This window comes from Pseudopodoces humilis, chromosome 2, assembly GCF_049639895.1.
Source record: "Pseudopodoces humilis isolate 2021_Gansu_Grassland_sample_001 chromosome 2, ASM4963989v1, whole genome shotgun sequence".
NCBI classification, from domain to species: domain Eukaryota; kingdom Metazoa; phylum Chordata; class Aves; order Passeriformes; family Paridae; genus Pseudopodoces; species Pseudopodoces humilis.
The window spans coordinates 48,043,468-48,104,415 of NC_142201.1; the positions used below are offsets into that span (position 1 = coordinate 48,043,468).

The following is a 60,948-nucleotide window of genomic DNA, read 5'->3' on the forward strand; positions in this document are numbered from 1 at the left end:
CTGAGGTGCTTCTCTTTCCCTCAGCAATCAGGATGCTTCCTTACCTCACTTAGTATTTTGGATTGTTGACTAAGACAGGAATGCCAAAAGTAGACATCACATTTTGTACGATGTAGGCACCCACCTCCACAATTGGATCCACCCCTACACTCCTCTATGAAGGATTTTTCTTTTATGGGTTTTCGCCAGACTTAGACTTAATCTCTTCTCATTCAGGCTCAGCAGATGCAAATTTAAATGAAGAACAGAAGCTTCCTGGTTGGAACTGCTTAGAAGTGGTTATGAGGACAGGCAGGGCAAAACCTCACATGCTAGGAAAAAAGAAAGAGTGTCACAAGATTTCATAACATCAAGTAACAGAACCATGTTCTTTTTCCTCTGCTGTTTTTTCAAATCATCCTAGATGCTATCCCTCCTGCTCTTTCCTCTTTAAGGGGTCAACATCAGCTCAGTGATAACCACAGTTGTGTGGTCGCTGGCTCAGAGTTCTTGATCTCAGAACTAATACTTCAAGACCAGTTCTTGTGGCAAATCCAAAAAAGAGGATGCCAAAGAAAGTTGCCAGAGACCTTTCCCTTTCAAGTACAAACAATCTAAACCATATCTGATTTGCTCTATAAAAGTACACATGGTTTGTTTTGTTTAGTATTATATTACTTTTTTTCCCTTGCTTTTCAGACTTTTAAACTCTTCAAGGCAGGAACCTGTTCTTGACTTGATCCAGTTTTACCTCCTGATCAACGCCATGTGCACAGCAGCTGAACTGGTCCAATTCTGCACTTACTGCCCTGAATATCAGAAAACAGAATGGAATTTTTGTTGAGATACCGTAACACACAAAATACCAAAGTGTCTGGGTTGTGATGGAAAGGCCAGTGCATGCATAACTAATACTATCAGAACATCACGTGTTGTAGCCCAGATGCAATGCTCTGGTTCACTTTTACATTTGTGAGCCACCTCAGTATAATGTAATATAGTAACAAATACAGATGAACCACAATTGTCTTCATTTTCTACCATCCTCTCTCCTTCTTCTCCTCGGTCTTTACAGCTGGATTAGCAGCTGACACCTGTAAGAGTGGACACAAGAGAACACTAATATTTCCTCCATTTTGTGCTACCTGAATTCAGTCATACCTGTATCATCCTGCCTCTCCAACATTCCAGGAAAATCCACTGTCCTTCAGGATAAGAATCAGTATGTGTGAGATTAAGGATGAGTAGCCTTATAAGTGCTTTTGATGTCTCTGGAGATTTTTTAAGCCAGTTCTCTGTTTACAGCTCAAAGGAAACAGCATAGGGACAATTAAGTGGCTCCCTGTTGTGGCTTTTTGACTGTTGTTGCATATGACAGATCAGTACCTCCTATGGAAGTCTCCTTGACTTCAAACAAGGGCTGTTTCCTTCAATTACCTTTATTTCTGATTCTCTTTCTCCCCTTTCCTTTCACCTGTATTTGTCCTATTTTTTGCATGACATGGAAATACGAAACTTCATCAGCATACAGAACAAAATCTGCAACTTTACAAGCTGTGCATAATTATCTCCTTATGGATTCTTAAACTTGCTACCCAGACTGTGTTCATTGACTAAATGCACTGATAACACAAAATAATCTGATTTCCACAGCATATATCTGTACTACAATTTATTTTCAAATTTGAGCTATGAAGTTGTTATTCCGCTGCTTTTCTTTATTGCTACCTGTGTTCAATAGAATCAAAAATTATTTGCTTCAGTGTAGTTCCCATAAAACATAAACAGTGACTGAGAGTACATGGTAAGTTTGCTAAAACAAGAACTGTGTAAGGAGAAACTCAATTATGAACACAAAAATGATCACCCTTAAAGAAAATGTGTAGTGAAGACAATCCAGGTTTTCTGATTTTCAGTTTACTGTCCTGATAGCTCCTGTTTTGGAATCGGTTCTGCAATTCACTTGCAGCTGGAAGAGCTTTATTCATATGACAAGGTGCACAGATCTTAGGCAATGCCCTCACTTAGATTGCCAGCTGCTTTGGACAAGACTTTTTGGCTTAATTCCATGAAGTCCAAGCTGCTTGCAGCCCACAGACACTACCAGAGCACTAACATTTAATCCCATTACTCAAGTGTGAGCATGTCTGGCAGGTTTTCTGGTACTACTGAGGTTTCAAGAAAATGCATTCATATCTACTGCTTTGTGATTCTATCCGCAGGCTAACACATGCCATGAGACAGTTTTTCCCATATCTTTTTTCTACCCAGAGGAAAGGGGAAAAAAATAACCCAAACTATTTCACAACAAACTTAACCACTCTGTGGAATTAAGGAAAAAGTTTCAAAACAGAGGGCAAAGCCGCCGTTTACTGCTTCACAAAGGATTAAAGGAATATACAGGAGATGTACTTCATAAGTTCTCTTCAAGGAGATGGCCTGCTTTTATGTAAACTGCCTTTCATCTTATCATATATTGTTCACACTGAGGATATAAAGTAGACAGGATATTGAATACGGCTATGAAATGATGCAGAAGGAAATAAGTCTCTTTTCAGCAGCTGATGTTCCAAAACACTGCTGAAACACTCCAAGATTTCCACATCTATCTTTCTTGGAAACATGCTTGTGCTTAAGTAAACCCCCACCTGCACCTGTGATTTATATTTTGAAGCAGGACATGGATTTCTTGAGCAAACTGTTAGTTTAATCTATATGGAGACAGTAAGTCTCCTCTTGGGAATGATGCTAAGGCTTTCCATGATGGAGTCCTCTATTATGTTAATATCCTTTAAGGGTAGTTTTCGCTCTGCTACATTATAAGTTAACATGGATTTTTTATGAATACCTGATAGTTTTCAATCAATATTGGCATTTATACTCAATTCCCTATAAAGAGATTGTGTGCCAGAAAAAAATGATCATCCCAACTGCCTGGAATAGCTTGCCAAATAAATAGCACACTTCTTCCTGTTTCCTTTGGAAAACAGATCACTGACAACGCAAAACAATCTAACCCACTACTTTTTAACAGAATGTTCTGTGCAGTGAGTTTGGAATCCCGCAGAAGTACAAAATATCCATGCCTAGACTGAATTTTATTCCAAGACATTTTTACTCAATGCCATTGTCACATGTCATTGCATAAACTGCTGAGTAAACTTTAAGATATTGACTGAAAATACAGTAATGAAATTTCATTTTAAATGGGACCTCATAAGACAATAACAGGAAGATTTTTTCCCAGTGTCTAATTTCAGAGTTGCTACAAGTCTTACCACTTGAACTAGATGCAGTTGGGGCTGCAAATACTCAGTGCTTCTGATAAGCATGCCCATTTTGTCAGACTGTGCATAATTACATTTGGCTCCTCATCAAAGAGAATCGCTCAGCTCACACACAGCTGGTAACAAAGCCACAGATTTGTTATCAGCTATCAGCTACCAGGCTGATAGTACTGAACATGGTAAGGCAGATGCATGGTCTCCCCCCAGTCCAACCCACCCGTGCACGGGACGAGCCAAAATAAGAAGATGCCTCCAGAAGCAAGATAAGCTCTGCTAACACACAGCCTCTGGATCAGACTGCACTTATCATCGAGATGAGAGCGTAATTAAAAGAGCTGAGCCCAGCTGCACCAACCCAAGTAGCTGCATCTGTAAATTAAGTGGGATAGGATCCATTTTATATTATCAGTGCTGTTTCTCATTGATTGAAAAGATCAGGTGCTAAAAGTGTTCCTTTTCATAAGGCAGAAGTAGGTTGTTTAATGTGAATTCAGATCCAGTGAAGAGCAAGCCATTGATACAGCTACACATTTTAGTCTGATGCTTTTTTCCTTCTTTCATATATAGAAAAATCCTTTCCATTGAATATGTATACCTACTCAGAGCTGCATAATTTACTGCAGTCAGTGACTGCCTAGATAAACATGGATCAAATCAAAACACATTTTTATGATTTTCTTTGGCTTAAAAAAAGCCAGTTCTTTTAAATATTTTTTTTCTTCTGAATTCCTGAACTTTCATTTCAATTACTTACATTTTAAAGGAACTGAGTAGGATATTAGCAATATTTTTAAAGAAACTGTATTATACCCTGCTGCTAGCACTGGAATATCTCAGTTTTGCAAACAATATAAGTCTCCTAAAGAGGTTTATTAAACACATCGCTGAAATTGAATTCAACACATTTATACTGGCTGAATGAATTTTATAAGAAAGGAAAAAGCACGCACCAAGAGTTCCAAAAATGAAGTTAGTGTAACCTCCTGCAGGAAGGCTTGAAAAGCAAAAGAAACATTATCAGTACCTTTTCTGTTTTCTATTACTGCAAGAAAATGGTTTCAAAAATTTCAGTTTAGGTGTACTGTAGTTGACATCCTCATCATGTTATTTGCTGTTTCTATTACTGAAAACGTCAGTCTTGGATACAGATAATACACCTTGTTTAGTAACATCTGCGTGCAGACTGCAAAGTATTAAGGGTTGGCTGGATTGCTAGAACTCAGTTTGGGAATTTGGCCACAGGCTCATTCCTTCTATATGTCTGGACACAAAGACAAAGGAATATTTTATTTTTCTAGGGGAACAACAGAAATGTCAGGGGCAAGAAGTGAACAGAAACAAAGAAGAAATATTATTTCAATTTTTTTTTAACACAGAAGAAACATTATTTTAATTCCTCCAACTAAAAAAGGAAATAGTCAAAATAGAAAAATACAGCAACAAATGCATGAGCACAGGGGAAGAACTCTAAAGAGCAGAAAGATCATGTCTGAAAAGGCAAAACATTGTATTTCACTATGCTCACGGAACAAAAATAACATATTTGAGTATCACTGTCTAGTTGGACTCTGCCCCAGAAACAAGACTCTTTTAAGCACTCAATCTTTGCAAGAAAGGAATGTCTCCTCTCTGGTACCTTCACATAAGGCAGTAGGCAGCCAAGACCGCATCTGCGTGCCAGGTGTGCAGAGGGCACCTGTGCTCCCGGGAAACAAGAAGACTACTGCAGAGCAATGGATCTGTCTGGCTGATCCACTCTGCATGGCCACGTCTACTCCACACTTAGGAGCCACAAGGCTTTTTTTCTGCCCAGCCACAAGAACAGTTCAGTCTCTTTCAGTTGTTCAATCCCTCTTCAAAGAGGGCTGAATTGAGTATACAAGAAGAGAATACCTAACAGGGCTGCCTTCATTTTGTGTATTTCTCACTTTTTTTTTTTCCAAGTACAAGTCACTTAATAGTCTGTGAACATTATCTACTGACTAACTGTAGCTTCATACAATTTTGACATCTGCATCTGGGAAAAGTGCACCCCTTTTGACTGTGTTAGATGAACTGAACTTCACTTTTGAAGTATTTCTCTGCAAAAAATTTGAAGTAAAACCATTCATTGTCCAAACTTCTTACCATGGCTGAGACAGCCAAATCTATATATCTGTCCATTGCTCACATGAACCAGTGAAAAACAAGACTAGCAGCTGCTTTTATATGTATCTATGCCTGCATTTATTCCATAACCTGTTCAAAGTAATGCATGAATAAGAAACGCATTTACTCGCTTAAAGAATTAAGCAAGAATCATGCAATCATAGAATCATTAAGGTTGGAAAAGTCCTCCAAGATGACTGAATCCAATTTTTGGCCAAATGAGAGAAAGTAAAATGTATCCTGAGCTGCATCCAGAGCAGCGTGGGCAGCAGGGCCAGGGAGGGGATTCTGCCCCTCTGCTCTGCTCTGCTGAGACCCCACCTGCAGGGCTGCACCAGCTCTGGGGTGCCAGCACAGGAAGGACATGGACCTGCTGGAGTGAGTCCACAGGAGAGACACCAGCATGATTAGTGGGATGGAGTACCTCTCCCATGAGGAAAGGCAGAGAAAATTAGCATTGTTCATATTGCAGAAGACAAGGCTTGGGGGTAACCTAATTGTGGCTTTCCAGTACCTGAAGGGAGCCTCCAAGAAAGCTGGAGACTGTTCACTAGAGCACAGGACAAGGGGGGATGGCTACAAACTGAAAGAGGGTAGGTTTAGGTTAGATGTTAGGAAGAAATTCTCTACTCTGAGGGTGGTGAGGAAGGGCAACACTTGCCCAGAGATGTTGTGGATGCCCCATCCCTGGAAATGCTCAAGGCCAGATTGGACAGGGCTCGGAGATAGCTGGCCTAGTGGAAGGTGTCCCTGACTGGTGGAGGCTGTTGGAACTAGATTATCTTTAAGCTCCCTTCCAACAGAAACCATTCCACTATTATGCCAAAATCAACATTTGGGCACCAAAGGATTCTTGATTGTTTGATTATGGGTAAGGGATTCATAATGCTTAAGTCACGTAAAAAAATTATGGTTTGCATGAAATGGCTCATTTAAAAGAGGAATGAGGTTTCAAGAATAAGCTTACCTAATCACTCCCTCCCATGAGATACTTTTATATGAACGTATTGTTGAACTGCACATGTAGAAACATCATCTCTTGGGCCTCTTTAGGTCAAAATAATCCCCTCAATTCCCCTTGCAACAACCAGGTAGCCTGGTTACATCCAAGTGCAGAAGTAGGACCCCTACTCAAGACATCAATTCAGATTAAGTGTAAGCGCTTACCTTGGCAGGTAGAGCTGATAGTCTCACTGATGGAGACAGAAGATACATTGAGGACTTGCTCCACACGCTGGAGAGTGAGGAGCAGAATAACAGGGTGGGAATCTACAGGTGGATGGCCAAGAACTGCAACAGCTACACAAGCCAGAAGAGCCACAAAAGCATGTGTAATCACTGAGAGAGATTACAAGAAAGGTTTGAATCTGGGGAGTGCAAGAGGTAGAAATATTGATGAGGGGGAAAGATGGCTGAGCAGTTAGGCTGGTCAAATAGGAAAAAGAAAATTAAATCACACTAAGCAGAACATACCCTTTTCACCTCAACAGTGACAGGGAATGTCACCCAGGATTAGTCACTTCCTTTTTTAATCAGAATTTCTGAATTAGTAAATGATGCCTGAAGATTAAACACCACAAATATGCTTTCAAGAGTGATTGTGCTACTACCCCAAATCTTTTTAATTATGAAACCTCACCCATTATCAGTAGATATTTAAATAGTGTTTTCTGTATGAAAATAACGATTTTTAGTATGCTTATTAGTATACAGGCATTGTAATGGTGGGTCTGAAATCCTACTGGGCTTCACACCTTAAAAACACAAAGGAAAAAGACAGCAGTCTGTGTCTCTAACAATTTGCAGTTTAGGTATAAAATAATCAATAAGCAATAAGCAATAATCACCAGTCAAATTTAAATTGATGGGCTTAAAAGCAGAAGATGACAACACTGGTAATTTAACTGTTGTCCTGATTTGAGCGGTACCATGGCAAAGAAAAAAAATCTTTTAAGAAGGACTTGACAGTGAATTAAAAAATGGAGATGCTGAGTGATCCTCTACAGTGAGGGAGAGACAACACAGAAGGAGCTAGCAGGTGCTCTTGCAGCACACACAATGCAGTCTGGCATCATGGTCTTTGACATGGGAATTCAATTAAACACTCAATGAGAAACTAATAGTGGGGATGGGATAGTGTCCAAGACATTGTAGAAGAGTACAAGTAGATCACAACAATTCTTTTCAACAGAGAGGGGAACATCAGCAATACACATGAAGTGGTCAAAGCAGCAACACTGTCAAAGCAGAAAGAGAGAAAAACTATCTTAGCAGTTTTACTTTGGACAGATTATACATACTGAAGCCACTACAAGGTTGAAGATTACTTCAGGTGAGGAGGTAATGGATGAAGTTCATTTGTAGGGATGAAAAAAACAAATATGTATCTTCAATGCAGGACTTAGACTTAACCAGAATATTAACTTGTGGAAAAATCAAAGACAGTGCCCCAAATTATGGGGCTCAAAGACTGGAAACATAGAGATTTTATCCCCAGCGACTAGAGAGGGGAAAAGACCTTTGAGTAAAAGGTCATGACTCACTCAGTAGCTCAAGAGGTGAGCTCAAGATTACAGTTTGGACTGAAGGAGATGTATCATTTTTGGGATGCAGCAACAAGGAGGCAGGGTAGGATTTGCATTCATGGACCAAAAGAACCAAAAAGAAGAGATTCCTCAAAAGCTCCCTTACACTTAAAAATTAATTTTTCCTTGCAAAAAGTAAGTTTGAGTCTTTATTTTTAAAGATAACTGTTTTCCATTGCCCTGGAGGAGATTCTGCCTCTTACAAAACTGAGCCTGACAGAAGTGACTTTGTGCTGCATATCCACCCAGCTTGCTCCCACTGAGACTTGTGAAGTCTGTGACACTGTGCAGTAGTACCCAGGTTCACTGATGTAAATTTGAGGAGAGACAGACAGCTCCAGCAGCTCCAGGCAAACAGCAGCAGTACCACAGCCCATGGCTGAAATGAGTGTGATCCTGTTGGTTCTTCAATCCAGCTGCTCACACCTTGGGTTTCCTCCTACAGCTTGACGGCATCCCATGTGACAGATACTTGACAAAAATGTTTAGAACAGAAAAGCTGTAAGGTTACCAAATCCTGACATGAATCATTACAAGGGAACAGGGTAATTAAAAAGGGAAACACTGGATCTTCTCAAAAAGCTCATAATATCCAGAGCCTGGAAAACAGACGAACTACCAAAAAGAAAGTATTTTCTAAGTATATACTGCCCTCCTGTGTACAACTCGGTATTAAATCCAACAGATGCAGCCTATTTCAAAAATAGAAAATAATGTGGTGCTGTGGTGTCCCAGATAACGTAGGAACAATGGTAAAATCCTGGCACTAGGGAACAAATTGAAGGCACAATTCAGACCAGGGCTGTCATCAATGAGAAACTAATTACTGCCATGGGCCTTCATCCATCTTTTATGAAGATGATCATGCTGGATCCCTAGGACCAGAAGCCATGAGAGCTGCAGAATTTCTCACAGGCAAAAGGCAAAGCACCCCCAAGCTGCCTCTGAACCCTACCACAATCACAGATTGTCCACAAATGACTGACTGCTTTAAATAAAAGTAATTTCTTCCAGTTAAAGCTTCTAACAAACCATGTGAGTTTGGCACATTCCTGCTTAAATACTTACCTTTGCAGAGATTATGTCTTTTTTTTATTATTCTTGATACCTTTTTCAACAGTTCTGTTCTTTCGGAAAAGAAAAAAAAAAAAAAGGATTTTAACTGTATTAAAGTAACTTCAGTGTGAAAAATTAACTGCTTATTTCTGTTAAACTGCTATGCAGAGATCCTACTGCACTAGTATACATCACTTCTCAGTGCAGTTTCAGTCACCATTAAATACCTCTCCTCTGCTTTTTATTTTAGCTTGCCCTTTTCAGAAAAGCAGGTCCTTAAGCAACTGCAGAGCAGAACTGAGAGCAAATTCATAGCCACAGTGAAAGGTACACAATCTCTGTTTCCCATTGCAAGATGTATTTGCACTTTCACGCTCTTAACATTAAACTGAAATGGCGTCTTAATTAAATTGAAAAAGTCTCTTAAGATCATAGTAAGATTGATTTAAAAATTAATACATATTTGTCTTCTAGGCATACCATGGCTTCCTAACACAATTTAAAAAAATAATTTTTCAGGTAACTCAGTTACTATTTGAAAAAAATCCAGCATAATCTTTATAAAAGCTAAGTAAAAACTTCAGGAGCTTAGCAGATATGAGTAGCTGAATTTTCACAATGTTTACATGGCACACTGAAGAAGAGCATTATTGCTGAAATAGATTCTTTATTTCCTGAAACATTCCAAAACAGCAGTATACACAGTTGTAATCAAATATTAAATCATATGCCATCGTAAGAAAGCATTGATTAGTGCAATTGGATTTTGTAAAAGATCTATCAAAAGATTTATTCACATTAAAACTCGTTTTCCATAAGCAACTGTTAATAAAACATTACAATTTTATTCTTTGTAATAAAGTACTGAAAATCAACAGTAGTTTTAGAGATCACTGTACCTTTGTAAGTGCAATGTGACTTATGCTGCCATTTTAAATACAAAACACTATGACAATAAATTAACAATTCAACAAATGGTGGTAGACCAACAAAACCATGCTGACCCAGCTGGATAGCAATTTCCAGTGAATGCTACCTTTTTTCTTTTGTGCTTCTGCAACATAAATATACTGCTTTGTATTGCCAATGGTCAGATTTTTAAGATATGTTCCTAGCGCTAAAAAAGTACATTACCCCAAAAATATTATTTATGGCACAGAAAAAGTTAAATTATCTCTCTGTAGTTCAAGGTCCAGGCAAGTTTAAACGAACTTAAGTATACAAAATAAAATATACTGAAAGCACTAGAAAAAAATTCAAGCACATACATAAGTACCCCAAAATTGAAAATAAAATGCGTGATGACTTTACACTGAATAAATTATCTCAGAACTTCAGTACGGCAAAGCTGCCCAAAAGCAAAATCTCCTAGTTTGTGCCAAGGAAATATTCTTGTATTTTGCACACATATAATACTTTCTTCAGCTCCAAATGCCAACACTGCCATTGTTAGTCTGCTAACAATGCAGCTGTTCAGGTAACTGATTAAGTGCAATATTTAGTATTTGATAAGATGTTCATTTTTTAAAAATGACATGGCATTGTAGATAGTTACAGATTAAGATCCTGGGGAAAATAATACTGTATGACCCTCCTTTTCCAAATCACTGTTACCCAGCCAGCTGGGTAATGAAATCCACATTATGTGTTTTCCACTGTTGAGGGGCATCCTTCATCAATAGCAGCCGTCTCTCCAGTTCCCATCCCGTATCGTGCTCAGCGACGACAGTGGCTTTGGAGGCTGAAGAAAACTGTATTAACCAAATGACAGGGGAAAAAAAAGAAAGAAAATGAGGTCATATTTCCTGTGAAAGATCAAGGTAAAAGACGTCATTTACTTCTGCAGTGACAATGGCTTTGGGGCTTGCTTAGAGACATCCCTCTGGTGTATTTCTGGCTACATATTAGTGCACATATAAAGATCTATGGTGAAATTAAGGCCATTTCCAATGAGAAGAGCATGAAAGATTTGTAAAAAGGAATTGAGTGAATAATTGTAATCATGAATGAGATGCCTCTAAATAACAAAATTTGGTTTTTCAGAGCTAAAGACAGTAAAAACACATTTTTGTCACTATGGGCAGCAGAGCTCTAATGGGACACTTTCCAAAAAGCTATTGTGCCTAGCATACTCATGAAAAACCAGCAGTTTATACAAATACTGTGCAAGCAGCGAAGAATTTTATCAGCTGACCGAGTTCTCCTCCAGACCCTCTTTTATTGAGGACACGTGACGGTGTGTTTCCAGAGCCACAAATTCCAGCACTGCAACTCCTGACAGGAACTCACCATCCCCTGGGTTCCCACCCTCACACCTGGGCTGCATCTCTCACTCATCAATGAAGACATCTAAAACACTTCCTGACCATCTTCCAAACCCTCCAGGTTATTAGTGAGGCAACTATTTCAAGTAAAACAAAAAAAAGAAAAAACAACCTGACAATCTGACTTGACCTAACTGCCAACTCACTGGTAACACAGTAGGCTCTGTATCTAATTTGCCACAACTGTAATTCTGTCACACCCCAATTTGCTGAAAAAAACGTGTTTCAATTTTGTGAAACTTTCATATAAAAGCAGACCTCAAGCCTTGTTTTCAAACTACTCTGCTTTTGTTATAAGATATTAATGCCTCCTCTTCTTTCCAAATGCTGCTTGCTGTAAAAAGGCAGTTGGTATCTTGTAGAGCAGGCAGTTGGTAAGCCAGTCATCAGAGCAGCTTCAGCTCTCTGCTACAACTGCTTTTTTAGTAGCAAAAACACTGCACTTAAGTAAAAACAGTTGGCAGAAGTCAGATTCAGCCAAGCTGCTTTTGTGTAGCTCCATTTCAGTGTAGCACCATTTATCTTTGATATAAATCCAGTTACTTGACACTAAGAACATAATCTGCCTTTGCTGTTTTCTGCAACTGCTGCTTTCATTTCCAGAGAAAAAGGAAGAAAGTATGTTTAATAATCTTCAAAAAAAAAAAACCAACAAACAGAGAGGGGGAAAAAAAAAGAAAAAAAGAATAATTAGCTAACTTGAAAATAATTGCAGGAATACTGCTGTGTATCCAGAGGTGTATCTCTGCTACAGGGCACTGACAGAAGAACATGCCAGCAATGAAAACCAGTTCAAACAAGCACAAGCTGTCAGTATGACATCACGCTGTTTGAGACAAGAATTGTGGAGGGGCCGTAATGCATTTCTACTTTTCCATCACCAGCTGGATAGTAGCAACTGGCAGCAGGAATAAGCAAGCTCTGGCTCCACAGGTATGCTTACATTCTTGCCACACTTGTGCCTGGTGTCTAGCATGATCCAGACCCTGAGTTGCTCTGGCTTTAGCTGGAACCTGTCTCATCACCATGGCCTTGTCTGGAGACTGGGAGTGTTGGCTGACCCTGATCACCACAAACACTGCTCTAGGCTGGACACTGCAGGGCAGCCCACCTGTCCCACTCAGCCCCCTGCTCACCCTGCCCTAAGGGCAGCTGCCCCCACTGCCCTTCACACTGCATAAAGCTAAAACACAGAGAACCGAAAGGTGGGGTCTGCAAGAAGCCCTGAGATTGGAGTTGGAAAGGGCTGAGGGTTGTGTGGATCCTTTTTGCTCAACAGGAATAAAAAAGAAAAAGGTGCTGACTTCTAAGGCTAAGAAGAGATGGATTACACCATCACAATTTCTTTAAACTGCTTGAATCTCTAATAGTAAGGAGAAAATCAGTTAATATTTAGCTAAGTTATTTATCTCAGCTATTACAATTTTATATTACAAATTATTTTATATTACAAATTATTACTCCCTCATCCAGTGTTTTATTCTATGCAGCAAATACTAAAGTTCCCTAATGCAACCCAAATATAATGTGTCTAAGAACCCACTGTAAGTATCTGAAATACCAGCAACTTGGCTACTTAACAGTCTGGCCAAAGGTAGGAAGACAGATTTGAATGTGCATTTCTCCCTGAACATCTCATTTATTTAAAAAAACAAAAGACCTTTTTTATTTCTAATCAAGTCATGACTAGCAACACTATTTAAGTTTGAAAGAAGCTAGACTCTTAAACTGATAATCAGAAATACCATTCATTAGAAAATACCACAGTTAAAAAAACTGACAACTGAATTCCTTCCAGGAAAACTCTGCATGAACTGAAACCGCTTGTATTTTTCCAAATGAATCAATAAAATTGAACGAGGGTGTTAAAGAACTGCAGGTTGAGCTCCAGTCTACCTATGCATTTTGAGTCCTATGAACTCTGCATTCCCACAGTGCAAAGACCATCCATCTTCAACAGTCACTGCTTCGGCTCTATGGCAACACGGGATGCAACTAAGGCACATTTGAAGGAATGGAGACAGGAGCCCAGACTTCCTGGACTATAAATAGCTTTGTTACTGATTTGAATCAGCTTCTAATAAAAACAGCATTGAGAGTACAGTGTCTCACTCTCCCACTGAAGCCTCTTAATTTTGTTTTTCTTTAATATTGTCTGTTGTATGAGATGTTACAAAATAGCAAGGGACTGGTCTTCATGACCCAGAAAGGCTTCCTCACATGTTGCTATGAAAGATTTAAGAGCTCTCCAGAAGAACATGCAGCAGAGGGAAGTAAAAAGAAAAAAGGAAAGAAAACCCTCAACTATAAAGAAGTCTAACTGAAAGAGTTTCCAGCTGAGAGCAAAGAAGGTTATAATAGAAATCTCATGGTACAGTCTTCATCAAAGAAGGAACCTGACGGCTCTTTATCAAAGTTTCACCACAGTTGGTCAAAATCTGTTGTCAGTCACATCAGTGTAATCCCCAAGTAACTCAACCAAAGAGAGAATGTGAACAATTGAACTTATTCTGGATCTAGCCAGTATGTAGTGAAAAGCACAAAAATGATGAGAGCTAAACAGTGACAGTTCATCCAACAGAAAATGAGGTGGCCACACAGCAGGCCCTCACAAGAGGAGGGATGTGTGCAATGAGAAGAAATACTTGAAGGAGTTAAGACAAGTTGAGAGAAGTTTTTCCTTGAAAAGACTTAATTCCTATTAATTACAGAACATGGAGCTAAGAGTTTAACTCCCAGCTAAGATAAGGTGATTAAAACAAAATCTCTTCCATCAAGCCTATTCTATTGCTTGACCTAAAAATAATTAATTTGAAGATTAATTTCTCTTTCTCTTTTTTTTTTTGCATGCAAAAATTTGCATTTGCTTAACAGTACAGCTTATTGCAACTGTGTGATATTCCAGGACTCCTCGTGTGCCTGTTGTCTCCCAGCTGGAATTGAAAAGATGCTGGTTCAGTCCAAGACTGCACAGTCCAGGGTATTTCCTTCTTCACGCTGCAATGGTACAACTTGCATTTTTACAGACTATTGCCATTTAAAACAACAGGGATGCAGCTCTTTCTATGTGAACACTCAAAGATTGGCTCATGCTGTGACACTGAAATAGCAGTAGGCACAAGTCTGGGAAAAGGTAAGCCACATCAGTTAATGATATGAGGTTTGTGTTTGTTTGGACTTCTTACTGACAGGTGGCAATCCATTCCTATTTACACGTGTTTACACGCTATCCATTATCAGAGTTTCCTAGGGGCTACCAGCATGCATTGTCTATCACTAATTCTGGCAAGCAATCTTCACCAATTCAGTGAGTCGGCACCAGGAGACAGAAGCATATGTTTTATAGATCCACATTCAGGAGGTAAAAACATTCCACAATTTAAGCCTAAGCTATTCACACAGAGACTGAGGCCAGTTTAACTCTCACCTTCGAACTGGCTGTGCAATTTTACTTCTGGGAATGCCACTCCCATTGACGGCCAGCGATGGTCTTGGAAGAGCACTGCGCCCTACAATGCCTTGTCCAGCAGTCTTGTTTGGCATTGGGATCCCAGTGTTGGAATACAGCTGCGAGTTGCTGGACACTGGAATACTGCTACTATTACTACTCCCTTGTACAGTTGGGCTTACATAGGCAGTAGCTTTGAGAGGCTGTCTGACAGACACTGGAAAATGTCCCACACTGTGAACTCGGTGCTGAAGCTGTCCTGGTGATGGAACTGTGAAGAGAAAACAAAGCAACAAGGTCAGTATGCAACAAATAAAACCAGGTAGTAATGCTAATTTCTAAATAGATCTAAAAAAGGATAAACACATTATTATACAATTTACTTGCTGATTACAAACTGCTGAAAAACCTCCTGAATCCAATACTATAACATTGCACTGAATAAAATATCCTGTTCCACCCCCATCCTGAAAATAATCCCAGTCCATATTCATCTTTCTTTCTCCCTTCAAAGAGATTAAATTAGCCATTATAAGCACACTAAATCCACCAACACACTTAGAGCTTTAAACAGGAGAAACTGCTGAAGGTATAAATTAGTCACTGTTAGGTGATTAGGTTTTTCTGAGGTGGCTTGCAACAACCACATCTTGTTCGAGCAACATTGCATTAAAGCATTATGAAGCATCACAGAAATTTAAGCTTTATGCATAAAAACAATAAAGAGGCTATAAAAAATCTTGAATGTAACAGCATATTCCACAGCTGATGTTATGTAAACTATCATTTTATATCAACATTATGAGCTCCAGAAGCTTTATATATAGATTTTTCTACCCAATCCTGCCCTCTGGTGTACATTTGGCAGGCATCACTTTCCTAGTCCACGTACCAAAAGCAAACTGTCAAAAGCCTGAAGCATATAAATTAAGACACTACATTCAGAGCAATCCTTTTTCAAGTCTTTGAAAAAAGAGTATCTTTAAACCATTTAAGGACACAGGAAAAACTGCAGGGGAGTGATTCAATTAAACTATACTGTCAGTATATTGTTATGGAACTCTTATCATAACATAGCTCCTAAAATACCACAGCACAGCCACTTACTATAAAGGCCTTTTAAAAAAATATTTCAGAAAAATGGAATTTTACACACACACACAAGTATGAACACACAAATAAATATGTATTCCTAAAATAATTAACAAAATTAAACGCTCAACACATGACCATGAAAATCCATGTGGGAACCTGAAATACTTCCATTTTCATATTCAAACAGGAAAAAAATACAACAAAATTACCCATCAGTCAAGAATATTTTCTAGAAAAGAAGCAATTTGTTTTGAAGACACTGTAATTTCTGCTCAAAGTTGAAAGAAAACAGGAAAAGTTTTTGCTGACTTCTCCCTCCAAAATCTCACAAGAAATGGAGAGTGCAAGTTAAATCCCTTCTTCTCAAATAATTTGTTTGTTCCTCTTTGTTTCTACCTGTGTCCAGTGAAATCCACTTTTCCCATTTCCACTCAAGAACCTCAACCACCGTGATAAAAAAGATGGGCTTGGATGTTGACCTATCTTGCTCAGATTCTACATTAATAATTCATCTACTACATCAATACTCCCTTCATCCCCCCATCAAGAAGTCACCTAAATTATACCAATTATTTTAATTCCCCCACTCAACAATTATGTTATACTCAAGAATAGAACCCTCTGTTTACTGCATTTCCTCAGAAGAAAGTGGCTCAACTTCAGTAGGAAAGAGGTCATGGATTTTAAGACAGTGTTTATACAGTGCACTATACAACCAGCATTGCATAAATTACCCAGAAAAACAGTTTTCAATTGTAGTATCAAAACTAAAAATGTGATCTCATATGAATTAATTGCATTTTTGGTGTTTCTAAAATATTACTATTTATTGTTACTATCCTTTCAGTTTTAATGCTGGCACAAGATAAATGGGCAAAGGAAAAAAAAAAAGGGAAGAAACTTTCAATAACAACACTGGCAGAACTTGCTTTCCAAAACAGAAATTTTGAAAATCCTGAGGTATATTACAATCTAATGCAAAAGAACAGTTTGCTTTTAATTTTTCTTAGACAAAAGATCAGTGACGAGGACATGAATTCTACCCCTTTATTGATCCCTTGCGCTCAGCTAAAGAACACAGGTACTTACTACACGACTGCATCCTTGAAATCCCATTACTAGCTCCATGCAAATTGGAGTCAAAGCTCTGACTATTCCTCACAGTGACAGGAGAACCAGCAAAGCCAGCAGTACTGCTAATGGTGGGGGTGCTTGGCATTCGAGCGAGGTTAGGCATGCTTCTGCGGAGTTTGTCTGGAGCAAAAGAAGACAACATCCATTAGTCAGGTCAGAATTTCCAACAAACACAAGCAGCCTCGGCATCATTTCCATAGAAAATCAGAATTGTAACAAACCATTTCAAACAATAAACAAAAAGAGAGGTTTTGCTCTACCAGAAGAATATGAATATGTTACTGACAGCTTTCAAATTGAATCATTATGACTACTGTAACAGTATGATTATTCACAAGTTATTTTGAAGATACCAGTAGGCAGTACATTTGCAGAACTGCAAGGATTTAAACAATAAATAATGATGAGTTTCACATAGACGTGTAAAGTAGGTCAGGTGAAACATGCCCTAAATGCGCCTGTTTCTTTGCAGTGAATACAAAAGCAGAACTGCACTGGCAGTGAGACACAGCTATTTACTCTGTGGATGTCTAAAGACAGGTGAGAAATCCATCCCAAGTGACTGAAGTCTTGCTTTCAGGTGCCAGTAAGATGGTAAGTAAGTCCATTCAGAACCTAACCTTGTTAGCATGTTAAGTTTCTGCAGGAAGCCACATGCAAAAACTGCCAAGTCCTGATGTTGTTCAGTTGATTGGAGCCCCGTGTTGATACAAAAAATTTCAAATCTGGTGTTTCTCCCTCCTACCTCACTTGGGTACCTGATTTGGTAGGCATTTTCAGAGTAGGCTTTTTTGCAGAGCTTTTCACAAGAAGAAAGCTGCAAATGTCCCAAGTACTTTTGAAGCAGGTATAACAGCTAAGTGTCTAAGAGGTGAGAAGATGTCTGCAATCCCACTCACACCAGTTCATTTGAAGAGAGAAGTTGAACCCTCCCTGACACCTCAAGGCGGCTTCCTAACCATAACATCAGGAGGTAATCTAAGGGAAAAGTCTTCCAGTCTCTTCTGCTGTCAGGCCGAAGGGAGATGTTCTATCAGAAGGGACTGGGAAAAAGGCACAGACTGAAGGACCTGGTCCTGTGACATGACAGACTTCAGCAAAGCACCGCTATGGGAAAACAATGGGCATTTATTAAATTGTCATTGACAACATCAGCAAGGTTTGCCTCTTGGCCAGGTTCAGAAGCACAAGTCCTGTGCCCTGCTGAGGTGGCTACATCCCCCTTGACAGCATGGCCAGCACAGAGGTCACCAGGCTCCTGTTCCTGACATAGGTTCCAACGGCTGGCAGGTTCTTATACTGCAACAGAAAGCAGGGGTGTGCTTGTCTTGTAACAGCAGCTACTGCTGCTCTCTCCCACAGAGAGCAGGACATTTCCAAACTGAAGTTTTGGTTTTATGCATAGAACACAGCACACTGCTTGGAATGATGGCATGGGTCGATCTCCTGGCTCATACAGGGCAAGTTCAGTTTACAGAAACAGCAGATTTATTTAGAAATCTCTGTTGATGAGTCCACATAAATATACAAGCTATTTAGCACCACCATTAGCTCCTCTAATCCTTAAAGCTGCTAACAGGTGAAAAGTAATACGACGTGACAGTACAGTTCTATCTATACAAGTTATGAGGAGTCACTGACGGTAACTTCAATATGTGACGCCTACGTAACTCCAGCAACCTGGGTCACAGAAAGGTTGTATCTCCAGCAGGAAAAGGAAATGTATGCTTTGAATCTCTGGAAACTAGGGTACAGCCAAATCCTAACAAAGAACTACTGTATGGACAACCTTTCACCAAACAAGTCAGAACTGTGCTTCAGTGATTAATTACTGACAGTGGCAGACAGAAACTGTCAATGGTACAGCAATGAACATTAGCAAGGGGACTACCACTGTGGGGAAGGCAGGTAGTAAGTATTAATATCAGTGATGTAACAATGATAAAACAGTTACCAGGCTTCCAAAACTGTCCTGCGGATGCAAACAATAGCACCCATACAGCTATTGTATGTATATATATATTTTAGAAACTGAAGAGGGAACTGTCACCCTATGATGCAATCCTTGGGCAAGAGTGGCAAAAAAAACAAATACAGGATGCTGTAGCTACAGTAAATTCAGGAGTCCTAGCCTACCCTTTCGAAGTACCAGGGCCTGAAATCCTAATTCAACGTTACAGAACTTGGCTAAAAAAGGTTTGAGCATCAGGATGCCAGTAAGGAAAGCATCACTGCATAAAACAGCTTTTTAAGCATCATGTTGTATGGCAGAATTCTTAGGACTCTACATGCTCTTCCACTCAGGGACTCCATCAGCCACCCCAATTATCTGTGAATTATCTGTGCCTTGAACTGTCCAGTGGGTGCAGCTACAATAGCGGAAAAATAGGTACAGAAGTAGCTTGGATTTCCTCCATGTCTTGGGTGGCCCCATCTTTTGCCTCCTTTTCATTAGTCCCTTCTTTTTCCAGCAGTTTGCTCTGCTGCTGATTCATTCAGTCCTCAGGCAGCAGATTCCTGCTGCACCTGCAAAGTCTCATCCGTCAAGCAGCTGTGTTACTTCTTTGATGGGTCCTTGTGTCTGCTGAGATAAATGGCCCTGAAAAGCAATGAAAATAGCAGGTCAGTTTTGTGTTTGGGGAAAACCCAGAAATGTTCGCCTTGATGGCATTCTGAAGCTTTCATCTCCTTGGATGATGCATTCTCTTTCATCTCCTTCTTGAAGTTTGTTCTGTCACCTGCTTCACTCCTAAGAACAGTGGAAATAGTCTTACAGACGCTTTGTTTGTAAATGAAATGATGGCTCTTATGAGCTTAATGCATGGAAGCAAAAGCTGAGAATTACGTGATTTTAATATTATTTCAGGCCACTGATATTTGACTAGATATGAACTTGTTGGAAATATATGAGAAGAAAACAAAAATATTTTTCCAAGATGCTTTCCTTTCCAGACCTCTTTGCTCTCCTAAAGACTCATGAGAAAATCAACAGAGAGGAGAAGGAGTAGCGATATACTCTCAGTTGAGAATGATTTTGCTCAAATAGTCCTGTTTGTGATGAACACTGGAATTTGCTACAGTTTCTGCTACCTTTTCTGCACTAATCTGGTTCAGAGGCAAACCTAAAAAAATCATCAGTTGCCTGGAGTTTGTTTTGTTGGAAGACGTGGATAGTAATACCAATAGGGGACTTCAAAGGACCTACACCTGCTCAAGAAATGACTGGATGTGGCACTTGGTGTCACGGTCTAGTTGGAAAGGTGGTCATCAGTCAATGACTGGAACTGGTATCTCCAACAGCATCCACAGTTGTTATTGTGAACCACAGTATGCTGGAAAAAATAAGGTGTTTAAGTAGAACGCAGCCATATAAACCATCACAGGTGTATCTTCGCCTTTCCCAGCCTTCTTTGAGATAAAACATCATGACCTACACACATCATATTGTTGAGGTATTTGTATTGTATTTGTGAAGAAAATTCAAGGATAGGTCATGGAAGGGGAGTTAATAATTAGTTACTGGTTCTTACCACCTTCTAAGAATAATTCATGCATATACACATGTGCTTGTCATTTCATGAGCTTTCTTTAGGCAGCACACATTGCCCTTCCACATATCTGCAGCAGAATTGCCTACTGCATGTTTACGCTTTTCCATGTATGTGGCATCCATGCTGCATTAGCCCATTGCTTTTACAGCACAAGAAAAGCTGGGAATTGTGAAATACAGGATCCTATGCCCTCAGCTGAAAATGAAAAGGCCACCCCACAGCACAAATCATATTCACTACTGCTAGAAACAGGTCAAAAGGCAAGAAGTCCCCCTTCTTTGTCAAACGTTCCACAAAATTACAGTGAAGACAACAGTTCGCCTCTCACCCAGCTGCTTCAGTTGTGATTTTTTGCCAGGAAGTTCTTCTCCTGATACTATTTCTTCTCTGAAGTCAGCTTGGGATCAGTGGCCCAGCTTCCTTCTGGCAGGACACCAGAACAGGCAGCACCTGCTTTCTGTCTTCTGATCCCCATACTGCTGGTGGCCGTCCTTGTTCCACTGCTTCTTTTTTTTTCCCTTCCCTGACCTAATACTATCACTGGCCGAAGATTTAATTCCATGTAGCACGCAAACAGACCTTGTCCTCGGAGCAAAGCTGCCCCAGAGGAGGTGCACTCTTGGTGGGCTGCCAGATGGGGACTTCTGTAGCAGTCCTTGGTCAGTATCATCTTCTATCTGCCAAAATGCCTCTTCCCATGAGGTTCACCTGGCACGGAGGGCTTAAATTGACTCTACAGTGAAGTCTCTTGAAACGCGTTTATTCCTTCACAGTTATTGTCGGCAAGGGTTGTCAATGTTTTATTTGAATGAAAGGACTCACAAACCTCACCAAAAACACAGAAGTGTGATACAATGAATCAGAATTATTAGTGTCTCAGAGAATCTGTATCGTTGTTTGGGCTATGATAGATGTTTCTCACACGTATTTAAATCCTTCGCACAAATCCTGCAAATTTAATTCTGCCTTATCTATATTGTATGCACAAATAGGTCAGGGTAAAACCATAAGGAAAAAACCCGTGCTTCTCGATTTTAAATATGATGTTCTACATTATGTAGACATTCAGAGCGTGTTCTGAAATCCTTAACAAACTTGTAGATTCTGTTACAACTTCTCTTGTAGACTCTATTTGGAGTCTCTTTATGGGATTAATTTCTCTTCCTCATCTCTGAAGACTTGAGATGAGTATCTGTGTGATATCTCTCACAGTTATAACATTTATGACATTCCAAATACACCAGGGTCTTTTTAATAGTCTGTGGAATCACAAGCTGATACAACAGAGACATCAGTGTGTAAAAACACCAACACAGATTAAAGCAAACTCTTCAGTTAAGTGGGTGATGCCATTCTCAATAATGTTAATACCCACATTTTATTCAGAATTATTATTTCATCTCATCCTGGCTCCACATACATATGTCTCTCACCACAGATAGTTAGAGCCAATTAAAGATTTTTCCATTAGCCTTCCATAAATTCTCCCACTGATCACTGTCCGCAATATAATCCAAAGATAGCAAAGTAAGATTATTTTACTCCTTTTCTGTAATAAAGTCTGCAACAATTTCCTCGAGAGAATTTTTCCTTTCTTACTGAGCAAGAAAGTTTATAAGCAGACAATATTTCGTAAGTCTATGCTGAACTCATATCTAAACTCACTGTACTGCTGCTCTTCTATTTCTGCCTGGATTTTGCTTAAAAACCCAAACAACAAACAGAAACCTCAACTGCAGCTTTCAAAATTAGGCAACTGCCAATGATGTCCAAAATATTTTTGAAGTGTAGGCCAGAAAGCTACTCATAACTAGTAATTTCCAGAAAAGAAAAACGAAGTTTTTCAGATACATGGTATCTGTGGCCTGTTTATGAAAGTATATGCCAAGCTAAAAACTTAAAAAGCATTGTAAAAAAGTAATAGAAAATAATACATTAAGATTAACCAGACTGAATGCATTGCTACTCCATAAACCATGTATTTTTTTATACACCCCTTCTTACTGTATTATAATAAACTCCTTCTTTACCTGGAATAATTTGCCCAAAGTACAAAGTTTCCAATTTTCACATATTATAAAATTGAACACTTTAAAATGCACATAGAATAAAACGTGCCAGGATAAAAGGTTGTGAGCAAGCTGATCTCAGAGATGGAAAGTGGGCCTGAACACAAGATCAATCCCATGTCCAGTATCTTTTCTATCCTAGATTTTGATTACTCTGGATGATTTTACAGCACTATAGTTAACCATTACTTCTGGTTTCAGAAAAGCAGAAGTATAAAGGACAAAAAATTATAACAGCTATTATAAATTAATAAAATTACTAAACAGAAATAAAATGTATTTTTTTAAAAGTTGAAGTGAAAGTAGTTACTTTTGCATCAAAGTAACAAAAATAATGTGTATTTATGGACAACATAAAGCAGAAACCAGACCTTCCATGGTATTTCTTATATGAAAATGATTATATATAAAGTATTATTTATATTAATAGTTAGCAACATTTTAAGTTGCTAATCCGTAACTTCTTCAAATTAAACTAAGGAGAGAGACATAAGCATAAATCTTTCCACTGCAAACATATTAAAAGCTTTATTAAAGTATAAAACACACACTAACTAGACAAACTCACTTCAGCTAATTATAATAGATACTTAAAAGCTATTCATATCCTGTGTCTCTTATATTTTCTTTAAATTATCTATTTCTGACCCACCAACCAATTACAAAATCCATGAAAATCAGAATAACTTAAGAGGTTTACAAATGGATTTTTTCTGATGTAATTCATCATTACAGAAAATTCAGCTGATTTAGGAAGAGGGTGTATCTAAACAAGGAAAACAAAACCAAACAGATTTCACACAAAACTTATCTATTACTATATTCTTGCCAGAACTGGCAATAAAACCTATTAGAAAAGCAAAGGTAACATACAGACTCTACAGATAGTGGCTGTGAAAGTTCTGTTTAAAAGGTTAACAAGTACACCCACAACTCATGCTGTAAGTGGCCCTGCATACACTTTAAACATCTTGCAACATATTTCACATCTAAACATATTAAGATTGGCACACACCTGCCACTTCATGCTGGTGTTTACCAGGAGCCTTCCAATATATCAAGCTTTTGGGGACTGGCAGTAAATGTGACTGACCCTATTCACAGGGATAAGGTGAGATAAAGAACCTGGACCTAAGAGTGGGAGTTACATGGTGTGGTGTGGTCCAGAAGTATGTAATTTTAAAATGTACAGCAATTTAAAACAGGGAAGAGTGTCAATATTACAGCAGGGGAAGTGCTTTCTACAATTCATTGACAAGAACAATGCATGAGCTCAAAAATACAGCTTCAAACACAGCTGGAAAACAGCTGGTAAGAGACTATTCTCACCCCCAGAAAAGGCAGATCACCAGAAACTGCAAACTATTTATCTGGTTTTATCTATTGTCATCATTAAAATGCAACCCTGGGGATGAAGACAAACAGACCTTTGGCAATAGTAAGCTATCACACACCTGGTGCACAAGTCAGTGCCTATGTGAAAGTACCTCATGGCATCCCACAGATCTTGGGCTGTTCTCATGTAGCTCTACCCAGGCAGCTGAATTAGGCCCTTCATACACAGGTGGGCAACCACATCTCAGTGTTTAAATGCATGTGCTTCTCATCATGCAACCAGTATTATACTATATTATAGGTTTATCACATCTTCACCGTATTTTTCACATGCAGGTATTAAGTACCTCAACTAGAGGACCATGCCAGACAAACATCATCAAAAGCAAGTAGAGCAGCATCCCTGAAAGTATTTGCCTGAAGGCAAAACATTGTAATTAAGCTAAATATATAGACTAGTTTAGGGAAAATATTGGGTCAAAGCTAAACACTGAGGTTTTACCCCAGATTGAGAATCAAAATTCAACAGTAATTTTCCTCTTATTCTTTTATGTAAAGCTCTGTGAATGCCCAGATGAAGCAGAGGCCAGACCCTTGATTGCACATACAAGAATGTAAGTGATCTCTTCGGGGGAAGACAAAGGAATAAAGATTTCAGAAGACTGTAGGAATGGCCAAGAGCAGCACAGCATGTGGCATGTGTGACTTAATTATTAATTAGGAATCATGTTTTTCACATATACTGGAGGCAGAAACTAAAAGTTCAGTTCTTCCATCTTCCACACCCTTCCTTCTCAATTACCCTGGTAAACTAAGAATGCGGAACATATCATCCATCACAGAGAGCTTCATAAAATTCTTGTTTTGCAGTCTACCTCCATTTCAAGGTGTAGGCACTCTGGAGAGACAATGAAATTGTTGGTAAGAGGGTAAGTGCTGATGAGAAGATGCTGTAATACTACACAGACATATTCAGCACAGTGAACACTTGACTCTCTATGTCTTTGTCTGCCAAAAGAACACAGTCAAAGTAAAATGTTCTTTTGGAATCTAAATCTCATCACCATCAACATTTGCCCTTACGTGGATCAGAGCTGCATGCATTAGAGGCTGAAGGTGTAGAAGCTGAGGAGGTAATTCCCTTCTAAAGACAGTGGTACTGACTGTTTTAGCACTGTTTGTCATTCCTGTAAACTGGTAACTGAAGTCACACGCCCAACTTCTGGGTTATGCCAAATACATTATCCAACACCTCTAAGTTCTTGAGAAAAAAGTCAATCAGGTGATAAAACTGGTGATCTTTTACACATATTCACTCTGTACTTAACAAACTAGGAGCCTAATGTTTTTAGTGCCTTAAAGGTTTACATGCAGGAAATCCAATGCTTAAGTTCCACTGATATGGAACACGAAAAAAAATCATTCAAAACACATGTGGGAGCCACATTAAAACACAGCAGAAACATATCATTCTCTTATTCCTAAACAAAAATGCCCCAAAGCCTTCCTTTCTAACTCCTAACATTTCTGCAAGCCCAGCAATGCTGTCATACTCTTGCACCTCCCTGACAAGAGAGGTAACATTAAAATTAATATGGCACAAATGCTCTACCAACAGACACCCACGCTGCTCTACCCTCTGTTAACATCACCTCTCCTTCTATATTGCCACTTCTCAATTATACTTCCATGTCATGGCTTACTTCTATGTAAGCAGAATGTAACTTCCACTAAGTGGTTTGGGCACCAACCTGTCATGTCTTGTTTGTCAGAAAAGCAATATGCATACCTGAAGCACCATAAATAGCAACTGTGTTGTTTTGAACAACAGATTTCCTTTCTTGCCCAAGGGTGAGCTGTAAACTGTAATGTTACAAACAAGACTCTGACTGGAAATGGACTATTTAGAATTAACTTAGGAGAAAGACTGAAGGTATAGGAAAGTGAAATACAGCAGAAAGAAGAAAATTGTTATTATGATATGGAAAGAAAATAATTTAACAGCAACAATGGAGGGCAACTTAAATCATGAGTAAGCACTGAGAGACAAGTCTTCCAGATTCTGGAATATATCTCAAATGTGGTGCAAAAAAAGTAGCAGTATCTCAGGACAGTTTGGGAGTGACATTATCTCCAGCTATGTTAATGATCAGCCCTATCAGATCTGGAACAGAAGCAAGGTGCCATAAGCACTCCTCACAGCACAGCTGCATTAACAGCAAACTCGGGAATAAGAAAGAAAATTAAAATCTGAAAACCCAGATCTGTATTTTACTGCATCCACAATGAACATCATACTTGAAAGCCCCAGAATTCTTCTAATCAACTATTAGCCTGCTAAATCTTTAAAGCCTGCTCTTCTTTACTTTTTGTTTCTTTCTTCACTTGTGGTCATCTTTGCAGCATTTTAAAATAGGCTAAAGCAACAACTTTCATGACCAGATCATAGATTACATTTTGCAGAAAACTGCTTCATAATAACATCCCTAAATCATTTACACAGACTTAAATTATTTGTCACAATTTATGTGCAATTCATCTTTAAAATGGCACCAGCACTTGGCAGAGAAAAGACCACTTCTCAGAAAAGCATGCAACCCACCTCCATTAATCCTATTTGGTTGCTGCTCTGGAGTTTGGGCTTGAGGAGAGTAGAAGGGCTGCTGATAAGTATTTGTAGGGAATTGCGGGGAAGTAGGGCTCCTCCTGCAGTCCCGGATACTGGAGAAAGTCTGTGAGTGAGGAATCCCTCTTTGGAAGGGGGAGCAGCGAGTCAGACGCGGCTGCGGAGGTGGAAGGTGGTCAAACTCTTCCTCATCCTCAAGACTATAGCGATCATATTCCTGGTCACTGCATGTCCCTTTTTTTCCCGCATGCAGAGAAACATTGGAAGTGTGCCTTGACACAGATGCTGAAGTTGAAGCGTAATCTTGCCTAAGGCCTGTAAATTCCAAGAGGAGGACGATTCAGCTTCTGCTAAATGATTAACTCTTAATATGCACTTCAATCTTGAAAACTACACAGGTAAGTAGACAGAATTTTAAAGCAAGAATTGAATTTAAAATGTAATCAGGCTGAAGGTCTGACATAGGACTCATCTGATCTATCTTTCAGGCATCTGATCTACCTTTCAGGCATCTAAGCCTGAATTATTTCCTTCAAAATCTTTTTTAATAAAATATTAAAAAAGAATATAGGAATCTCCAGAAGATGTCTTAGATGCCTTTCTTAAGAGGAGCTACTCTCAGGAGGCACCTATTTCTCTGCCAATAAAGACTATTACGAGTACTAAGTTTTTAACTTCTCAATACTCTTAATTAGAGAAATTACACTCACATTAGTTTTCCAAGCTATTGCTACTGAACTTCTGTATTCATGCAACAAAAATGTTTGCAATGACATTTCTTAAACTTACAACCCATCTAAATCTTCTGCCTCTCCAACCTCCCTGAAACATTAGCTCCTGATAGCATCCAGTCTCATGGACAAGGCTTAGTGGCAACACAACTGTGTTTTACACAGGCACACAATCCTACCTTCCTCGTCTCAGAATTTCAGGTTTTGAAAACCATCTCACTATAAGAACTTCCCTGTAAGAGCCTGTTTGCTCCAGGTCAAGTGAGAGGGAAACGTTCACATCCCCCTTGCACACCCCTCCTTTCTCCAGACACACAGCAACTAAAGAAAAAAATACTGCACTTCCATGAGCCAAGTAAGTCTGACAGTAGCTGCAGATAACAACCACCCTAGACTTACAAGAAGCCCTAATTTTTAACAGATGTCTTTGCTTCATAATGGGAACTTCTTAATATGCTTCCTCTCCCCCTTCTCGAGTGGGAGTTTCTATTTGTGGCTGCGAAGAGAGTGTGCCTGCGTGCACGTATAGAACTGCCACTTTCCACGGGATTAAGTGGTCAACAACCGTCACGTGCTCAAACGTTCTCCACCAGCTGCTACTACAAGGATGAGATACAATCAACTGCACCTGACACAGATTTGAAGAAAAATCAGCATTTTTCCTTCCAATCTGTCAATGCCCTGATTCCTTGAAGAGCTAAGTACCTGAAGTATTTTTTAAACCTCGCTCTGAAGGAGATGAGCACAGCTGTCATTTAAGTAATGCAATCCTTTGTAACTTTGACAGTCATAACTTTTTTTCTTTTTAAAATTAGAAAGCTTGTTAATTTTTCTGCTGAACATGATGTGTGCTACCAGACACTCAGCAAGTTCTCCTGTTGACAGGTGATCACTCTGCCTGCTCAGTCTGGTGGCTTCACCCAGATCACAGCTCTAATATCTTCTTCCCATTTTATTATTTTTGTTTTATATAATCATTTATTACTTGGCATTTTTCAGGGCCATCTGAGAATTTCTCTTGCTTTTAATCTCATCACTTCCTCCTTGATATCTCACTTGACACTAACAGGATGCAGGAGAAATACTCCACTTACTGTCTCAGTGACCTCTAAGTCAAATGCCCTTTACTTCATTTTACAAAAATTACTGTTACACCAAACTATAATCTATGTCAAAGAAGACTCGAGGCTCAGATTTGTGCATAATTACTAGTTTTAAATCAAGATATTAAATTTAAAGGCCCCAATTCGGTATTTAAGGGGGATTTAATTTCAAAACTCATCTGAATATTTGAGAAAACTGGAGGCAAAGAAAGCTGAGAGCTGCTTATTTTCTCCTTTCTCATGAAATGCATGCATGAGAAAAATGCTTCAGCATCTTTCCTCTCCAGAAATAAAATTATTTAAATTAATATTCAGAAAAACATAAACATCGAATTTTTAAAGATCAAGTACCAGTTCAGATTAACCTGGACGCAAAAATGTGCACACCATCTCCATGCAGGTGAAGAATATTTCCACCTGCCACTCAAGAAGCAACACCATTAAAAAAAAAATATCTACTTGACTTGGATCAGACTGGAGCAGTTTTAACTGTTAGCAGAAATCTTCCTCAAACTGTTATGAAAACCAAAAAAGTGCCACCTACTCTCCTCCTGTAGACGAGCCATGATCTGAACATCAGTGAGGTCCTGCAGCTTGTATCCCATGGAGATGGAATCATCTTCCAGCTCCGAAGTGCTCAGTTCACTGTCTATTGATGACTGTGGACTCAAAGGGGAACTCCTAGAAATGTACCCTATGTAAGAAAACATACACTTTAGGCTACAAATATGTCTGATGATATTCATGAGAAGCATTAAGTGTAGGAATGGATCATGAGTTCCTCAACTTGTTCCCAAAACAGCATTGCATAGCCCAGACAATGAATAATTTACCCAATATTTTTTGACACAGCTCAGATTGGTGTAGTCTAACCAACATCTGCATTTGCATCTCTCTTATGGGACTGTGGTTCTCCCTACTCTGTTTTGAAAAACAAATGGATATGTGTCACTGTCTTCTGCTCAGTACTCAAATGCTGCATCCAAACCACTTAGCTAAATTTTACTATTCTTTTTTAAAACTTTCTATAATTATCATATTAATCAATCACAGCAACAATTAAGGTTGAACATTTTACAACAGAGAAAGCGTTGCTTCCTTCAGAGCTACCTTTTCAAAAGGCTCTGGATTCTACTTTTTCCCTGCACAGAATAGTAAAATATAAACTAATTTGCAATTAGTTGCATGAGCTAGTTCTTGTCCAACTTTGAAGAAAAATCTCATCAACCAAAACAGTAAATAATTTTCTAATATCCTCTGGACCACCAGAGACACACAGGGAAATAACTGCTGTGACTAGGGCTCACCAGCTGTGCACTTCTATCACAGGTGTGTTTGCATCCTCTAGCACTGCTGAAAGCAGCCACATAAAATTCATCCTAAATTCAGCTATTTTCCAATATCTCCAAAAGAAAAGGACAGGCAGGGTATTACTTTGCTTTGGAAGGATTGTATGGAGTAAATGTGTTTGCTTTTTTAAATGTGCAAGTTACAGCAGTCTCTGAGTTTCTGCAGAGGTACTAACAGCTGTGCTCTTTTGCAGCAGCAGAGGGAAGCTAGATACCTGAGGGTATCTCAAATAGTGCGAGTTCATTTAGGAACTAGGCTTCATCCCATTGAATAGGGAAGACATTTCACTCACATGCTACAGCAGGTGCTCTGTCTGGAGCTGGCTCTCACCCACAGTGCCCATATCCCTTAAAACAGGGCTTTCTGCAGTGATTTCATTCATTGTAAGGAACACTGCACACAGACTGGTATGACACTGATCATCAGCCCATCCTCAGCCCATGCCTGCTCCTGCCAGCAATAAAATGTTAATGCCTCTCCCCCAAAAGATTAGTTTCTCCACTGCCACAGCAGTTTAAGAGAAGTCACACATACAAACTAACTCCTGGTATCTGCAGTGAAGAAGAAAAACACAAATCCTTGCAATTTACAGTCCACAGAAAGTTTTCAATTTCCCTAGAACTTGGGTGTTCCCTGAAAATCAGTGGAAACAAAATAAATCTTGAACATTACCAACAATACCACCTTGAAAAAAGACATGATTCTGCCAGCTCTTACTATAAATTCTCACTGCAATTTCATTACACAGCTGTACATATGTTTCTCTGGACAAAAGGAAGGGGCACCGTGGTGCAGAAATGAGGAACAAAGCTGAGGACTGTTTAAGCTGACACAGTCACAACTGTACTACTGGGTACATCATTAGTGGTATTTACTAGCATCACTTTCCCATAATATGCTGCTTAGGACTTGTAGTTAACAGCCAAATTTTAGGCCATTAAAAAAAACAAAACAAAACAAAACTCTCCTTCTGAAATGCGAGTTCATACACAAGCATCCAGAAAGAGTACTGCTGTTAAATGCTAGCAGGATTAGATTCAATCAAGCACTTTTGTAAGCACCATAAATCAATAAAAAGATAAGCATTACCTGTCCGTTCAGGTGTTAGTATTGCTTTACTGGAAGTTTTAGAGAAGCTGGGACTATTACAGCCATTGGTATATGGGGTGAGTCTTGCAACAGGACTATAGGGAAAAGCCAAGGAGACAGGTGTAGAGAAGAGGTTCCGCCATCGGCTAGCTGTTAGGAATGCGAGGGAGGAGGGGGGAAAAAAACAAGATTTACAGTTATTAATAGGAAAGTACATTCAGAGAGAAAAATCATCTCAATCTGTTCATCAATTTTTTTTTAACTTATTACAAGAGGAAAATTAAGGTGAAAATTCAGGAGCAAATCAGAGGATCAGTACAGTCTTCTGCACGTAAAAGTGAGCTCTAAAAGATTTTCTAGCAAATATATCTGTTGTCTATATTTTACATATACACCTATTTGTTATATATTCATCACAAACTTCACTGGGTGACCAATACACAAATAACAGAGGAATTAAACTGCTAACTGCTGCAGTTAGCAGAGAAATGAAAATGTAATTTGTAGTGCTCTTCAAGGAATTGTTCATGGCAATTAATCATCACACAATTGAATTAGCAGCTAAATTATCAGTTATGGGAGTTCAGAGATAGAGCAGTAAAAGACGCTTAACCATTAAGTGCTAAAACAAGTGTAATCCCATATCAAGCTTTTAAGCTACCATACTTTCTCCTCCCTTTTTATACCATCAAATTCCTGATTGCATAAGCTATTTATTTTTTTCTTTTTCACTGTTTCTGGAATAACAGAACAAGGCATCCCTTTTTCTACACATTGTTTACAAAAAGCTTGCAAGGCATCTGGTCTTTTAAGCAGTATCACAAAGCGCTCAGAGTAGGCAAAAATAAAGCTAAAGGCTTATTTCACTTACATTTACATTTATTTAATTAAAGTAAAAGTATTAATACGTATTAATATTAATACGTATTAATACAATTAATTAATTTTGCCTATTTTTACGCGCCTTGAAAAAGTAACATAAAAAAAATTCACATGCTCTTCCAGAAATAAACAAATATTAGTAATAAAATTGTTTTAAGAAAAAGGAAAATTTTAAAGGATAAATTTCAGAGAACTCATACAGATACAAGGAAAGATGAAAAGCATATGATGGGATTGATTTTTTTTTAATAGAATCTATTTTCTACTCATAGATGTTATGTACAGGGAGCCAGGAACATACTTATACCTAGCTTTGGAATCAATGGCATAACCTCAATGCTTAACAGGTGCTCTTTGCAGTATCAGATGCCACAAACTGGTTTTCAAAACCAGAAGGGCCCAAAAGCCCCCAAAAGCCATTCTCCATCGCATGGCTATTTAATACCACAAGCTGCTGTGTTACTTGGACCTCTTCATCTGGTCATTTTACATACTAACAACCATTTAAATAATACTCAAGTTTTCTGTTCTCAAACCTCCCTACCACCAAAATTATTTAGCAGAACATATGAACTCTATTCCTCCTTCTTGCTAACATCAAGTAGCCATGAAGGATGTCTTGGTGGGCTGTCAGTCGCATCCTCACAACCTTTTGGAGTTATCAGTTTGTCACCAATCCAAACTCCTATTTCTCCTTCTATTTCTCTTCCTATTCTTTTTGCTTTGACCTACTTAAATGCATCCTGGGTTTGTAAGGAGTAAGAACCTTTTCAACTGTTCCCACAAGTGCTATTAAGCTTGGAGTGAAGACAACTAGCACAGGCACAAAGCAGTCTGCTGGGGACAGGGATTATCTGCAGGGCACAGGCTCTGAGGAAGGTAGGTAAGTACACATTAGTAATATATAAAAATTTAAACTGTGTTCTTGGCTATCCCCTCATTGAAGAGTTACTGCAATTCTCTCATTTTTGGTGATTCTAGTTCCTGCAAGCTCAAAGAAACCCAAACTTCTGAGATCTTTAAAGGCAGCATCAGCACCACTTTAAGGAAATTGCTTGATGCCAAGCCACAAAGCACAGACTTCCCAGCTGGATTGTTTGTCCTCAGCATTCACTAACGTGATCAGTTCTAAAGTGAAGCATTCAAGTGTCCTAAGACAAAAAAAGAGAGCAAACATAGATGAACATAACTCTACAAGCTTGCAATTAACATGAGTCCCTGAGGATGAGATTAATTCACAAGGTATTAATAACAGCAAATTGATCTGAGGCATTCACTGAAAGAATCCATACAGTAAGAGTAGATCTCAGTATCACATCCACAGCTAATGTCTGTCATTTCCACCAGGAACCATCAATAAGAGCAAGGGATGACAGGGCCTTGAGATTTAATTTTCCTGCCTAGCACAAGCTACTGCTTTGTAGCAGCCTGATCATTTGCCAGGCCAATTAGTTGCCAGCATGTTCTCACCCCCAGATGTGGTCAGGCACACAGCATAAATAAACATCATTCATTACCCTCTACAATAACTGCTGTGAGCTGGCCCACTGAGCACAAGGCAACAGTTATCGTGATTCTGAAAGCAGGAACCCACACAAAAAATATAGTTAGTATTTATGGCCAATCAGATTTCAAACTCCTCTTTCAAATAGCATGTGTTCTCAGGGAAAGGTAGATGGATGAGGCCAAGAAGCTCTATCTACACTAACCTCTATATATACTAAATCTCTAGGGATACCAATATCCCTAGAGGTATTGGTAAATGTATCTATAAATACCAGATTAAATATTCCAAATTCTACAGTCTTCTGCCACCATGCCTAAAATAAAACTTTCTAGTTTAACCATCAGGAAATGACAGATACTTTTTAGGCATATGAGTAAATCCATTGTTTAGGATCAAATATAGAAAATGGCTTTCATTAGATTTCAAATGGACATATCAATGTACATATTGAACATTTTACCGTACTAACAAAGACAGCAAAATTAGACTTGCTTAAGTCTTGTGCTAGTGCCAAAACCATAAGATGGTACGTAGGAAGTGAGTGCTACAGACATGTAGGCAAATATGTAAATTCATGTAAAATTTGTAAAATCCCAAAACTGCAATGGATAGTCATTTTAGAACAGATATTTTGCTCTAAACTGAATATGAGACTGTCCTGGTTAGCATGATAAGCACCAATCTACTATGCATGGATGAGACAATGTTGTTAAGACCTTTATTTTAAGTTTAAAATCCCAGCTCTGAATTTTACAGTATTTGTAGCTTCTTCTTAAAGCCCCAATGCCAGTTACCTGCAGATGAAGCAAGATGATCAGGTACCTTTTAAAAACAAAGAAAGTTTCTCATCTTTGCAGTTGAATAGAAACATAACTAATCCTGCTCTGGGTAACTTATACTGAAGATGCACTGAAGGAAGAGATTCAGCCATGAAAAGGAAAGCAGGGGCATCTAAAACAACAATCAAGAGAAAAGAAGCCAAAAAATCCAATTCTTTTACTGACATCAAAGAGGTAAAATGCTTTCCATTTGACTTCTTGAAGCACTGAAGTGGTGGGACAAATATTTTAATAAAATAAGCATAAATTGTCACAGATTCTAAGTAACTAGACTGCTGATAATGCACTGTGTTATACAGTACCTACTCTAATACATTAGAAAAAGAACTTTCAAATTGACTACGTTAGTTTGAAAATCTTCCCACTAAAAAATAAAATCAACAACAAGTGAAACTGCTCATACCTTTAAAATATTTATTAATAGAACTGAAGGTTTAAAAATTAATTAACCTTATTTTTATAACATCCCTGGAGATACCAAAATGCTAAATAGATGAAAATAGTAACTCATATAAGAAAATATGAGCAGCTAATTAAAAAATAAAAATATTCACCACACTGACTCCTGTGAATAATCAGTATTTAATAAGAACTGTTGCAAAATTTCACATGAAAGCTTGAACAAGTAAACATCCAAAGAACTGCAGCGCTCAAAAGGAACCACACTGCAAAACCACACAATTCTGTACCATCTTTAAAGCAATTCCCTTCCTAAAACTAATTCTTCATTTAAGCTACATAAGATAAAAAAAAATCCTGAACATATACAGAAGCATGTTTTTGAAAGGGAAGATGAAATTTGCTATTTAAATTAATGGGGATGTTCATCATCTGGAATACAAGGTAGTAACAGGTAGAGATCCTCATTATGTTGTTTTAGTTATGAGGGGTTACATAGGTGTTAACGGGGACAGCTCAAGCACAGGTCCTCTACTTGAGCAATACTTGAGGAATCAGATACACCTAAAACATCATATGTGATGTATCTAGGACATGTGGATTACCAAGCACTGGAACAGGTTGTCCAGAGAAGCTGTGGAGTCTCCCTCACCGGAGTTATTTGAAAGCCATATGGACACAACCCTGTGCAATGTGTTACAGGATGAGCCTGCCTGAGCACGGACGTTGGACCAGATGACTCACTGTGGTCCTTTCCAGCTTGACCCATTCTGTAATTCTGTGGTTGTATTAGCCAAGGCTGTAAGGCTTTCCAAGAAACCAAACCAAGTACATGCACATTTTAAACACCTTCCTATTTTCATAACTCCATTATGAAACTCAGTCAGCTCAGTTTGCCAGAACAAGAACTTACTTTCACTCTAAGCAACACAAATAAACAATATTTTTTTGCTATCAAGACAGAAAACAATAAAATCTTATTTATCAGTGTTGTACTACTGACATAACATGCTAAATTATATGAAGCATTATCTGGCTTATTTATCCACTCAATTAGCTTAAACTTTGTATAGGCCTCCAGGCAAAGTCAAAAATACTTTTTAAGCTCAAGCTTAAAACAAATTATATTGCATACATGCATGCAGTTAAATATGGGTTCTAATTACACAGCCTGAACAAAATCTTCTTCCAAGCCAGCACTGGAGGAACATTCACAATACTGTCATTCCACAGTACAGCAAATAACTTCCTGACAACACAATTTCTTAAGAGTAGAAAACCCAAACCACTTCCCTGGTGTATTCTGCCTATGTGTGGTTGCACAGCAGTCACACCTAAAAGAAAAATATCTCTCATGCGAGTAAAATACAGAGACCTACATGGAAACCAGAAGCATTCAGCTGATCACAGGACAAAATCGGGAGTACTAAAAGGGAATTCAAAACCCTCTCTTTACCTCACTTTCATAGGCGTAAGAATGACTATGCCAGCTAAGAGGTGTCACCTCAGTGAGGCATAACTAATATCTCCCTCCCAAAGACAGGTATTTAACCTTCACTTTTGGTCCCTGCAAAAAAGCAATTCAGAGTCTGAAAACTATTCTTGCAGTCAGATATACATCTGGGAATGGCTATGTGTCTAACATGCTTGAAAAGACTGACAGAGGAAAACATGAAGATATTCCCCGCTACTCCCTGATTAGTGCTGGTATTGGGACACTGGCTCAAGGAGCAGGAAACGTGGGCTCCCACAACTCAGCACTCTGGAGAGATTTACGTGAGTCACTCGAAAACCCAGAGTTCCTGTAAGAACTTGAAGCAATACAAGGTAGAAGACTGGTGCTAGATACTTACCAGGAACCACCACTGTTGCTCCTATCCAATAAGAGAACCTCAGGGAGCCAAGCTTCCAAAGAAGCAGAATCTGTATTTCAAGTACCTCAGTAGCTCCTGAACACATGGACCTTAGAAGTACAATCCTTTGGACTGTTTCACAGGATGAGGCATTCAACTTCTGTTCTCAGAAGGACTGTAACAGCTTCCACAATTTATCAAAACACAGTGCTTCTTCAAAGCTTTCCTCTGCAATTTTATGTAATAAAATTCACTTTTTAAAAAAAAAATATGGGTTTATCATTTACAGGATTGTAAAATCTGGGCTTAAGACAGTGATGTTTTCAGTTCTAATAACTGAGTAAAGAGTATTGAGTTGTACCTGTAAATCTTGAAGTTAGTTTGGAGGCAGGTCCATTTTTCCATCTTCTTGAATGTTATACAGCAAACTTCTTGACTTTTCAAGCAGCACACTTATAGTTCCGGTCTCCCACAGCCATCAGCTTTGGTCATCCCATCAGCTTATTCCAGTCTGATTTCCTAACCACAGCTGTAGCTCAGTCAGCCATCCTACCAGTGGCAGAAACCTTGCCATCAGGCAAAGTCACACCTCATATGCTTAATGCACATTTGCAGTCACACTGAAAATGTCATTGCCCAAAACTATTTTCCTGCCCTGACACACAGAGCTCACAAAGTGCTTGAGGCTTGTTGGTCATTTCTGTCCGTTGATTTCTCCATCACAAGAGGGACAGCACCCCCTTACCCCCAACTGCAATGAGAACATAAACTCCCCAAGTACAGACTGTACAAAGGGACTTCTTTCAAGAGTCAGAAAAATTGAGGGGTGGGGGAAAGGTGTTTTAAGATTTGGCTTTATTTTTTCATTATTGTACTCTGATTTGATTAAATAATACATGTTACATGTACATTAACATTAATAAATCATGCTTGTAATAAAACAAATTTTTCCCCAAGTCAAATCTGGTTTGCCCGTGACACTAACTGGTGACTGATCTCTCCCTGCCCTCATCTTGGCCCACAATCTTCCTCTTATTAAATTCTCTCTCCCCTGTTCAGTTGAGGATGAGAATGATAGCACAGTTTTGGTGGGTACCTGGTGTCTAGCCAGGGGCAATGCACCACATGGACAAACAGCTATAAATTAGGAAGAAAATTAATGTAGTGTCCACTTGTCTCTAAGCCTAGGAAAACTGAAAAGCAACTTTAAGAGTACATGAAAACTTCAGTTTTAAAAATGTGAGAAAACAGGGACTACCTGAAAAGTTTGTTTCCCAGTTCATTCATATGAAGCACATCCTTTTTTGAAAAATTATATTAAAAAGATCTAGTATTAGCATAAAATGAGAAAGCAGTTCAGTTGGTACGTATCAGTATAAAACCGCTTGATATACAAGAGCTACAGCACATACTTCAAGAGCTGTCCTAGAAAAACAGCGCAGACGTCTTTTAAAGGTGGAATTGGAAAGCCTGTCTAAACTGCAGGAGTTTCTGTAACTTTCAGCTATCACAGCAAGAAATGCAATCAGCACTGGTGTCTGGCATACTGGTACTGGTGACAAAAACATAAACCTAAGATTCAGGACTAATACTTTGCAGGACATAGTCCAGTTGTGCCAATGACTACCTATCACTGTGAGCAGGTAAGTTTCAAAGGTAAATGTACAACTACTCTAGTTCAATGTATTCCAGTGAAAGGCTGACCTGAAAATTGGTTTTGTACATTGAATGTGAAAACACAACCATAGCACTGTCCACCTGCAGCATGCTGAAGAGCAAGATAACTCCAACTACCTATCTCTGACCCATTTTGTCACAGAAATGATTTTAGGGCATCAAAGAATTCAAAAGACTAGAAAGGAAATGGAATTGCAAGGTATAAGCTACTTCCTACAAATCCCAAAAGAGGATACTACATTTTAGCTATGTGCTTTGGAGGGGAGGGTTGTGGTTTTTTTCTTGTTTTGTTGGACTTTTTAAACTTGGCTCTGTTTTTTTAAGGCAAACCTTTTACTGCACAGCTGTGCAAACAGACAAGCACAGGGGCTTTGTGAAAAATGCAACTGTCTCAGCTTTCATTTTCATCTTGGGTGCACAACTCTACCTGCATTCACACACCCAAAATCAAATTCTCTGATTAGAGCTAACAACCAAACCTGGCTTCCCACATTCCCTCTTTTGAGAACCTGGCCAAATACCATGCTGAAATATTAAGCCTTAGGCATGACCTAGGGCCCAAATCTCTGTTTCCTCCCCAGCTCCCAGATTTTATATAAAAAAAAGTCAGTCTGATGTATTTTCATTCTATTTGGTGGACTGACCAGAACCCATGAGTGTCGCCCTGAAAACTCAGCTTCTGAGCTTGCTGACATGGTTTTCTAAGGACTTTCCCAGGACAGTAACTGTAAACATAGATGTGTGTACATTCTTTCTGTTACACGTCTTGTGATGGGCATCTCTCATGGCCAGTGCAGTGAGAAAGTGTTATCCTGACCATCCAATCCCTGGCCATGGCCAAAAGCCTATAAATCCTGGGAGGAAAAATAAACTCTGCTCTTTCTTTCACCACACCTCGACCTGTGTCCGCGTGATCTATTCATCTTCAGCGGCAACACATGAGCATACATGAGTAGCTCACATTTCAGCTAGTTTGAAGTAAGACAGACGTTTCTAAGCAGAAGACTCATTCTCATGTACCCCATACAGTGGTTACATAGGGTAACCTAAAACCATAAATAGCCCCAGAGTCTTCTATCAAACTATCAGTATCTTACTCATTAACAAGAGTGTTTACCCCGCTTAATTTTAGAAGCCTTCAAATAAGGCATTAAGAGCCTTCAAAAAAACAAAATTTTGGTAAGGATTCTTACCAAAGGACTGCATGAATGCAATTAACATGGGAAGACTACACAAACTCACAAAAGAGGAATCCACCAAATGTTAATAAATACCACATCTAATTCAGAGTTCACATCTGGTTCTGTCAGTCACTGAACTAGCTATACAGCTGGGACGGTGTCAGGGCAGGCATATTTCCCCATATTCTCTCTCTCTCTTCCAGTATCTATTTATAGTGCTTTAGGACACTGGATCCTATGTCCCAGACACAATGAAGATGCTCTTAATGTACAGACACTGATGGCTGACCCAGTCACCTCAGGACACTATTTATTCCCAAGAGGAAGGACAGGGCATGATTCATCTCACCTCTGCTTGCAAGGGACATGAGATGTGTCCCTTTGTCTGCTCTGTGTACAATGGCAGCCCAGTGTGACTGGCTCCAAGATAGATCTCTGCATACACTCAAACGAAGCTCACTCTGACTGCATTCATTACAAAGAACAATAAACAGAGCTTAAAAACAGAGTTCAAAGACTGCATTCAGTTTTCAGTTTTTCTATGCAACTGAAAAAGACAACTCTTGCAGTACTAGAGCCCTGCAATGCTTGGATATAACCTACTGAAACTAGCTTGTATTCAAGTGAAGTCACCAAACAACTTCCTCAGCAACAGTTCCAGTTAGAAGAGGACCTCTGTTAATAATTATTTTTAAACAAGGAAGAGTTTCTCAATCCCCTTTACCATGAAGACGAAGCTCACTTGTATCATCACGTTTCAGGGAGAGATGGAAACAGCAGTAGAAAGATGGGACTGCTGAAATAACACTGCCTCCAAAAGAAACACATCAGAGAACAGCCCCCAGAATATGTGAAAGGGCAGGCGAGATGAACTTAGTGTCTGACACCAGTTGTTTACTCACCCACACAGCGCAGAGTAAAGCAAAAGCAAAGCATTTTCATTGTATTTTAACAATTAGCAATAAAATGGTAATCACCTCATGTTGTCACTCAGTGGGTAAAGATCTACTACCATGATGTGCAGACAATGCACCTAAGGCCACTGAAACATCTTCCTCCAACTCTTGCTGGGCCAGCTGGATGGCTCCAGCTATAATTTCCCAGGTCTCTGGTAAGATTCACCCAGCAGGCACTGACTGAAATGGGCAGGAAAGTTATCATCCAATAATCTCAGCTAGTAGATCTGAAAGGGCAGCAATTCCTGTAGGCACAAATGAAGAGCTCTGAAGAAGCTCTCAAGAGGCCAGTACATTGTTGCTGCTGAAGATGAATAGATCACATGGACACAGGTCGAGGTGTGGTGAAAAGAAGAGAGAGTTTATTTTTCCTCCCAGGATTTATAGGCTTCTGACCATGGACAGGGATTGGATGGTCAGGATAACACTTTCTCACTGCACTGGCCATGAGAGATGCCCGTCACAAGACGTGTAACAGAAAGAATGTACACATATCTATGTTTACAGTTACTGTCCTGCGAAAGTCCTTAGAAAACTATGTTAGCAAGCTCAGAAGCTGAGTTTTCAGGGCGACAGTACATCACCCAGGGGAAGGCAGGACTGCAGCAAGAAACACAAGCAGCCAGCTGCACCCAGTCTGGTAGGGTTAACTGATCTGTTGAAATAACCTTGCCAAAAGCTCCACACCACACTAATTTAGGAGCTGTGGCTCTACTCCTCTAATACGGAAAGGGTGTCTTCATAAAGATATTGCTATTGCAGTCTATGGCACTAAGATTTAAGCAGAGCTGTATCAGAAGTCAATAGAATTACAACATTGTTGGAGCACCGTGATCGTTGTAAATTGCGTTTTACTCACTGCCTGCTAATCCAAACAGGATAATTTTTGCTGGCACAGTTTGTTAAAAAAAGTGTTTGTATTTTCCTTAAGAAACCACCAGTCTATCATTGATTACCCACATACACATGCTACCATTACATCATCATAAGCAAAATCCAAACTCTAATACTCACTGCATAAACACTGTGAAACTCATCCCAACCTTGTTTTCCCTCTTGAATTTGTTACCTGCTCTGTTTGTATTTCAGTGGCAGCGTGACACAGCAAAATCTCGCAAGAGTACTCTGGGAAGAGTATTTTGCACTCACTCAGAAAAAGAACGTTCTGTTTGCCACAAAATTCCACAAACAATAAAAACACATATATTTTGAACAGAGTAAGGTCTTTTTGTCTTTTTCTTTAAATGCTAGCTAGGTCTATAGCATCTCCCAGGTCCAAGAGACAGCATGTCTGGGTCTCAGGACATCTCTTCACTGCCTACTCGCCTGCAGAGTACTAGCAACCTTTGTCTGCCATATAGCTTATACCTTTTAAATCCAGTGGAGATTTGCTCTGCAGACCAGTCTGACATAATCTTTCTAGGCCTAAAACAGTCCAATGAATGTCTACAGATATGCAGCAGCAAGGAATATGTGGCTGTGGGCATCACCTCCACAGCTGCCATAATTTAAAACTTGCAGCATCTTTAGCATAGATGTCTGCCCAGGATGCAGCTCACACAGTAAAATACTGGTGACCAGTAGTATGATAGCCACTGTGCCAGATTTGTTACCACCACAGTTCTGTGGCTCGTGGCTATTACCAAAATTATGGCAGATCTGTTAGATCTAGGTAGATCTGTTTTCTCTGGCTCAAAACAGCCATACTGTCATCATCTCGCAGAGTGGTAACAACTGTCACCGGATCAATGATATATCCTCACGGAGGAGGAAAGAGACAATTCTGGCAACCTCACCAGAAATTATGTTATTTGTAGTGTTTGCCACTGATTTTTAGGTCTGGTGTAAAGAGACAAAGAAAGTTGAAAGTGTAAAGTCAGGACCTGATCAAGATACTTAAAAAAAAAACCCTAAACCAAAAAACAAAACAATAGCAAAATTCCTTCAACTTTGAGATGGAAAATAGTTACTGGAGCTGCTATTTTGCAAGACAGCAAACCACTTAACAGAAAGGAACAGGAGAGCTGTAGCTCTACAACCCTCCCTGGGCACATCTCTTTGGGCAGGCTGAGCCCTCTAACTCACAACTCTCGATAGCAAAGATTCCAGATCACTGAGAAGAGAAACCTAGTATCATATATCAAATTAATAATGTATGTCGGAGTGGGAGTTGCTTCTAATATAGGCCCATGATCATAAATCTGTGTACTTAACTAAGCCCCTCAACATCCCAAAACTTACCTAGTGGTGAAGCTGACTGAGAGAAATCTGACCTGCTGCTTCTTTGAATATGTTTATGTATTATTCAGAAGCAGGCTTTCAAGCTCCCAATGCATCTGGTATATACACTGCTTATGCGACTTTTGTTAGAGGTCCTCCTCTTCCCTAGCCAGACAGCTCTGTCCCTTGGAGTTATCCTTATATGAGGAGTTTGCCTGACCATCCAAGAGGTAGGACAAGCAGCTTCATGAAGGCTTCATCAGCCCTGGTAGATGGCCTGGTGGCTGCAGTGACAATTTTCTTCAGTTGCAGTAAAAGCTGCTAAATTCATTTTTGGATAGTTCTCTGTCAGATTACTCACTGAACTACTACTTATAACAATGCTGCTTTTCTTGGGCATCTGCCTTGCAGCTAAAAGATACTTGCTTCCCTAACCAGTCCACTCCACACACCCACTCCATTATTTGGACTCCTTAATATGAAAACCAAGTAAGCCTGTTGGTGAAGGGTATTTTGCAAATAAAGTGCAATAACATCTGTAAACAACTCTTACACCACTGAGCAAATTCTTTATGAAACACTTTATGAAACAAGCGTTGCTGTGAAATAGACAGGCTGTATCAAAACAAGGAAAAATTCCCAGAACAAACAAACGTATATACGTACCAGGGACTTTGGCCAAAGCAGATCATGGATTTACATCTTTTCACATTGCTGATGAATAAAACTATGCTGCATTCACATCTTCAGCACAGACCTGACCTTCCCAACACTTGCACAAATGTCAAGAACATCACATGTAGCTCTGGTATGTGCATCAGAAAAAGCCCATGGTGTCTAGGTAAGTTTTGCTAAGCTCCCCTGAAGCAAAATGTCTAAATATAGGGCATCAAACTTCAGAGTTTGAAGTAATTTGTACTGATCATTACCAGCCAAATCTAGAGCATAAAATTAATTTTTTTTCATTAATGTGGTAAACAATGCACATGGAGTCTCAGCTTATCCCATTTTTAACCTCACATATAAAGCAGAAGACTCCTCTCAAAGTTATTCGACATCCATCCCCAAAAACAGAGTTCGTAGGTGAAATACCTGAAGGAACACAGAGATAATACACAAACCCCAGGTAAACTGAGGACTTCCAATGACTTCAGTAGGCTTTGGATCAACATGGTCTTTTTCTTCCTACATTGCTACTAGTTTAAGTTTTCTACTACTTCTATTTAGAGCATGTTAAACGTAATTACAAAAGATTTTTTAAATGCTATTTATTTAGTTACCTTCCTTTGTACCACAAAACTGGAGACACCTGCTTGTCTCAGGTTAGTCCTAAAGTAGTAGAAAGCCTGCTTTCAAAAGATTTAATTCCAGTATACCACTGGGTAAGTAAAAGCTGGAAATTAATTTTGCTTGAAGATTAAAAATTCCTTTGAGAGTTACAGAATGGAAGCCAACTGAATTTCAGTCACAGAGGAGAAGCAGAACATTTGGCAAAATGCAGCATATCCTCCATCTTTAAGAAATTGCGATCTGCATTCAGCTCAACTAGTGTACAATATTCAAATGTGACCTCCAGTCCTACCTAACCAATGATGCTACTCTATCACTGGAGGAAGACAGATCTCATGCTCCAAAGATGTTTTTTCAACTAGTCACCGATTTCAAGCCTGAAGTTTAAGATGGCTTAAATACAACAGTATGAACCATATCTTGAAAGCACTTATAGCATGTTGAACAATGTTTAACACACAGAGAGACAGATGTGGTAACTAGAAACGTGAAAGTCAAAATATGAGAGGTATCACGACATTCACTCACGTTGGATCCCAGTGACTGCCATACCAATGTATATAATCCCTGTAGCACTGCTGTGTGGATATATTTGAGCTAGGCTGTTTGGCATGCTCTGCAGGGTGCAGACAGGCTGTGTGCATTGACAAGAGCAACTCTTAGGGTCTTATATTAGGTACTCATGTTTTGGTAACAAGAAGGTATGAGATTTTCTGTATGTCTGGATATGCTCTGTATCCTTCAAGACTACAAATAACATGAGAAGCTTTTATCTCATCAGCAAGCTACTTTTTACATAGCAAAAAAATTACAGACTTAAGGTATTTTCTTAACTTCAGCCTGAGAAGGAGGCCTTTTTTCAAAACCAGTTACCTTATCAGGCTTTTTTTGGTGCAGAAATAGATCTCCCCCCTCTCTTAAAACTGTATGTTAGACACCCCCACTTCAATCAGCCAACAGCAGATTTAAAACCTCACTGATGGCAATTCATCCACTCTTTCAGAAAAATGTTCTCAGTCCTTAGGAAGTAACAGCTGCTTTGTAATTTCAATTCTTTGTATTGGTAAGTGCTGAGTCATTGCAATCACAGTAATCCCAGAGAACTCTATTGGACAGACTCCCCTTCTGCAGCTTCGGTCTTGGAAGTTGAGTAAGTGACAGGAGAAGACAAGAGTAACAGTACCATCGCAGAAAAACAAGATCAAATCACAAGTATGTAATAATCAGGACAAACATTCAATCACAGTATAGAAAATTTTATTTTAAAAAAACGTTGAATATATTTCAAGAAGAGCTCAGCTGCTATTGACAAAAGGAACGAAGATGAATGGTGCCTTTGCCCTTTCACTCTAAGTCCACACTTAGGGGGTTCCTCTGGGATGAGGAGCAAGGCTTCTCTGTGTGATTTAAAGAACAGGTATTAGTTAACTCCCCTTGTAGATCAGAGCTTAGCTACTACACAAGATACTCTCAACACTGAAAACTTACTTATTCATTTAGTCTATACATTAGAGTAGTATAAAAAAATGCTATCACAAACTGCTCAGTGGACTTTTCAGAGATGGTAACTCTAGTTAATACAAGAACTTCATTTCCACATGCCACATAGGATGTACAACACCTCTCTTATGTGAACCTGTGCTATACTTCTAATCAGACATGTTAGCAAGAATTTGAATCAAAGGTGTATCTTTGCTCTGAACAAGTTGCTGGAGGAAAAACGAAGTTAAAAATATATATTTCCTAAATTCAAATTTTCTGGTAGCTTACATAATTCTTTTTTTCCTTTGTTGCATTATTATCGGCAAAACAGAAGCATAAAGGGTGAGGGATCCATTCTCTTAAAAACAGACTCAAAGAAGGACAATTTCCCATTCCTCTCCTAACAGTATAGGATCTTTATTATATACCAGGTAGAATTCAAATATGTCCATCTATTGGGATATAACACTCTTGATCATTTATGATAGATGAAAATACAGAAAAGATTAAATTAGTCCAATTAGTCCAAGACTGACCCTAAATTGCACTTCTCCTGTCATTACTGTTTAGTCCCGAAATTCCTCTGCATCCCAGAAACATCCATACAAACACTCTAGCTCCCCCTTAAAGCATATCTACTTGCCATCTGCATTCACAGGTTAAATTTCTGGCAGGAGGCTTTTTACCAGAGAGCTCTATTTACAGTTTCTGCCTCCAATATCGTTCCAAGATGCCACAGTCCCTCTTCTTTGTTCAAATACACCTGCTGCCTATATTGAGGCAGACTGAAAAAGCTAAATCTTAGACTCAAATCAAAGTCAAAAGCAGCACTTACCCTCCAGGAACCCTGTGGCTTTTGGATAAATATAGCAGGTGTCACAGTTATGTGATTATCATGAGAAACTGTTAACACTATTACCAAAAGCAGAGAAAATATACGAAACACTTAAAAAATAAAAGCTCCCATGAAACAGATTTTTCATACTTTTAAAATACCGTACAGGAAAAAATTCATGAGAGTTTATGATTAAGGAAAGTTCTAACAGAAGTTTAACTGACTGTCAAATATAATAACATATTCAGAATATGTATCCTCACACAGAATGAAGGTTCAACACCAACCTTGAGTCAAATTAAGAAGCACTAACCAAAAAACTGCTACTACAAAAATGGGTAAAGAGACATATAGATGTTTGATATAGATACCATTATCATTACTGTCACTGGGGTTATGGCTTCTGCAACTATTTTTAAGCTAAGCAGACCAGACTCTTTGGATTCCCTTGAGAAAGGCCAATATCTGCTGGCAATAACTCAGAGCACATTCCTGCATTTATGTTTCCCTGGGGTGATTTCAGGTATCTCAAGGGAGACGCTTTAAGTAAACTTTGCCTTGCGAGTACCTTCCAGATGTACACTGCACCAAGAACTGTACAAGTATTTAACAGAGGCATTCTTTGCTCCTCACTAGCAGGCAACACAGGTATAAGCTGGCAGAGGAGGAGAGAGGAGTATAACATCACTCAAGAGCACAGTACAACAGGGAAAGCATGAGAATGGCACACAGAACTGAAAAGCACACAAATTGCAGAAGCACCATCAATACAATTATTACACTGCTGCAGCATCCTTCTGCCCCTGTCTTACTGTCCAGGATAAAAGATACTCTGCATCATCTTTTAAGTGTATCCGTCACCATAACCTCTCACGTCCACAGTAAGCAGAAATACAAGCTTTGATAATATAGTTTGAACTGTTTCTCCAAGCTTCTCTATAAAGAAACATTTTATTTCTTCCAAATAATTATTTCAGATTTATCAGCATGAACATAAACCAAAAACAGATAAAATATGTTTGGACTATGCCCAACACAACAAGAATATATGTGCCTACTTACGCAAAATTGAGATTTTTTTTTTTTTATTTTAAATTTATAAATAAAGATCCATTTGTGACTACAGCGAAGTATCACACCCAGTGTTTCAAAAGACATTAAGAAACAACCATGATGCAGTCTGAACACCGGCTATACAACTGCAATACATGAAGCACAAATGACAAAAAAGAAAACTGATGACACCATGGAAGAACAGGCTGAAGCCAAGATTCTGCCACTCCACCCTGCCCTCTTTCACACTGGCCTGCAAATCACTCTGTATTCTGTCTTTCCTATGGGTTAGGAAGGAGGATTAAAGAACATTAAGGTTTGCTGACATTTCACAGAGCTGCTTGAAGGAAGAGAGCTGTGAAGGACTGGTGGACTTTTAGGAGGAAAGGACATTAGGATGTTAGGATCTGTGCCTGAAGGCAACAACACAACAGATGACTAAGTTGCTATCACCCACGTAACAGCAGGCCACAAAACTCTGCCCTGCACTCACAATGGACTTCAAACATGTTATGAAGAAAAAATTGCCTGAAGACAAAAGTCACAAATATATCAAGTGCCACCTAACTGTAAAAGAAAACAAAACAATAATTAAAAAAAATACATGGTACCAGTCAGATGCAAATTCTAAAGACCTGCTACTCAATCTTACTCTTTTATTAAGTCTACACTGGGGTAGAACCTTGCACCAGACAAAATCGGAGCTACATTTCATGAGCCACTCCTAAAGCACAAAACAAATTAGAGCCCCTAGCCCTAACAGCTTGCTTTAACTTCTGACATAAATCTTTACATAATTTTCAAGTGATTTTAAATGAACTGGCAGAAAAGCTAACACTAGAAGTCAACTTGCAGTTGCATACTTCCACCACATGAGTGATGGCACTTTTTTCTTGTGTGCTGATAATTTGTCAATAGAATGACAGCACCAATATAAAGTGCATATTATATTTTCTTATATGTAAAAAGCAATTCTAAACAGAAAAGATGAAACAATGCATCCATGCACACACACAGAAGGGCCTACTTGTAGACAGCCTCATTTTAACACCTACAGTCTGGAGCAGAACCAACCCTTCAGCATAAAACAGCAAGGGCATGATTCAGTCATCTGAAAACAGAACGTAATGACATTTTAGGTGCTCCAGCTGGTCCAGTTCAGCAAGGCTGTTGTGCAGATCCTGTATCATACCCATCTGCCCACCTAGATACCTCAAGGATGCAAAAGAATGTCTGATCCATTTATCTTAGTGAAGTTGCCAAGCATAATCTCAGACAAGGCGACTGAACCTTTAACTATATATTAACTAGACACAAACCTAAAATTTGGTGGAACAAACCTGGACCACTACATGTTCTATGAATTCACATAAATAAATACCTGAGACCCAACAACAAGGTGCTTACAGTAAGACACAAGAAGAACAGCTCCATGTCTGGAGCTAGAAATCGAGACACAAGACGTATTTCCAAGGCAGATTCAATCACACAGATGTTCCTCTGTGATACAGATGCAAACAAAGCAATATCCCATGTATCTAACTTAAGACTAGCAGACACATAATATAATTTACACCATTTCACCAGTTACTGGAATGTGGAACAAAAGTTTTGTGCCTTTCATAAAAAGATATAGATAGCTACTAGTATGTGAAACACAAAAAAATCCACAAGCATTCTGTGTCTTTGTTTTGGAGAATGAGCTTAGCTTCTAAACAAATGATTACAAACAAGGTCACAAGTGCCATGATTGAAGAAATAGGAGACCATGAGAAACCATCTCTGAATGAAAGGCACCAGGGCTATTCTTGCAAAATGCAGAGGATATTCAAAACCTGCTAAAAATATAAAGTGATATTGCATCCAAATCCTTCTGATGCTAAGTACTCCAAGGTTCTTTTCTAATTAGTGGAGAGAAATTACTACCTCCAGACTCAGTCTGCACAACTGCTTACGAATGGCTGGGTAAACTGTCTTTTGGCTTCTTGAGAATCAGTGGACAGAGTTTCTCACAGGTATCTAGCTTTAATGACTTAAGGTTCAGTGAAATTAAGGGTAACATTTAGTATCAAAAAGAGGTACTACAAATCCATAACTCAGAAACAATCTGTCCTCCATCAACTACAGACAAACTAAGAAAAAACAACTGATCTCAGCTATGCAGCAGAGGACATAACTCATCAACATTTACAGAGGAATTTACCTGACTGCATGAGGATATCTTCAAAGTTATCCACCTCTAACTCTCTTAACCATTTTAGAACTGTGCTCTTCAAGGTACAAGTCTCCTCACCCTGAATTAATACAGGGCAGGCAACAAAATCAACACTGCTACTTGGTACTACCTAATGGAATAAGACAAGTGAATAAAAAGAAGCTGACTTTCTGATAGTAGAACTTGCTTGCTCCAAGTTGGACAGCAAATGCAATGGCCCCCTATGCATTAGAGGGACACACAGGGCTGGCTAATTTGAGCAAACAGACAACCACTTTCAAGCAAAAAGCTCTCTCAAAATCAGGTTTTCATAGATTCTTCTGGTGTTATGAAGTGGGGTCATTCTGAGCTCAGCCAGCTGTGCAGACTTGGTAACAGGTACTTTATATTGTAGAAGTGATAATGGTGGTCCGAATTTACCAGTGAACATCATCCAATACCTCTTTAGTCTTGATAACACAACAGAATAGATTTAAAAACGCATAAAATAGATAAAGCAAAGAAATGCTATGCTCAACGTTATTTTAAAAATTGTTACCCCATATTAGCTTTCCATGACCTCACATAGCCACATACTCCCATCATAGTATAAAATATTCAAGAACTTGTTGCAGTGTACTTTATGACTCAATTCCTTTAACATTACCAAAAATGTAATCTGTAAATGCTGCAAATCGTTTTTCAAAGCAGCAACTACCTAGGTTGCAATTGTTTTTTTGCTGACAAAAATATTTTTTTGTCCCACAGGCATACTTTTACTACTTTTTTCCCCTCAGACCTTTTAAGTGTGAAGCTTTCAGTGAAGCATTCCATTACTGTGATAAATCCACACGTAAAAGATGACTTTTGGAATAGCTTAGTGACCTCACTAAGGGTAAATATTGCCCAAGAAAACATTTTCTGTAATTAAAAATTCTACAAGAATATTCCATTCTAGAAGTAAAACTCAGATAATAATATTTTAGAAGAAGTTCATGAAGGGGAAAAAAATAGAACACTCAGGAATTTTGTTTTTATAAACTCCTATGTCTCTATCATTTTTACTAGCTCACCTTCTGTCTTGCAACATAAAACAAAAAAATCAAGCAAATCTGTGAATGCCTCTGTCCCTCAAGTATTCAGATTAGAGCTTACTGCCTACATTTCTTTATCAGGTAGAGTAAAAAGGATTTTATTTTATTACAAGAACTGTTGCATAAACCTTTAGGCAAAAGCAAATGATTGTTAAATGTGTCATTTCCATGAAACATGAACAGAGATGCTGAATGTGAAGCACTTAGGAAAGCAAATGCAAATAATCAACTTCTTTCTAATATATTAAAATGCAGTGGGAGTTGCCAAGAAGGACTGCATGATATATTTACAGGACTAGACTATCCCAGAAATAACCAATCAAGATACTTCAGGATCATGGCACAAAACCACACAAATTTCAGTGTGAAAAAAAGCTTCCCAAAAGATGCAATATTGTGAAGACAAGAACCAAAGGGCTCCCTGAAAGTGAAAATACAGAAATAAACCATTTAATAAAGAAGCTACCTCTATCACACTTGTCTGCATTCTAAAATGTTATTCCCAGCTCTCTTCTGCAGACATCAAAAACAGACTGTGAAAGAAAGACAACATGAAAGACAAAAGCTGTAACAATAAATTGGGGACTAACAGTGAGCAAGACACACAAAACTATCAGAAGCAAAAATGAAATGACAGCATCCAGAACAGTCCAGTTTTTAAAAGATCCTCATTTCAATTAAAAAAAAAAATCTCCAGAGGACAAGCTTCCAAATGCCCTCAAGTCAATTATTAAAACCTAGGCTTCTTTTTAATTTCTACATAGGAAAGTAGCTGCACACTTCAGAAGACAACCCAGGACTAGTACTCTGCTAGGTAACACTAAAAGTGCCTGTACTTTTAGCATAAAGCAGTGTTGATGCTACTTCTATTGCTTTTTAGACACACACTGCATTACAGGCTTTGAACTTACATTGTAAGTTATTTAAAATAAGAATAAGCCTACTGAAATCCCCACATGAAATTTAACAGTGTTTCTAGCTGTTTAACCACTCATGATGAGATGATAATCCCAGCTCAGAAATCAGCAAGGATTAAAAAAAAGCACACTCCAAAACGGGATGGAAAGAGCTAACACCACCTCTCTACCTTTACAGAAACTTCTGAATCCAGCTTCCTCTTGCAAGTATAATGACAAGCAGAACTCTATTCTAAGCAAATAATTGAGCTGCACAACAATCAATCCCCAAATATGATTAAATTCTTAAACAGCATGTATGTTGCAATTTAATAAAAAGTGGGAATCATATTGAAGAGCTGTAGCAAAAAGGTGAGACATCTCTGAAATTAATCAAAAGTGTCTGATTTTCTATGCATTTGTTGCCATAAGGGTTTTAAACCAAACACTTCTATCTTCAAGTGTACTTGCAGAGTAGCAATGTTACAGTGACAGACAGAAATACTCTGTTTGAAATGCAAGTCAAGTATCAAACCTGAGTTTTTCCAAATTGAACTACACATATCCTCAGCAGCTGTGCTAGAAAATCCAGAGATATCAGCATTTGCAAAACCTCTAAGAAGTGCTTGGAATTATGCAGCTGTTACAAATTACTTCAAATAAATGAAATCTATTAGGAAGTAACTGCTGTGCATGTATAGGTGCACTCCAAGCACTAAGCTTGTAATGCAGCAGAAGATGCTGAAATAGCCTGACCTCCAAGATGTCACATTTGTCAAAAGGCGCTAAGATGTGGGTAAGAGCTCTGGCTGTTTATAATTTTTTATTATCAGAAACATACACAAAAAGGAACCAAACCTCTCATGCCACTTTTTTCATTCCTTTCATTCTTTCTAGAGCTTTATTTTATTTATGATGGAAACAACAATCATCTGTAAGCTTCTGCACATTATTACTTCCTGCCTCAAAAGCATCTTACATAGAACTAATCTGCATTATATATGAGCAAAAAAAGCTATATGAAATTTTATTAATCCAGTTCTGAGTATCACAACATACATATATGATCCATCAATGGACAGCAAATAAAGTTAAACCTAATGAATCTACTTGAGGAAAAAAAAAAACCACACAAAAATCCCCTTTGCCCTTGTTTCAGCACTGATCCAGCTCAAGCATACAAGATAAAAACTTTGTTCGCTTACAGTATTTTCTGTTTGCTTCTGGAGTTAACAGACTACTGCATAGAAGTTCCCTATGAGAGTTGTCTCTCAACAGTTGAAGTGTATTCTGTACCTTAAAGACTCAAATTATTTCACTATGAACCCAGAGAAAGTGGAAGAGAGTTAGAATATGGGGAGAGAGAACACTGCCTCTTCCTGCGTAAACCACAAGTTACACATCCAGGTAAAACCTTCCACCTGGGGCCCTACCAGCTGTAACCTACCAGATTTTTATTTTTTTTTTTTGCTTACTAGGTAAAAAACCACTATACTATCAAAATAAATAATTTTGTTTGGTCTCCTCCCAGTTCCTCTTCTGGGTACATTGTATGTTTGGATATCAACCTTAACTAATATTTAACACCACGATCCAGCACAATAATGAATAAAATTCGTCTAATGAGAGCCTTTGAGGAATCAAAAATAATGGAGAGAAACGACAGTGGGTATGTTTCACAACATACCTTGCCATCCACAGATGGCAGAGATCAACAGCCTCCATCCTGAAGCACAATAATAATTTTAAACTACTGCAGCCAACTGCAAAACCTACGGACTTCAGCTGCCTACTGTTCTTAAACATATGAAATGGTAGTTCTGAGTAAGAACTCATCTAAGCCAAATTCTGAATCTACCCAGTATTTCATATTGCCCAATAATGAGGAGCTTCCTATCTGGAAGGCTGAATTGGATGAGTTACAATTTGAGTCCCTGTATAAAAGCTGAGCTCCTCCAGACTGACTCCTTGCTAAGCCTCTTAAATCCTCAGTTTATCCACCCGCCTGCTTCAGAGCTTTTTGCAGAAGTTAGGCAGGGTATCTTCAGCCAGGATACCAGTCACTACCATCTCAACAGTTTCAGGAGGGTTATACCCATCTATATCAGCTAGGAAGTTTACAGGTCACATCTCTTTGCTCACTGAACTTAATGCATGTCCCAGCATCTTCAATTATTGCCAAGAAAACACAGAAGAGGCTCCACCACACCATTAAGACTGTTAGGTGACCCTGTTCACTTCAATCAACCCAAAAAAATAAAATAGACAGCAGGATTAAAATCTAGTGAGCTAATAGACTTTATAATATACAGGGAACTACTGTAAGCCTAACAAACCAGAAAGGTTTCAAACAGAAGGTAACTGACAAAGAGTAAAAAAGGAAGATGTGATCCAGTCCAGCCAACAGAGATAAAACAACTAAAACGAACAACAAATGTTACCTCGACACTGTAACTGCTCACGGAAAACAGGAACAATTCCAAGCAAAGATCTTATCATAGGAGGTTACATTTAACTTTCATCCTCCTTAAAGCTAGCATGCTTAATCCACAGAAACAGGGTTTGTAATAAGCTTAGTTCATGATAAATATTATAAAAGCTTTACCTACTTAGTGGTAGACCAGAGGGATGTTGAGAAGCTTGCCCAAGTTCTCACAGTGGTTCACAGAAGAACCACCTGCTGGAGATCACCTCTGTGCTTATAATAAACCTCAAGGATTTATGCCAAGATGAATTCTTAACTTCCACCATGAAATACTCAAAACAGTCATTTTCACTAGAAAGAAACAGGCTGGTGACCGCAGCGAAGTGAAAAGAAAATACCACCATTCAATTTTCTGGCCTGAAAGACCAAGTAGCTGCTGGACTATTTAACTGCCTTGGACTGCTTAGGCAAAAGTCTCTCACAAGCTTTTTAGCCTTGTTATGAGATATCCTAATGCTGGGATATTTAAAAATAAATGAAAACTTTTATAAAAATCAGGATGTAATGTAGTAAGAAAAATTCACACAGGCAGGAACAAGTGAGGGCAGGATTAAAAATCCTAGTAAGATAACAACTCAAAAATAAGGCAAAATTTGTATTTTTTCTTGGCTCACAGCCCTTCTCTCTGTATGAACTTATCCAGATATGCAGACTTTGCAGCCAAAAATCAATTTTTACTGCTTTTTATTTCCATGTGCACTCTGGTGTCTAAAGAGATGTAACAACTAAACTGGTTTAATTTTTGGCTAATGCACCATGAACTAAGCAAATTCTACCGATAAGCTATTTAAGAAATCACTCTCTGGTACACTGTACGTGTTTTCTGACTACTCATTTAATAATTCTGAAGTACTTCAGTGTTAACCACTGATTCAGAGCCAAGCAGAAGAGGCACAACGAGATTTCAAAATACTCTGAAAATGCCCTTGCAAGGCATATGGCTAAAAGGGGAAAACATCATTCAACTTCCAAGTACAAAGTTTGAAACTTTAGTACCAGAAAAGAAGAATGTCATACTTAGTGAGTCATTTATAAAATCTGGATGGATTATGTGTATGTATTTATACGTGTATGTTACTGATTAAGTGCACTGCAAAACAAAACATAGGAAAGTCAGGTTACAGAAAATTTTCTGTACTTCAGAAACCAAATTATTTGATTCTTAGAAAAGTCTCATATCTGGTTGAAAAACTAAGGAATATATATGGTGAAACTAACATCTAAAAATTTAAGACTAATAAGGATGACATTTGCTTATTATGTATTACTTATAAAGGTACAGGTGCTGGAAGAAAATACTTAGAAATACAAGTGTTAATGAAGTCTTAACTGACTTATTAATTAAAGCAATTTTAACAAAGAATTGCTGCAGTATAAGCACAAGTCTATTCCCTTCCTGAACATACTGCTCCCATAACAGGTTTTATTTATGGCACACAATTTCTCAGAAACTTTTTACAGAGCTCAGGAAATTCATGAACCAATTGCCATGAGCAGAGCATATGGATCAGAGTAACTCACTGTCAACATAACTCGGTGACATATGTAATTTTGCTGCAACTTCTGCAGAGAGAGAGACTGAACTGACAACCATAGAGTAATTTTAATTTGAAACTTTTATTGCCTATTCAATTTAAATAAAACCTTTTAAGGGGAAAATTAGGTCATGCAGTCCTCTTGCTAGTTTCTACACTGACATTACAGCCTTGAGTCAATTGTCCATACTTCCATGTGCCTGCCCACTTGAGATGCCTTGGGGAGGCCAAGGTATCATTAAAGAACAGAAAAAGCACAGGACTTTTAAAAGGTCTCCATCTGTCCTGAATAGAAATCAGCATAACAGGCCATCTCAAAGGATACCAGTTACCTTTGTGGGGCAATCGAAAAAGAGCTTCTACACCAAATAGCACTCCATTGTTGGATGCCCAACCTCACACAGATGTATCTTGAGGCGAGCACATGGAGCTGAGTGCCAAGCACCCACTGCTGTCAGTGGACTTGAGAGAGACATTAAATTAATTCTACACTCAACACCTACACCTTGTAACTTGAACAGCTCCCCTGATGCCTCTGACTCTACACACAAAACTTCCATTGACAGTCAAATATGATACTCAGCTCACCCTATGGAGTATGGTATCTGATACTCAGATACCAAATTAACAAGCCAAAGTCCACCCTAAAACTAGATGGGATTATTATCAATATAGGAACCACAGCTTGGCCCACGGAACTTGAGGCAAATAAGCTCAACTAAATATTTCTAGATCAAGAATCACTGTAGCATCTTTTATGGTCAGTGCAAAGATACTGATGCCTTCAGAGCTGGATTCAGTTAAATGCCTGATTTTGGACAAGACTTATCCACAGCTACCCATATCCTCCAAAGCATACAGGAACATGCTCAATTTCTCTTAATGACAGCTGTAGCTAACTTATACAGCCATGTGTTCATGATGTCATTAGCTTTATTCCTTCTTCTGTCACGTTCCTGTATTGTTCGTTTTCTTCTTTCCAAGTCAGTTATAAACCTTAACACCCTCCCTTAATCACTTTCTTCAACAACACTTAAAACAATCTTAATGAGACCCCAGATGGTAAGAAAGTAAGAAAACTGCTGTCTGGTATTTATTTAAAACAGAAGTCAGATCACACAGAGAACTCTACAAGTTCACCAGCACTGATCAGCCATCAGATGGATTCAGTACCTGAGATTACCGAGAGACCAACAAAACAGCACTACAGTCAAGTTACAGCTCTTCTTGGTGTGTGCTATACTTAGCAAAGTTCTGACACTACATTAGATGTTGACAAATTAGCCTTTCAAGGTTTATAGCCCCATGATAATTCTGACTCTACAAAAAGTGAAAAGCACCCTTTTTCAAACCTCAACAGATATACCAATAGTAAAGTTAGCATCAATACTTCCTTGCCAGGAGGTCCTCTATTTTAAGCTATGGATGAAAACTGACAAGTCAGAACAACAAGTTTTGCAGGAGAAAAAATGGGTAACAAAGGAGGCAAATACTTGAAAAAAAACAAAAAAATTTCAAACATTTGTTAGCATTTATGTAATGAAGGAAGACTTGCATACATATGGAGAAACTGCACGTCTGCCGTGTGTAAAGCCTGCTAAATTATGAAAACACCCAAGAGGAGTGAAACACCAGACCAAAAATGCCAATCTCCTAAACAAAATTAACAAAGTAAGATTACCTTGTTCCAGTCTAAAGCATAGGGAACGTTTTGCAGCTTCTATCTCAGGAGTTGGATGATCCAGAACACGTCTGCACCACTGCATAGGACTCAGCGATTTCTCTCGTGGAGCGCGAGTCTTGGTAGGCAAGACGTACAACCTTAACCAAAACACACAGAAGTATGAGCAAGATATGCAATACTGTATAGTCGGCTTTTGTAAGGTCACTTTCCTATTAGATGCTAATAATTTATAACATCTAAAGCCCTGCAAAAGGATATCTAATAAAAAGCAATATATTCTGAAATAGAACAGTTTGCATTAGTTTTCTTTCTTCCCTCCTCAGAAAAACAGGTGGCAAAATATCAACTCTACAGGTCTGGCACGACCAAACAAAGTTCAAGTAGATTTCATGTTAAAATCTTCTGTCTAATCACTACCATTGTCTGAATTTCAGCACTGCCCAAAGTTCAAATGCATTAGGCGCTGTACACACATCAAAGGTGCTCTTGCTCTTCCCTATATTTACTGGTGATTTAGATAATTTCAGTATCTCATTTTGTCTTCACCCAGATGAACTAGATTTTGGCCAAGTCATATTTGTAATGATTAAAAATTATTTGATGAGAAACACTGAAAACCTATTTTCAACATTCAACACCAGAAAAAAAAAGCACATATGCAAAAAAAAGCTAGTGTATGTACATTATTCTCAGACAAGAGCTGGCATCTCTTGATCAGTTGCGTATCAGGAAACCAGGTTTCAAAGCAGATTTCATGGGAGAATTCGTGAGGCTGAGATCTGGGTTGCTACTGTCGCCCTGGCAGATTAGCAGGCACAACAGATGCTGATTCACCTGGGAGAGCGCAAATCTTCCAGGAAGCAAACTATTCTTGTCTGCTGGACAAGACTCTGACTCACAGATCCCTGGCCTGACCACCTCTGAGACAGGGGGCTAGGGACACCCAGAGGCAGATTCTCAAGGCACCAGAAAAACACTCCACAGACAGCGAAGGGATCAGGCCTGTACAAAAGGGCAAGAAAGGCAAGAGCAAAAACTAAACAGGATTTTGCCACTCAGGGGGTCACCAACAGGTAGCAGCAGCCTTCCACCTTCACAGTTTTGGCTCAAGAGCTACCCACATCCCACCAGAACACCCCTTCTCCAGTGTCTGCTCCATAGAGGTTTTCACCTTTGAAGTCAATCAGCACTAACCAGTTCACATGGAATAAAATCCTCACTGTGATTGCTATCTCTGTTTTGGCAATCCCAGCAAAGATCAACTATTGAATTGCTCTGAGGAGAGGACTCATTTCCCCAGACTTCCTGCAGTGCCTCACCACACATTTAAAAAAAGGATACTGAGAAAACCAAGAAACGAAGGGAAGAAAAGCTTTCAGGTTTCCTGTTAACCTGCAGAAGTGCTTCAAAAGCTGAACATCTGACTGATGATCAGACCTTCCTGTAAAAAGCTGAACACTACAAAGTAGTTTGACTTGTCTGCCGTTCCACAGGGTTGGCTGGTTTCAGGGGTTTTTGTAACTGAAGTGAAAACAAAAAAGCAAAAAAACGCAAGCAAAACACAATAAAACAAAGGTACTTAAGGCCTAAAATTACTGATCAACAACTAGGATATACACTGAAGGCTTTGGCTTTTGAGACAGCAGTTTGCTTTAAAGACTGAGATTACAAAAAAGCCCCAAGCAACTGGCATCACACGCCTGACCTTTCATGGACAATGACAGAGATTTATCCTTGAACTAAAAACGTTCAACAGCTGAAACAACCCATTCTTAGTGGAATAAATTTGTTAACAAACCCCTGTCATAAAATTCTGCCTGTGGACACATAGATGTGTGATATAAAGGTACATTTTGACACCCAAATCTAGGATTGCTCCCAGGGAGGAAATCAAATTGGAAATTTCATTACAGCACATAATGCAATGACAACTTACTACCACCCTAAAATGTAAACAAGGAAAGCATTTTGTTTAACAAGACATTATCAAACAAATTTGATATTCCTTAATGCTGGGAAAGCTAGAAGTCAGAACCAATGTAAAATTGGATTTAAGTCTGGACTGATAAGCCCAAACCAGCCCTGCACAGACCAACCACATGCACAATGAAGCAACGCTGAGAGAAATTTCCACATGATTTGTACATGATTCTCAAAAGCCATTTTCAGAAACACAGTATTGTGCACCATGAAGCACATACAACAATCAGAAACATTTCTGACATTTAGATTAATTTTTGAACACTTTATTTTCTATCAAAATTAAGAACGTTTGAACACATCTCAGCTTCTTTATACTGCATTTTATTCTTATCTGACATTAACTTTAGCTTGATTCAAAAACTAACCTCATAAGAAAGAAAGCTACATGGACGCTTACACACGTACTCTCAACCTGTTATTAAAATAAAGATCTATATATTGCCACTTCAAAACAATTCAGGATCAGTGACGTTCCACATGATTACACAGCCAAGATAGTATTCCAGCACTGTCCCTACGATGTCCGCCCACGTTGCTGAAACAGGTTTTGAGGCACTAGCTTTACTGATCTACTTGTATCTCTACCTGGCAATCTCCCCTTCTGTTTGTTTTTAAGGGATTCGTCCAGGTCGATTTTACTTTTCGCTTTATTCATTCGCTATCCATTTCCGATTTATTCCATTTACTAGCACCCTGCCATGCATTTTGGAGCTACATGTGCGCGTAAAACACGCAATTCAGATCAACATCTAAAAGACAAAAGCCCTCCCAAATCCCTGAAGATGAGAGACAATTTGGCAGAGATTTTAGGATGAGGAGGCAGTGCTGCTCAGATCAAGGCTTTCCCGGAACGAAATTCCGCTATTTTTAATTCCTTATGTAAACACGAGGCTGAAACTAGGCTGAGATCTGTACGATATTCCTCGGGGCGGAAAGCGAGCTCTGCTCCCCACGGAGGGCGCGACGCCCCGGGCCAGCCGGGCGGCGAAGCCCCGACCTGAGCCGCCTCCCTTCCCTCGGCAGGGCGGCACGGTTTGGAATGGGGATGGAGAGGAGGAAAAAAAAAAAGGGGGGGGGGAAGCAGATTTCAGTCTAAGCAGGGAGATCAAGTGGATTTGGGGGCTAATGCTAATCAGAGCCGAGAGACCGCTACGGGAGACCCGGCCGGGGGGGCACAGCCGGGCCGGACCGAGGAGCAGGGCAGGGCCGAGCCGCACGTACCATGTATCCTCGTCCTCTCCGCAGCCGTCCTCCAGCTCCAGCACCGCCACCTCATCCAGCACCGTGGCCGCCGCCCCCGGGCCGCCGCCGCCTTCCTGCCCGCCGCCCGCGGCCCGCCGCCCGGGCGAGGGTGTGAAGTAGGCGAGGGGCTCCGGCGGGCACAGCAGGGTGGGCACCGGGCTGGGCAGGCACGGCGGGCCCGCGGCTGGGGGGCTGGCGGGGCGCAGCCCGCCCGGGGCCGGCGGCGGGGCCAGCAGCAGGTGCGGGCTGGGCGGGCCGGTGGCCACCGCGGCGGCGGCGGCGCGGCTTCGGAGCTGCTCGTTCTGCTTCTCCAGCTTCCGCACCAGCTCCTGCAGCTTCTTCACCTCCAGCTCGGCGCTGACGGCGGAGCCGGCGCCGCTCCCCTTCACCTCCGCCATCATCGCCGGCTTCAGCAAGGCAGCCTCCATCCTGCCGGCCCGCTGCCGCCGCCGGCACCTGCTCCGCCGCGCCGCCGGAGGGCAGCGCCCGGCTCCCGGGGGAGGCGGGAGCGCCGGGGAGCGCCGCTCGCAGCGCTGGGGTCCGGCCCTGCGCCGCTGTGCCTGCCACCCCGCCGGCCCCGCTCCTGCGCCTCCCGTTAACGGCGGCGCGGGCCGGATCCCCTCCCACTCCGGCAGCCCGAGCGACGCGCACACGCACTCGGCAGGAACAAAGAGCCGCCCGGCGCCCCCGCCATCCAGCCCCGGGGAAGGGCGGCGGGGAGCACCTCTGAGGGGAGCCCCGGGTGTTTAAA

The 60,948-nt window shown here is 39.4% G+C and overlaps 1 protein-coding gene across 2 annotated transcripts; it reads right to left on the reverse strand.

The window, feature by feature from the left end:
- Nucleotides 1–9,824: 9,824 nt before the first annotated feature.
- Nucleotides 9,825–60,625, reverse strand: SLAIN1 (SLAIN family member 1). 2 transcript variants are annotated; one of them, XM_088051496.1, is made up of 8 exons: nucleotides 60,177–60,625; nucleotides 56,970–57,109; nucleotides 30,911–31,060; nucleotides 29,016–29,165; nucleotides 26,614–26,952; nucleotides 17,012–17,176; nucleotides 14,807–15,098; nucleotides 9,825–10,806 (listed from the first exon to the last, which is right to left on the reverse strand). In XM_088051496.1, the coding sequence occupies exons 1-8, from the start codon at nucleotides 60,623–60,625 to the stop codon at nucleotides 10,731–10,733; spliced, it is 1,761 nt and encodes a 586-aa protein (XP_087907622.1). In that variant the 3' UTR covers nucleotides 9,825–10,730. The 2 variants fall into 2 exon arrangements, with proteins under 2 accessions (XP_087907622.1, XP_087907623.1); XM_088051497.1 differs by lacking the exon at nucleotides 30,911–31,060.
- Nucleotides 60,626–60,948: the final 323 nt, after the last annotated feature.

Coding starts and splice junctions, on each gene's coding strand:
- SLAIN1 (XM_088051496.1), bottom strand. CDS start 60,625: ATGGAGGCTGCCTTGCTGAAGCCGGCGATGATGGCGGAGGTGAAGGGG. Junction 31,061..56,969: donor ATGCTTTAGACTGGAACAAG/GTAATCTTACTT, acceptor CATTCCTAACAG/CTAGCCGATGGCGGAACCTC. Junction 26,953..29,015: donor GGCTCGTCTACAGGAGGAGA/GTAGGTGGCACT, acceptor TGGAATTTACAG/GCCTTAGGCAAGATTACGCT.